The sequence below is a fragment of the Haliotis rubra genome, unplaced genomic scaffold (genome assembly GCF_003918875.1).
Source record: "Haliotis rubra isolate DU_JTF1 unplaced genomic scaffold, ASM391887v1 Scf1292, whole genome shotgun sequence".
Taxonomy (NCBI): Eukaryota; Metazoa; Mollusca; class Gastropoda; order Lepetellida; family Haliotidae; genus Haliotis; species Haliotis rubra.
In genome coordinates this window covers 71,763-143,851 of record NW_025765217.1, presented here as the reverse complement: position 1 = coordinate 143,851, position 72,089 = coordinate 71,763, and the positions used below count along the sequence as shown (strand labels likewise).

Here is a 72,089-nt window from a genome sequence, read left to right as displayed (position 1 = left end):
ATATATAGTTTAGGTCATGACATATAATACAAGGTCTGGAACGTACAATCCGGATATGTTGCTTAACAGTCACACTGTAGGCTATGTGGTTTGAATAGTAAGTGAGTTTAGTCTTACACCTTTCCAGCAATCTCACGGCTGTGAGACACCAGAAATGGGCTTTCTGGGCTTCACACATTGTACTCATGTGGGGAATCGAACCCGGGTCTTTGGCTAGACGGGCGAACGCTTTAACCATTAGGCTACCCCACAGCACCATATGGTGGGATGACAGTGACGTGTATTGTTTTAACGGCACAGCTCACAATATTCAACCAAATGGACATTTGATGATTTAACGTTTACACAAGGTGATCTTTTTTATGTAATGGAACAGGAGTACCGCGACAGGAATATTGTTTTCCAGCGTCAGGCAGGAAGGTCGTGGTAAACGTTGAGCAGTCCAACTGAATGTCGCAACTGCTTAATTTCTGAAGAGATCATAATCCATTTGTTCAGAGCGGACGGTAGAAGACAGTCTGCTGACGTGCGAGAGAAGGAAGGGCCCCTTATAATGAAGGAGACTGTAGGGAACTCAATGTATTCGTACACTTGCAAATGATGGGAATCGAACCCGGTCTTTACTCTACCCAGGATAATGAAGAGACTAAACTTTACAGCCCCATTCGAACCCACCCGGCTATACGAGAATATTATGGGGTTATTTAGAACGAGAGCTATGGTATTCGTAACTTATAGGCTATAGGTTTAGCTTCGACTTACTTAACATAAAGATGTCAATATCACAAATCAACTAGTTACCAAGTACGGTATGTATATTACAGCATATAATGTATACTAAGAGCCACTAAAAACGCAATTGGTATGTGTTGTCCTGGAACTTACAATTGTTCTATTGAAGATTATTTCCTGCGATACAGAGGAAGTAGGGATAAAAGGCTGTTATTCTGGCCCATTTCGAGTTCGAGTCCCGGAGCATTCCTCTCACATGAACTTTGATGCTTAAAACTGAACCTTTGACATTTCTCGTAAACACAACCACATTAATACACGTTTTGCACATGCATTACCTGCACCCAGAAACTCAATCACTTTGAGAAAATGCCACGTGCACGCTTGACACAAAACGAAAGCAATCAGGTTATCGGTATGGTCACCCAAGATGCTTCAGATGTGATGATTGCCGGCACTTTAATGTGCATCCATCTACTGTTGGTCGACTCAGACAACGTTTTCGGGCCACCGGAAGTGGTGCAACACCTGCACGCGACCTGATCCACCACCTGTGACTACAGCTCGACAAAACGGCAATATCCGAGTTTCACACTTGCGAAATCGGTTCCAAACAGCTGTTGATTTGGCAAGTGGACAATTGGGACAAGACAACATCATGTCAAACGGTGCGAAGACGCCTTGCCGCCTTCAACACCCGGTGTCATCGCCCGTGCCGTGGTCCAACCATCGCCACAGACTTGCCAGACAGCGATGGGCAGCAAATGGGGCCAATCTTGGCAACAGACCATGGCGAGATGTCATTTTTTCAGATGAATCCAGGTTTAACGTATCCTTTTGCAATGGTCGCCATCGGATTTATCGACGTAACGGAGAAAGACTTGCGCCAAACTGTGTCCTTGAACATGACCGTTTTGGAGGGGGCTGTGTCATAATTAGACCACAGACCATCAGAGGTAGACCATCCCATCCCTGTTCCTGAGAAATTTGTGTCTTTCAATGCCCCAGAGACTGCGAGCATGTCTTGCAGCGCACGGTGGACACACACGAAATTGACTGCATGTGACCCATCCTTTGCTTGAAGTCGTTGTTGTGTCACTGATGTTGTTGGTGATTGGACATTTTTAGACGGAATGATTCACAGATGTTCACGTACAACATATCTGCCAGTTACATTTATATATGTTGACATTTGTGTGAGTAAAAAACGTATGACTGTCAAATTCAGTATATATATTTTGGGGAGAAAAAGTAAAAAAAACATAAAAAGGCGTGAACGAATTTCAGGAATTTAATGCAGAGTCTAGCATGCTGCAAAGAAACATATATGTATAATATCTACTATACAAAATAACAATATGATAAGAAACAAAAAAAGTGGAACAATGTTTAAGCTTGTTTAACACTTTCACCCGCTGTCAGTGAGTGAGTTAACATTTAAAGTCACATCGATAATATTTCAGTCACATTCTGACTACGCAAGCTATCTATCACTATTTACCAACTTGTATATAATGTATACCTGTTTATGAAAGGCAGTAAAATCGCTAGATTATCACAGAATGTCTTTTTAAACAAGTGCCTATCCATAAGAACATATTACTCTAAATAACAATACCATATAAAAACAACCGAAGATAAAAAATTAGATCACCATATCAGAGACCATGGGGACTTTTCAACCTGCATGGATTCTTTCTGGATTTACACCATCCCTTCAAAGCTAGCCACGAATAAAAATGACATACATTCTACGATTGAAAACCTGGTAGCCTTACAGTTAGAATGAAAGACGTGTTCTTAAACACCCCCTCAGGAGGACAATAATGACTCCCTTTGAGGATACAGCCACTAACAATCTTAGTTGCTAATTTAATCTACCAATTCTGTAATAACAGATCTTCTTACAGAACATATCAATCAAATTTTATGATTAATTCTTTTTTAGAATAAAATGCAAATTAACTCTATTTAAAAGATCCTACATGGATGAAGCTGTGAAATAAGTATCCGTTGTAATGGAAAACCACATTCAAGTCGAGCGAGGTGGCAACTAGAAATGATATAAACGTATAGTCCTTCACCACATTGGTAGACCGTAGAACCCACAAACACTAAAATCGTGAGTAGTGCTGACAACCCACGAATCTAACCAAAGTGTAAATGATCATTGACACTCTGATCCTGAATAGCAAATTCCGACGGAGACAACGGGTCTATCTATGCCTTCTGTTTCGGTATTGTTCATATCACGGTATACAAGACCAGATCAGAGTCAGCCTGTTTCACACTGAGGTTTCGTAAAGCTTTAGTGTTTCAGACTGCTGGCCATGATCCAACACTTTGCTTCATACGTCCTGATAAAGTTCATTATCCCGCCTTACATATGCAAAGACGTTTAAGCTGTTTAATGTGACCCTAGTCAATTTCTGGCCTGAATTCCACGCTTTCTGTCCAACATTGAACAATGTTTCTGATTCATCTCCATGTGTCCGCAGCTGATATCAAAGGGGCTTATACTATGGGTCTTTGTGTTATTTGTTTTACATAAATAGTGTCATTGCTTCCACATTCAATTTGATCCAAGCAACATGTGTGGCTTTCAGATTGTTGCTTGGAACAACAGAAACCAGAGTAACAGAACACATATAATATAATATAACACATAGATGGCTTGCACATCTCATGTAAAAATGTATCTATTTAGATATTATTACAACACAGACAGAATATTATACATTCTGTGGAATCTAAACCAATATCAAAGACAGAGTTCTTCAATTGCGAATCCTAAAGTTAAAATATCGAAACAAATTTCTAGTTAATTTAAATCAAATGTATCTGTTGAATAAAGAGACGATTCTATTATTTCGACTACATCATGAAGATTCGAAATACAGACAGCCTTCAGGTCGGGGTGGTGGGGGGTGGTGGTGTTTGAGCAGTAGTCATATCTGCCGCATCCTGACGTGTCCTGTCAATACCATAACAACACTGATGAGACTCTGGCTTGGTGAGTTTCTTGATAGTGCAATCGCACCAGGCGGTGCTCTGGAGTGCCTGGTGAAAATGCATCATTTCACGTCCATTAAATAGCTCGAGCACTGCTGAGTGTGTCACTGAACATCACACACGGACACACACACGCACACATTGCTCGTGTATGAACTAGTACCGATAATGGTATATTTGCAAGGCTCTGCTTCCATCATAACTCTTAGACTCTTGGAAATCCAATAACCTATCGAGTTTAATATTAAGTTCCTCGCTCATTTTTACCTCTTGTCGGATAATATGCTCAGCATTTGCTGGATTATCCGCTTTATTGCTTCGAACCCTCTTGTAAGACATCACAAATCTCTTTTGAGAATTGCCACCAGCAACTGACTGGATGCTGTCATTTGTATTTTCACCAACTGATTCTTTAAGATCAACCCCAAGCCTTGAGAATACGTTTGGCAGTTTTGAGGTCAGTTCAGAATACCAACCTTCAATAAAGATGATGACTGATAGCTTTTGTAACAGACAAACCATTTCATTATTTGTTTGTGTGTCTTGAAATCGATTGGTCATTAAGGCTATAAGGGCATTGATCATCAGCAGAAAGGTGATCAGTATAAACAGAGCAAAGAGAAACAGTATTATCCCATATTCACGGGATTCCAACAGCTGATCAATTTCTGTTAATCCAACCATCAGTTTACCCATGGTTAGCAATGACATACCGTAATCTGAAAAGTCATCTACAACAGTAGCATTTGCTTCATTGTGTAGAAACGATGCATGCATGCAAGCCGTGAAAACAAACACCTGCATCAGGATTAAGACGGCAAACGGCGCAACAGCTTTAAACAAAGCCTCATTTAAAAGTACAATATACAAACTGACACATTTGAATAATCGCAGGAAGAACAATATTGACCATGTACCTACAATTATAGCCAGCACAAGAAACGTGCTTTTGTAGTCAACAAAAACTGAATTAGGTATCCTGTAACATATTGAATCACCAAATAACAAAATAGCAAACAGGACAAAGGAAACCCTATACACAGCATTGTGGTGCACCGCTGTCAATGCAAATGGTGGCTTTGCACAACAAAATCGAAGTGGGAATTCTTGTACAAAGTACAAAAAAGAACATACGAAAGTTATACAGTTAAAGGATTCAAGAAATCCACTTGGCGGGTATATTCCTTCAGTAACACCAGCTCTGGCAACAACGTACCAACACAGAAAACAAATCAGAGAGACATGGAAAAAACCCAGTAACCACAAGAGACAGCAGTATGCATCCATTTTACGACGAACCATTTCTTCAAAAACGTCTAGACGAACCAGTTTAATTGCGACTGGTAGTTTCTGACAACAGAGTAGCTCGGCAACAGTATTGTGACGAAAAGAACCATTATCAACTTTGGGTTGATCTGTTCCCTTGTCACGTTTAACGTCATTTGACCTGGCATCTGTGGAGTCAGCGGAGCGTGTCTGTTTATCCCCTGCCTCGTCTGGGTTACCCTTTTTATCGTCAGACCCCGTATTGTCCGTCGGTGGTGGAGGCTTCTGAGCTTCAATCAATGCAATTTTGTCAATCTCAGTCACATCAAAGCGTCGTATCTCGTGGAGTTCATCGGTGGGATATTCAATGAGATAGACTCCTTTAACTTTGAAGAAGCAGGGAAACAGTTTAATGTGACCGCTTTTTGTTGCAAGCTGAAGTGCTGTCATGTGATCGTTGTTTTGTGTGAAAAATACCTTTCTTTTGTAGTCAATAACATCTTCTCCAGCATTCACTGCCCTTGTTTTCATTAGTGACTCCAAATGTGACATCATTTCTACTGCGCGTTCCTCACACGCAGGGAAGCACGTTACAAATCGCATGATGCTGTGGAGAACTGTATCTCCTCTGTAGTTCTTCTTTTTAAAAACATCCTCTCTTTCCGCAAGTAATTCCATGGTCTTCACAAATCTATTCTCTGGGTCCTTGTATGTATCGTATTTGTTTCGATCGTTCATGTAGCACAAGACAGCCGTGTGGAACGGCAACTGCCCCATGAACACAGTTCCCTTCACCCTTTCACCAATCCCTAAATTTTCCCTCTTTGGAACCTTTTCCAGCATGATATCTACCAAGAGAACATTACCCTTGGCAACTGCAATGTGGAAGGGTGTTAGTCCATTGTAAGTGTCATCGTTATCGGGCCAAGTTTCAATGTCGGTATCGATAAGATCCTGAGTATCTTTCAAAATTGCTGTAGCTGTTTCTGCTTTTTTAGCACATACTGCCAAATGTAGAACTGTGTAGCCCCGGAGTTCATTAAAGCCCTCTCCCTCAAACTTTTCAGCATATTGCTTAGACATTTCCCTATGTTCTTCTTTTCTTCTGTATCGGTAATATTTGATCGTGCCGATCATGTCTTTCATTTCTTTTGTGTAATAGTCAAGACATTTTGCATCTGTTACATTCCCAGACACAATCTTCCTCACAAAACATTCAAAGACTTTCCAGTCTGAAAAAATGTTAAACATGCGCATGAATGGGTAAAAGAACGACAAATTGCACATATATCAAAACAGTTTCACTGAATGAACGTTGAATGTGAAATGGACACTGAAATATGTACACAGAATGGGGTTTTGGATCACTGGAATGTCCACACTCGTCCAACAACAGCCTCTGCAAAGCCTATATTTTTGGATCAAGTCCAAATAAGGCTTTGGTCCCAAATAAGGCTTTGGTCGACCCTGATCCAGCTACCCATTACCCCTACTGCTTTTGAGTCCCCCCCGGCACTCAAAGCGTTTGAGACGCCAGCGGGATACGAACCCCACATGTGCCACACCACTGAGCTATCGGGGATATGGCTGAAGTAAGTCGGTTTAACGGGTCTATCCTGAGATTGCATCATCGCTCCACGTGCCGCTATGCCGTGTTGACCGGAGGTAGCACTGTGCCGTACGGTATGACTAATAATTCCTGTCTAACAAACCCTCTCCCTGGCCCATCTCTCAAGTAGTACAAGTTAGGCTCGTCTGCTTTGATGTCAACTTTATCTATGTTGTAAGTTTTGACTGACCATATAGGATCGGTGGCTCGCTTACGGCTATCACCCTCGTGTTCCCCGGCTGGTATAGATACCTCACTAGGGCCCTATCTGGTATCTGTTTCTCCTTTCCACGCAATGGAGCAGCCGACTCTGCCACTATTGATTTTAGTTTGATAGCGTCTGCCGGTTTCTTGCCGGTGAGACGGGTGGCTTCATGGTTGATTGCCGACACCACCTTAGGTAACCTCGCGACCCATTCAGTCGATCGCTTCCCCGGGTTGGCCATCTCCCTCGCATACTGATGCCCGAATAAGCGCTCAGCCAAAGTCTATTGAATCTCTCAACTATGGCTTGGCTGCGATGGGCTCCTGCCGTGCCACGCCTGACCTTTGTATCGTGTTTGTCTAACAGGTGTGACACGACACCCATGAACTCCGGCCCGGGGTCAACTTGCAGCTCTGTTGGCCCACGTCAGCGGACTGCGTTTGTATATATGCGTTCGAATCCGCGGGCTACCTGGACCGAATCTTTCGTGGTCAAGGGTTCGGCTTCCTTGTAGCGACTGGCCACATCCACGACGGTTAAGGCATACTTGTACCTCTTGTCGTGGGGTAGGAACAGTAGGTCTGCCTGGTGAACGCTATTGGGTATGTTAATACCAAACTTCCTTCTAGGCACGTAGCGTGGTGGTGGTAAATAGATCTGCCACAGGGCTTGTTTTCAAGCCACGCTTTGGCCTCCTCCTCCGGGGTACTCGCGCCATTTTAGCCAGCTTATCTACAGCGCTAGCTCCTTTCCAGTACCCACGCGGGCTATAGTAAATAGCCTCAAACTTTCTCTGGTTCCGTGACATGTCGACATATATATATATCTATGTTCTTGGTTCAATTTTCTCATGCCCGTACGCGTACGTGTTTATCCCATCAATAGCTATCCAACGTTTAGTGTCCATCGGCGACAGGGACGTCTTGTTTATAGTCAGTCCGTATATCTCTTATGCCCATCACTTCTAAGTGTGTTCATTTTATGTCTAAAGGTACGGGTCTTGAACAGGGCTTCCTTGAATCTGGCGTGTTTGATGTGTTGTTTAACCACGTACTTCTTAACACCCTTAGCCTTCCGGATCTCACCATTGTCGGCCTTCAGTATGGAATACATCTTAGGCCTCAAACCTATGTACTCGGCTATGGGCGTGCCAGCACACTCGTCCTTCATCTTACCTAGGACCTTTTTATTTACCGTGCTGTGTATGGCATGGTCCTTGGGGTAGTCGCTGGTGTCATACAAATCGAGGTGTTTTTTCATGTCCTCGTACACGTCCTCGGTTCGAATCTCCATCAGCAGGGAATCCGTGTCAGTGTACAGCACTTCACACCTGTCGTCGTACTGTTTCTTAAGCTCGTTGTAGTAAAAGTCGTACATCAGGTGTTTGGATAAATCGAGGATGCTCATCCCCACGTAAACAGGCCGGTTGAATTTTATGTGGCTTTTCTTCATGTGTGCCAGGGCAACTAGGTCATCGGTGAATATTTTGCTACAGTTGAATGCGGACTGGCTATCAGTCTCCTGAGCTTGTCTTTCTCATTCGACCGAACCAGCTTCACGGTCACGCGTTTCCTCAGGTTCTCCATAGTCTTACCAAACACCGAGTTGTTCATGAGCTTGTAGAGATTTTTCTCAAAGTCACTGGTGGCAAGCTTTCGGAGGTCTGTGTTCATTCTGATGTAAGGCTCCATCCAGGGGCTCTGGTTGAACACGAGCACCCTGTGTATTTTGGTCAGCCTCATACCCAACGACAGGTACAGCTGTAGGTTGCGATAGTGAACGATGTACTTGGTCTTATTCATTAAGTTGGGCACGAGTTTTTCAACGTCTGCCACCCGCCCACCTAATAAGTTATGTTGGTACTCAGACATCCAGTCTGGGTTAACCCTCATACGTTCGGGGGCCAGGGGGTAGCTGTTGTGTGATGTGTGTAATGCCTTGGGGTATTCCAAGTCAACCTCGAGGATATAACCTTTGTTCGAATCTGGTGCGATGCTCATAACATCAACCTCATGTGACGCCCATTCGAATCCCCCTGTGGGTAGATACTGGCTCATGGCCCAGCCGTACAGGTTGTTGGCGTCGAGGTAGAGAATGTGATTGGTTGGCTTGCTAGGGTCGTAGCCCTTCACGTATTGATTATTTGCTTTCGCGTATCGTTTGGTTGCCATGGAGATCCTGCCTCGCAAGCCTTTCTCAATGAATAGGTGCATGTCATAATCTGTAAGTAATTCCAACTTAACTCCGGTCTTTTTAAGCAAGGCATCCCACGACAGACCTGGGCTGGTGTAATACCATGCGGGGTCGAGTTTATACTGCTTGAAACATGTCCGCCTAAACGTCTCAAACACGTCGGCTAACAGCAGTACATCTGTCCTCAAGTACAGGTCGTGATAGTCACCCAGATTCTTACAACTTAGTTTATTCCATACATTAATAGCGTGTGAGTAATCATCTTGGGATATTTCCGAGTCGGTCAGATTGCTGTAAAATTCTCTGATGGGGGTAGTCTGGTCTCGGCGAACTTGGCCCAACTATCCATGTACTCATAGGGGTACACACCCTTCCTCATCAGCAGGGGTCTAGTCTCGGCGTCTGTGTATCGATCGGTAATAGGGAAGGTATCGTTGGCCTTGACCAGACTGTCGAGTGACGACAGGAGGAACTGAACCGAGTCGATGAACCTCAGGCCGTTTAAGCTGAAGGAGATGTATCTCTCCATGTTGTTGGGGATGCACGTTATATTACCATCGATTTTCGCGATGGCCTGCATGATCAAATGAGTCATACCCTCTCAAGTTGTGAAAGACAACGGGGATGTTTATTATCTTAGGGTTGATTCTAAGCTTGAGGTTACACGCGCTGTGAGCGGCACCTCTATACTTACCGGTTACGTGGCAGTGATCTCTAACGGAATCACCATTCAGTGGCGAGTCACACACGTGGCAGTTAGTACTACAAGCATGAGCTAGCCTGTCGGCTTTGGTCATACGCATGGGAGCGACTGCATACAGTGCATTCCTAATAATTTTTTCTTCCTCCTGTAAACACTTAAGAAACTTTTCAGCCGCATCGGGACCCCTATACACTACGAGAGCTTTTGTTTCCCCATCACAATGGACGACAATGTATCCAAACCCACAGGCTTCATGCTCTTGTGTTTTCTGTGTGAAGCTCTCACCTGTTGGGATATCCCCAACAACCCCGCCGGCGGCAGCCTCAACAGGTTTGACCAAGGCTTCAAAGTCAGCGTAGATGATATATGGCACAGACATTTGGTTCTTGTGGTTACCGAATTTTAGGATATTGTCACCTTCCTTAGGCATGGCGACTCGTATAGCCGTCTGCCCCACACCTTGGCAATCCTCCCGGTGGGATTCTAATAAATCAGCTCGTGTGAAGCCATGTAGGCACCGTTCACAGAAGTGGCTCTTTTCTCTGTGTGCTGATTGGTCATACAACAGCCTGCTAAAGTGTTTTATCCAAGCGTAGTGGTACTTGTCACCTCGCTGGATCATGAATATATTGATAACGCGAGGGTTTCCCCCTGTCCCCAACAGTTGGGGTCCCCCAACGGACTGACCCTGTGCACTATTGTTGTGTTACCTTCGTGCCCAAAGACATTTATAGCTAGATTATTCTGTTTTTCTATTTTAGTTATCTGGGATATGGGGGTGGGTTCATCTATACCATCCCAGTTGAGCCCATCGTCTTGGGGATAACTAGAAGGCCTGTTCGAATGAGTGTCAGCTGGAAACAAGGCTGACCTGATAGCTAACCTCAGGCAATCGTCTCCTCTATTCTTGACGTTGACCATGGCATGTTTTTTCCTATAGTAGGGTGGCAAGTCTAGGTATGACCCGCCTCTGAACGGCACGTAGTTAGCTATGTCTAGATAGACATTATCGATTTTATCTACAGCCCACCCAGACCCCAAGTGTGTGTAGCGTTCTAGGTATTCTCGTATCTGCTGAAAACTGGTATCGATTGATGCGTCTATGGTCTCTATATGGGTCACGACCTCTTGTTTACCTCTGAAGTAAGGCTGAACGTACTCAGTGACCCCAGTCCCCCACTTGCTTATCGAGCGACATTTTAACTGTGATCTGAAATTTGATACTTCCAAGATCGTTTAGTTCCTGGTTTATTTTATCAGCTATCAGAGGCTTGATATCTGTGATGTCTATATTCCTATCAACATGCATGCGCCAGCCTCTCAAATAGTTGCCTACAGCGCGCTCAGTGCGCATGAACTGTAGGTCAATAGCTCTATTCTGCCGTAATAGTTCTACAAGCTGTGGCTTCCTCATACGGGAATAACCACCTAATCACGTGCCTCGGCTTTCAATTGTTTTACAGTGGGGAGCTGACTCGCTACGGGGGCATGTGATAACAATGCGATTAACCCGGCTCTCCCCAGGTTTGAATAACCCGTGAGCCCAAGCTGTTTTGCTTGAGCTTTTAATTGTTTTACCGTAGGAGGGGCTTCTAAACCTAGTAATCTCAACAAGGCTGGCTTCCTCATTCGAGAATACCCGATTACACCTCTCTGTCTCGCGATCTGTTTGAGGTCACGGATAGTAGTCATAGTTGCACACACCTAAGAAGATCAATCTCTAATTGGGCTACCATAAAGGTAAAATCACTAGATGGGCCGTTTCAATCCAGTACTTACACTGTTGGATATAGTATTCCTTGAAGTTGTACAGGTATTCCTGTATAGTTGTAAAACAATTTATTTGGTATTGAGTCATGATGTCCCGCCCACATGTGAAGGGGCGAGTATACTTAACACCCTCCTTAACCCATGCCACTTCTAATATGACCTGAAATCTAAAGCATCCCCATAAGTTCAGTTCATCTTTGAGTATGTTTTTGACCAGAGATTCGATTTCCCTTGGGTCAATTTCCACAAACATAGTTATACCTAGGTGTTTACAGTCTCTAATTGGGGGTCTATCTTGAGGAGGCGCCTACGTTCTTTTATGTAGGCCTTTTTATTCTCGTAGATGAGGTGATGTCTGACTACGTTTGCCCCGTGAGCTTTACATAGGCAGTAGTGCCCTTTAACCCCTATACCACACACAGAACACGAGTAGTTAGGGCTTCCCATGTGGAAACAACAGTACCCCTCAGTCCTGCATCTCCTACCACAGGCTTCTTTCTTCCCCATAAGTATGTATTCGCATCTGTACGGAGCAGGTCTCATGTTTAGCATACTTATATGAGTATTTAGTCTAATTGTTTCGCGACCAATGCAGTCGCTGCTATACCCAGCGCTATGAAGACCAGTTCACGGTCCATTTGCCCCTTGGATGGTGTGTAGTACTGAGCGAGTGTGGGTTTATTGAGCGGTTGCAACCGTTTACCAGTTAGTAAGTAGTATTCTCTCGCTGCGTCATCGACAACATGGAATGTTTGAACGGCATGGCTCTCACGCCTGAGTTGTTCGTTAATGTAATCGATCCTCTGGAGGCGTTTTTTAGCGTACTCGGCCTGTGCTGTCTGTAATTTCTCCATAGCGAGGTCGTGTCGCTTCCTTTCTTCCTGTATTTCAGCCGCGTGTGACTCTCGTAGTTTCGAGAAGAGGAAATTACTCCCGGAAAATGCTAGGGCATTTACTAACGCCCACCAACCATCATGGCAATCATAGCCATCCTATATTTACTTCATAATATTTTCAGGTAGTATCCCTTGTTTTACTAGGATGTCTTTTGTAGCCATCGCCATACCAAGGTTCATTATGAGCATACCCATATCCTGCAGGTTGAAATCTAGTTTGATAGTTGGTTGTTTAAGCACCATTTTGGTCAACCGAGCGTACCCTACAGCTAGACTGGCGGCCACGGTGGCGTGGTATGGCGTCGTTGACGAACGTTTTCCCCTTCAGACATTATGTATATGATATAAAAATATTAAATTATAACATGATATGTGGGTTGACCTCTAATTGCGGGGGATCCCTGGTAGGGTTTCCCTCCCTGTGTCGTGTATATAACCATGAGATAGCCACAGCAGCAGTTGCACATACAACCAACAAGAGTCGAGACGGGTGAGTCACCATGATAATTTTATGTTGGTTACACCACTGTTTTTTACCAGCAGCTACTCTCTTAGGATTCTTCTGCCTGGTGACTGTCACCTCCAGTTGGGGTGGGGAGACCTCTGAAGGGGTCTGGGGCGGGGCCTCCTCCCTGGGGGTTTCCCCGACTTTGGGGTCTCCTGTGCAGCATCCATCTATACTATTATTATTATTTTTCCCCTCCTTAAATTGGCAATGCTTTGCCGTGATAATCGCCGCCGTCACCGGGGTTAACAACATACCATATTTGTGGTACAGCTCGCAGCTAATAGAACTCAAGGCGTGTTCGATAAATGGGTCTTTCTCAAGGTTTTCCCACAGGTAAAGTGAGCGCACCGGGGGGATGGGAAGGAAGTATGACGCAATACCAGTGTATATCTGGGTCATAGCCGATCCTATTGTCTTTGTCATTTCTGCCCCGAGCCGGGACACGTATCTAGCGTACAGCTTATCGATTTCTTCGGCTGACATTTTGTGCATTTTATCGGGAGTGTACTTCCCAAAGTAATGTTTGGCTTTGCCACCAACAGCCAACGCCACCAGTTTCTCTCACTTATCATCGTCCACTGGCACCAACAATTGTTCGAGCAGTTCATCACACTCCATCTTATAATGTGATGAGTAAGTTTTAGTTTTAACAATATAATACCCTATGCAGGCAAAACACAGAGAAATGAAGGTTAAGTTGCACACGACGAACACTTCAAATATCATAGCTACTAATGCTAAAGCTAAGTTTTACTTAGCATTTGCTTAGCATTGCTAAGCTTTTACTTAGCATTGCTTAGCATTGTTTAGCTTTGCTTAGCTAAAACACCCTATAGGCTACTGGTTGATCGGTCTTGAGCACGCGCTTAGCGTGTTTAGTTTCAGCAAACTGTTTCTTCACACGTTCCCGTTCTAATTTACTCATCACATCGTTCTCTCTCAAACACTCCTCGAACGAATCCCTGTCCTTGCAGTGAAATAAGGCCACCCATCGCGTCTGCTCCCTGAGGTCTTTCAACACCGAGTTGAACTTCTGCCTTAGCACCCAGACGCTGTGATTTGCGTGTCGGCCGGAGAAGGCCAGGTACGATAGCATGTCTCTCTTTTTTGTTATCTCGAGATTAGCGCTGCAGTCGTCCAGTATGAACAGTGTCGACTCTCCTTTAAATTTCTCGTGAAGAGCTTTCAACCAGTCCTGCAGACGTGTCCCTGGGTCGACTTTGTGTCCGTCCGGGTCCGTCATCACCCAAGGTCTTTCCGTGTACATTTTATTCATGCAGGGTACTACAGGGATGTTGTCGAACACATCCCTGTAGTACCCCTCCAACATATCCAACACGAAAACGGTCTTCCCACAACCAGTCTGCTCACACACTATTGCGCAGTGTGGGTCGCGGGGTAAATCAATAGATGGCTTGCACGAATCTCCCATTGTCTATATTAAGTTGCGCGTCCATAATAACGTACAGATATAATTTCAACTTGCCAGCGGGTTGAGCCTTCTTGGTAATCTGGATTGTTATCCCCTCGCTGCCGTTGTCTATGCGGCGACTGCTACCGTGCAGTTTATCGTCATCCGTGGATCGCATGTCCAACCACAGCGCGTACTTGGTGGTCAGGTATTCACCGATCTGCACGGAGGATAGGTCCAGGTCTTTGGTTATGTATGGGTGTTGTTTGATAGCTGGTAGCTATGCTGGTATGGCCTCATACCATGACTGAACAGCTGGTTGGGCACGCCCTCTATGGTCACTTCCACCTTTTCAATCTCGGGGGTTAAAAAACTTCTCACTGTCCCTCCGGAACGGCTCGTAATCCTCCACTGGGACGACCTGGATACCTTTCATCGATCGCGCCGGCACGTTCAGGTTGATATTCCACACAGTGTCGCTCTTATCTCGCACAACTGATCTATGCCACAGTATGCGGTCGTACAGTATGGCCACCTTCCCCGAGTACTGGCTTCGAACCTGCCTGGCCAGCTCCGGGCTAGTGACCATGTCGAACTCCAGAGAGATGTTGTCTATGGTGTAACTGGCCTCATCACCGTTCGGCGTACGCACTACTTTCCTGTAGTCGTTAAACGTGAGCTCGTATTCAAGCCTATCACCCAGCGCGGCCTGGTAAAACGGAGCATGTCCCGTGAGCAACTCGAAGTCAAGCGGAACGCAGAACCGGTTCCCGTACGCTTGAGCGATGGCCTTTTCAAAATCCGTGATCTTGTCTAATTGGTCTTGCGTGAAGCCATACCCTATGCGCGACCGGGTCGATTTGCTGATACCTTGATGCACGTCATTGACGCGTTCTCCCTCGCTTTTCCAGAAGTCCCCCGTAGTAGTGAAAGACGTCGCTGTCGTCGATGCTCAGCACCTCATTACCACTGATCTTGATGGTGGTTTTCTTGATGATGGCTCGACCTACGTTCCACACTAGCTCACGTTTGTCGTTGGTGGAGGTCAACGTGAGGTTGAACGCCAGTCGAACCATGCCTGGTACAATGAGGTCATTCTCAGCAAGGTTTGGGAATCTAACCAGCAGCGTTTGGTTTTGGTCTATCTTGCTGGGATTGTTGGTGATGGTCACCGACTGGCGCATGGCTCTGATGCCTAGAGGCTCCCTTGATCTTCTGAAAGGATCTAGTTTTCTACCATACATTGTTATATAAATGAAATATATAAGTTTTAATACTAAATAATGGCTGAAGGCGGTCATGAGGACATACCTATAGATGATATATGGGATGATAGTGCCCAGGCATTCAGGGAGGATGAAACCTCATTCTCGCAAGGCAACGAACTCGTGAAGCAGGCCGTCAGTGGGTTTTACGATGGCTTAAAAGGGGGATAAAAATTACGTAGAGCCGTGCGGGCGAGACTATTCCAAGTTTTTTGTTGATGACAATGGCACGCTGCGACTGAGGGGTCGCCTGGAGATCGATCTCATGAATAAGCGCACTAGAGAACCGCTTGCCTTATCAACACTCAGCAGTCGCCATGGGAGTGACTTTATCCGTGATGAACTAGGCTTCATAGATTACGGTGGCGCACGGCCTAAGCTTCCCATTCAAGATCTGCAAGATGTCAGGGGCGCCACATCGGATCAAGACATGACTGATAACATTGAAAAGCTGTTGGCCACCTACCATGACGAACCCTTACCCGGGTTCGAATTTACCGCCGGGAACTGCGGGGGCTGGACATGGCCATGCAAACCATTCGTGGACATCTCGTGAACAACACGGCCAAACTGAACGCGATAGACGACCACATCGCCCATGAAAAGGTCAAACTCGGTGAAACGGAGGACGAGTCTCTGAAAGCCACCATCTAGGAACGAATACGTAATTTGGAAGAGGAAAGGAAGACCCGGCTGGAAACGGCATCCTCCTTCCGAGACCAGCTTCGATCCCAGGTCAGCCGTGTGCGGGAAACCGTTGATCGAGTCCTCAACCAAGACACCACGTTATGTGACAGGATTCGGATCCTGTCCCGGGAGCAAGGGATCACCATCGCCAGCATTCTGACTGCATTGGGCTTTATCATATCAACCCTGGTGGTGTCATTGACGCCTGCCGGCGGCGGTGGTGGGGATACCCCCACGCCTGCTGGCACACCACCAAGTGGTGGGGGCGTCAAAGCCTGGATAAAAAAACTCGGGGAAGCCCTGGCTAAACTGGCTGGTAAGGCTGCCAAAGCCCTACCCGGCATCATGGGTAGCATTGTCTCGTGGTTGTTGGGTGCTCTGGCTAAAACTGCCACGTGGCTTAGTCAAAACCTGTGGGCAGCCATCGTCGCCGTGGCGGGTTTGGTGTACGTAGCAGCTAAGGAATTTTTAACCAAATAAGTCCCAAAGCTACCCCACCAACCACCAGGGCTGTTTTACGATGGATGTGCTGCTGCTGTGGGGGTGATCCACTATACCTGTTTCACCGGTCGTGGGTGGTGGGACGGGGTGGACGTTGACATCGGGGTTGACGCCCAACTTTTGGTCTGCCGTGGCTATGACTATTTCGTTGTTGTAGCCCACCACTTTTTTTACTCTCAGTTGCATATCACTCGGAGCCATGTACAACCCCACGTCGAAGACGTAGTCGACTTTCGACCTGGCATATTCCAACACGTCTTGGTAGCGTTTGATGGCACTCGGGAGATCAACTGGAGCATTGATAGCATCCTCAACGTTGACAACGAACTGTTTCTGAGCGTCGTAAGCAGTCCCCTTACCGAGGATGTTGGAACGCGTTTGCGTCTGCGCACCCAACAGCGCCCACACGTACGTTCGAATCGAGTCGTTCAACCTGATTACACCGGCACGAGTGAACCCTTTCGACGTGTCCAACATAAACTTTTTCCAGTCATCCGCTGTCCCCTGCTCGAACCTCCAGACTCGGTAATCCTTGCTGTCATTGAAAGCCATGTAACGGTCATCCCACTCGTTGGTTGTGAGGTGATGATACGACTTGTATCCCCATTCTTTCAACTTCTCGCTGGCTTCCACGAGGGGCATGTTGTGAACGATGGGGATACCCAACCTGTGGTTCGGTCCCGGCAAACGCCAATCCGTCTTTGGGTCTCATTCGAATTCGTTGCAAATACTTTCGTAGGCCCGTCTATCCTACTTGTTGTTTACTGCGTTCCATGCGTTGTCCTGTGGGACCGGAGCGCTGATTTCTTTAAGGATACGCCTGACCCGGTAGTACACGTGGAACGTGAACACAGACTGACTCAGCGGTCCACGCCGAGTGTCGGTTAATGTCACACCACACCCCGTTGTAGCACACCACACGGCGAAGTTGAGTTGATTCTGCCAGAACTGCATCGGGTTGTTGAACCAAGCATGAACTACCTTAGCGTTAATCACCGAAAATTTATACATGCTGAACACCTCTAAAAGCTGGGCATTGAAATACATCCCATCAGCGACCGCAATCTTCATGGGTGAGAAATCTACGTCCAGTTTAGGGTAAAACACTCCAGGGGAGTACATTTTAAAACTATTATATAATGAGCATATATACTCTAACATGTACATAACACTTCCATGAATAACGAGCGGTGAGGCCGTTCAGCTGACGCACGCGATCGATAATACGTCGGGTCAACTCGAAGTCGCACTCTGTGATATCACTTACCTACCACAATGGACTAACATCAACACCAGCAACAATAAGCTGTTCGTCAATGGAGCTCGCAGCCAGATAACTGACGGCTACTACAGCGTGTGCTCTCTAAGCAATGAGGTCTTCAAGCCCCTGGGAGCCAAACTCAAGATGAACGACTCAAACGGCACAGTGGTGTTAATCAACAACGGAAGAAACTCCTTGAGGCTCAGTCGACCATTGGCGAGGACACTCGGTATGTCACCTGACGAGATAAAACCAACAACTACCGTCACAGGCATGAAGTTACCCGACCTAGTACCGTACCGAGAGCTGTACATTCATCTCAGTCAAGTGAGCACAACGTACAACATTCAAGGGGGGTCACCCTTCCACTATACTGAGAGCAGTGCTGGTTAAAACGGAGAAATACAACGACGGTAGAACTGAGTCGTTTTCACCGCGGCAGTATAAGAGGTTGACTCAGGGCAACATACCTGAGCTGATAATATCGATGTTAGATATAAATCATAATCTCGTCAATATAGGATACCTCAGCATAACGCTTCACATAAAATGACCAGCGCACAAGGGCCCGGGGTGAAAAAATGCATCAATGTGGGGATCTCCGACCTTGGGGACACACGCGGTTTCGACGCTCCCGGAGTAGATGGTAAATTGTACGCCTTGCAACTGAAAAACAACATTTACAAACGCGTTTAAGTCCCCTCCAGTGGAGCCCTAGGTGATATAGTAGATACCTCAAGAGCGACCGTCAACACTCGGTACACCCTAGTCAACACCGGTGATGATAAAAGGATGATATACCCATCGTTCGGAGGCAAACTGTTCGACTTAGACGATGTTGAGAGCACTGCCGTCGCCAGAAACAAGCCATATACACTCGTCTTCACTGAAGATGACAAGTGGGTGTTGTTACCCGATAAAGACGACTGGTTTCTCAATATTAGGCTCGGCTCCCCCTACGTGTTCACGGATAACAAAGACAACTACCTAAACAAAGTCGTGAACAATGGAACCCTGCTAGTGGCTTACGTCCCGACTCAGAGACGTAGCGTAATCATCAGCCCAGTCTCCAGTATGGCAGCCCACATGCTATCGAGTAAACCAGGCATGCAAAACGTGGCATTGCAGTTGGTGTCTGAATTCGAAGGCGTGGTCAACATCCTGGAGAGTCTATCAGCTAACGCCACTCTGATCATCAAAGTATACCTAGGGGAACCATCGCGGAATGATATCTAGATCATGAAGGGGATCAAACTCGGGTGGGCGAAACGATACCAGTATCACGTTTGCACAGTTTACGTGCGGGTGGGTGTTGACTCCAAAACCAGTCTGCAGGGTGTCACCGTGATCGTGGAAGACACGATATCACTAACCAAGATCTTCCTACCTGACAACATACTCTTCATGGAGGTGAAATTAACCCCTGAACTATTATCAGAAAACCAGTTGGAAACTATATCGTAATAGTATTATAGCAATGACCAGCACCGCCCCAACACTACGCTTAACGATCAAGGGGACACGGAGGGATTCGATCAGCCTGGTGAGGAAGACACCTTGTACGCCCTGCACTTGAAAGACAACGTGTATAGGCGGGCAACAATAGTTGATAATCTACCTAAAATCACACTCGGGGACTTAGGAGGCACAAGGGGGTTCGATCATCTTGGTGAGGAAGACTCATACATCCTACACTTGAAAGGCAACGTGTATAGTCGGGTGCCCCTAGCAGACTATAAAGAACCCGAATGGTTGATCAACATAACCCTCACCGCACCTTATATCTCATTAGACGAAGATGGCTATGTCTCCGAAATTAATAACAATGGCTTCATCCTCACGTCTTTCCTTCCAATTCACAAAATGATAGTTTCTAAAATACCATTTTACTCGGGCAACATGTTAGTTTCATCCAGGCGGTCATGGTTTACAGCCCGCAGACCCGATGCCATAGCAGGGTTTGAGACTATGGTCCCAGGTTCCACACTTATCATAGAAATCGCTTTTAAGGGTGAGCTTGATGCTGGTTTATACCTGGAACTTTTACCTGGGGTGAAAATAACTTGGGTTATCCACGAAGACACCTACACACGTTGCCGTATTGTTATACGATTGGAGGCCCATCCACTGAGATTACTATCCCCCTTAATAGGCGATTATAATGTTGATATATTTCAGAGGTTACCTATTGACCCTTCCCGTATCTACACATACGAGAATATAAGTCTCATAAGCCTCAAGTACGTTGATCGGTTATTAACTGAAGCCCAATTAAAAAATATCTAATAAGATATATTATAGACACACAGAATGGGTCTATACCCAGTCGTAGAGGAAGTAGCGAAGACCCTGGAAACAGTAGATGGGTTCCGCTTGAGGCAGTTATGTGATGTAAAACGCCAACTAGAACAAGACCGCGACACGCGTAAAGCACTATGTAAGAAGTACCATAGAGCTTTCAATATCGTGGACGGGGTTGATACTGCCCTTATGACAACAAGCATGGGGCTGGGGGCGGCAGGTGTTGGGTTGTTAGCTACCATCGTGGCTACCCCCCGTAGTGCTAGGCATTGAAATAACAGCTGGGGTGGCAGGGGTGTTAGGGTTGGCACTTAAGTTTGCATCACGCAGACTGCATCGTAAAGCGTTGAAACACAACGAGATCAGGGTTCTGGCTGAAGCAAAGCTAAACACAGTAAGTGAGCGTATTTCCGCGGCACTCACTGACAACAAGATCTCAGAGGAGGAGTTTCGTTCAATCCTCTCTGAACTCACAAAATATAATAAAATGAAACAAGAGATTCGATCCAAGTCTCGTAAGTCTGCTATCAGTGAGGATGAGAAAAAAAAGTACATAGAACAAGGGGTGCAAAAAAGCCCAGCAAGCCTTTATTACAAACACCAAAGAGATTATAGGCGATTCACGTTAAACTGTTTCATCGAGGTCAACGTGGCATAGTGCCCCAGGATAGACCCGTTAAACCGACCGACTTCGACAATGTCCCCGATAGCTCAGTCGGTTAAGTGGTGCGGCTGTGAGGTATACATGTGGAGTTCGTATCCCGCTGGCGTCTCAAACGCTTTGAGTGCCGGGGGGACTCAAAAGCAGTAGGGGTAATGGGTAGCTGGATCAAGGGTCCGACCAAAGCCTTATTTGGGAAATAAGGCTTTGCAGAGGCTTTTGTTGGACTTGATCCAAAACCCCCATTGTATATACTACTGAGGGGGGACCTTTAACACACACAAAAATTAACGGCATACTTACCAGAAAGAGCTTCTTGCATTTGCTTCCAAGTCAGTCGCTTCTTGAAACACTTGTCTTCAGGATCCTGCATCGACATGCATCCATATTAACACGCGTGTTATACACAAATATGAAAATAATTAAATTCTCAGCATCTAACACGAAATTACATGTATACATGTCTTAATATTGTAATATCAGTGTCAGGAAAGATGAGAGGGTGCTTTCAGTGAATATCTTCTTAGTAATTCATGTCTTTACGTTCCATTTGAGAGATGACGGAGACAAGGCATCATGTCATTTCAGTGATGATATGAAGAGACCAGCGGTTTCTAATAAAATATTGATTTTCGGTAACCGTTCAATACATACGATTTTTAATATGCATGAACGAATGGAAGAATGATGAACGAAACGTTCGGACAGCACACAATTTCATTAAAATTTTGAGCATAGGCCGAAGCATGCTCTTAAGGGATGTAAGTAAAACAATTTTCTCTCACAGTAAGTGAGTAAGCTCTTACATCTGGGCTTTGTTTGGCCGCGTCTATTTTTCCAGACAGCACTGTGAGATACCCTTTCTGCTCGGTGTTCACAACAATTCCCCTCACCAGTTCAGCGGACGGATCAGTTATGGCACTGTAGCATTTCTTTTCGAGATCATCAATGACCTTTTTCTCTCCCAATTTCTCTTTGGCATTCTTTTTCTCTTTCTCTTTGGCATTGATGAATTCTTCTATTATTTTGTTTATCCTGATGATAGCTGGGTACACTAAAATTGAACAAATCTAAATTGTTTATATGATAACACATATGATTTAAGTAGATTACGTTATAGCCTCCTTAAAATGCAAACAAAACGGTGAACACGACATTATTTGAATATCCTTTCTGTAAAGTATGGAAACGTTTTAAACATTTGGCAGTGCAATGGGTTATTACATACTGCTGAAGTGTGTCTAAATGTTTGTGATTGTGCGTTTACGGAATAATGATGCTGGTATGTTACCCACTGAGATATCATTCTGTTGTTGTCCCTGGATACATTAGTCTCACAGACTAGCCACAAAGAGTAGTAATGCAGACCTCCGGGCAGGTCAACAGCACCGGGGTAACGATCCACATCGATCCCTACGACATTCGTAAGCCTTTCCCTAAACTATTCGCTTTGTGGATATTGACCCTAGTCTGTTGACGGATTTTGGACTGACATAGCCAGGGACCCAGCCATCGAGTTTTCGCTTACCGGGCAGGCATCTATCCTCATCTAACCTCAGTGGCAGTTGCTGGGAACTGGATATAGGTAAAGTCTAATATCCAAGGGGAACGACGACGAACAGTTGATGCCCTGGACATGCTCGGTGGTGTACACCCACCCACCCATCACTCTCTCTCTCTCTCTCTCTCTCTCTCTCTCTCTCTCTCTCTCTCTCTCTCTCTCTCTCTCTCTCTCTCTCTCTCTCTCTCTCTCTCTCTCTCTCTCTCTCTCCTCCCTCCCTCCCTCCCTCCCTCCTCCCTCCCTCCCTCCCTCTCCCTCCTCTCTCCTCTCTCTCTCTCTCTCTCTCTCTCTCTCTCTCTCTCTCTCTCTCTCTCTCTCTCTCTCTCTCTCTCTCTCTCTCTCTCTCTCTCTCTCTCTCTCTCTCTCTCTCTCTCTCTCTCTCTCTCTCTCCTAAGAGAAGATACCTACATGTAAATATAATACGCTTGACATCTTGTCGTTTCAGAAGATTTTCAGGTCCAGGACTTGAGGTTGCATCTTCCAGTTTCTGTTTTTGTTGAATGAATATAGTCATCAGCAGAACACCATATACGGATTAATTTGAAAAACTAATAAATTTCTGGACCATTAGAGCAGTACAATGTAAAACAATACGGATAACTGAACGAACTAAATGTCTGTTGCATTATTGGACATTATTGCCATACAGAAATAATTGACGATTCCGAGAAATTGCTCCGAATCCCGTCTTAAAATGGCGAACAACCCGTGACAACGTTGAGTCGACATAAATGCACGTGAACAACGCTTCCTAGAGGTACCAGACACCGCCACAGTCAATAGGTCACAACAGATGTGAACCAGACAACCCAGGGATTGACATCATGAGCATCGATCTCTGCATTTGGGATACGATGACATGACACGTCAACGAGCCTGACCACGTGATGCCGTTAGTCGCCTCCTACGACACGCATGGGTTGCTTAAAACCAATTCACGGAACCAAACATGTCACGATCAACGGCAGATGAAAAAAAGTTCAGCACAATTATCTTTTGGCTGGGAGTAAGATCTCTCCGATAAATTTTAATTACCTTTTCTTTTGCCTCCTGAAGGAGAATGCACGTGCCCAGCAGGTCCCTGTCTCCAACATTCTTGAGCTCAGGTAAACGTCTCAGCACAGCTACGGTTTCCTTTCTGTTGTCTTCTATTGTCTGGTCATTTTTAAGAGCCACGTCAAGATCGACAAGCACGTTGTTGACTGCAAGTCAACCACAAAGCAACACTCATTGATTGGCAGCACGAGCATCGATCCAAGCAACACTGATACGAATGATTGTGGTATTACTCCCCTTATAGCAATATTCCAGCAATCATGGCGAGAGACACCAGAAATGGGCTTCACACAGTGTACCCGTGTTGGGAATCGAACCTGGCTCTTCCGCATGACAGGCGAACGCTCAAGCCACTTGGCTACCTCATCGCCCCCTTTCGAATACGATGTACGAGGGGCGATCAAAAGGTATGTATAGTCACTAAGAAACCGATACAAATGCAGTTATTTTTATGTTATATTTTTTACATATTTTCTGTCAAGCTCAAGCAATTTGGTTTTGCCATGTTCTGTGTGTCACGATCCCCATTTTGTTTGACCTGTTATTTTGGCACTTATTCATACATGATGCCAATGGTCCAAGCTAAACACTGAATGGTCACACACGTGTCAGCTCACAACATATTGTAAACAGTACCAGCTTGAATATCTGGACACAATGTTTAGGGAAGATTGAAATGGGGGTGTCCTTAAAAAACAGCCCTCGACTAAATATAAATTAAGCAATCAAAATCTTTGACTGTTGATTTATGACGGGAAGTTACCACGTTACATTAACTCTGAGGTATAGTACCAAATGACAGTTTTTCGTTTTCTGCAGTTTTGTTGGAAATGTTACACTCCAGTGTGAAGCTTTTCATACATTGGACATCGAGAGTACAGTTAGTCTACGTACATTTTCATTGTATCAACCAAGTCAGCAGCGAGCATCAGTACATCAGATTCTGCTTGCCACATCAAACGACAAGCATGATCTCCTCTAACGACCAATCATTGGTTGCAGAGAAAAGACCAATTTTAACCCAAACCTGGCCGGTGAATGAGGTGTGTCAAGTGATTACGCATTGGTATGAGGTGCTGAAGCAAAGTCTTTGTGTAAAGTATCACTATCGAGATTTACAAGACTTTATTGGTTGGTTGGTTGGTTGTTTTACGCCGCACGCAGCAATGTTCCAGCTATATGGCAGCGGTCTTTATAGGAATGGTTATACCTACCTGGAAGTGGATGAACAGGAGCCGATGCGCCAGAACCCATTGTGAGTTATCTGAACTGGTACATAAGAAAAATATAAAAAATATATACATCATTACAAAACCATTGTTCTGTATTAATAAAATAATTTTATGAACCAATGAAACTTCAAAGTGCCATAAAAAATATTACCTACAGCTGTAATTATAACGGCATATATTTTACGCATTGGAAACTCAAAATCCCTCACCAGGTTTTCTTCAGATTGGATATATTTTTCACAGGTTCTGAAAGTTATATCACTGCCTGTCATCGCTGAAATGACAAAGTCATGTGGGGACAGACGTTATCTATTTCCAAGAATCCCCCAACCTAATCCTCCTGTGAATACAGTTGAAAACGAATGAATATAATCAAGTATATTTGCGATTCCAACCCATTCAAACAGATAACGGCACGTAATATTATAAGGTCAACTTTGAAATGAGCTTCAAACACACAAAGAGTCCCATGCGGTTATATGGCATGACGAGCCCGCGCTTTAACTGACTGGCTACCTCAAGTAGTGGATAACTCAAAAGTACACACATGAATGTTTAGTCTGCAGTCTGTCTTCAGAAGCTTGTACATTCTCTCTCTCCCTGTGGTTGTGATTCGCCGTATGCCGTCACACAACTTTATAGTTGCTAGAATTAAATGGGGTTCCGGTTAATTTGAAGTGCATTCGCGGAATCGGTAGACCCCCTCGTAGCATTGTAACTCCACTGTGTGTCTTATTTAACTTATCTATACACCTTGTCAGCTTGTTCAATAAGGCGTGAAAAGTGAACGCATGTCAGCTTTGTAATTATTATAGGATATTTATATAGCGCACATATCCATGCAACCATTGCTTGCCCAAGGCGCTATGTACGTTTTGTCAGCTCAAAGTCCGGGTCAATGTGACCTTAACCTCAATCCACTAATATTTAGGACAGATACAGGTAGCGTTGCACCGATATGCCCGAAACACACTTTTAGTGAATGTACATAGTGAAATAAAATATCAGTTATATTTTGAATGGGTGTTGCCACAGACATTCCTCATCAACTAACTACAGGTGTAAGGTGGTCCATCTGATCATGCTTTTTCGTGAATTGTAATCATTCGTGACCAACTCGTGTTATTCCGGGACAAGCCGAATAGCGATGCCCGTCTGGATGGATTTCATATTGGTGTATGAACATTAGAACTACTTTAAACAAGAACGATAACTCTATCTTTGTTTGATTCCAATCTAAACGCCGCCCTACAACTCTGCGCCAACCAACGATTCCAATGTTTCTTAAAATCACTGAAATACACGTACATTGTATTGCTGTTTTTATTTTTACTTAGTTATTTTAAAGAATTAATTTAACCTCTTTGATATTGAGGGGTATTATATAATGAGTGAGGAAGTCGGGCAGTGTTTGTTGTCTGAGAGGTTTTAGGAATAATATCATGTTTCTGCATTAACCAGGGTCAATATACTGCCCAGATGTATGTGTAAGGTGTAAAGATACCAAGTTAGCAAAATGGGCATTTCTACAGAAGTTTGGAGAGAGCGGATTGGATGTTTCGTTCAACCTGCCTCACACGGTGGGGGACGAGGCGTCAGCCATTACAATGGATCAACGACATGGAGCAGTGGACTTGAGCTCAGGTACAGAATTTTTGTTACCATGTGTGTGTTGCTCAGTATTGTATGTGTTGGAAACACAGTTTGTCAGATATGCTCTGCTGATATAAGCACCGTTTTTATCAGACTTGTGTGTACTGAATATGCCCATTGTAGTAACCCCGAAAATATGAGACAACAAGTGAGTAACATTCTGCAATTGTCAGTGTGGACCAGTCATGTTGCATTATGTGGAGATGTTGAACTCAACCCAGGGCCTACAGTTGAAGAGAGAGTTATGGTTATTCAAAAATAAATATTATCAGAATTAAAATCATTTAAGACTGACATGAAGAAAGAAATAGATGAACTAAAGATGGAGACACGGAGAATTAATACGACCCTGGCTGAGGTGCAACGAGATATGAACAATATTCAGCATCAGCAGGACATAATACAATGTGACATTGTTGAAGTTGCTAACCGCCTAGATCACCTGGAAGACGTAACCGAGTTGTTAAACCCCGACAATAGAACAGGCCTACCACAGCAGATTGACGCGCTTACTAGTGAAATCGACAGACAGGAGCAGTACAGCAGAAGAAATAACGCGATCATCTACGGTATGTCAGAGAAGGAGAAGGAGACTTCTCTCGTATGTAAGAAGTATGTTTGTGATATACTCAACGACACAGCCGGAGAAGAGGACTCACCACTCACACCTGATACTATCGTAGCAGCACATCGCCTGGGTCGAACAGGTAAAAGATCACCTAGACCCATGATAGTGAAGTTTATGTACCCAGAAGATAAGTCATGGGCGGTCAGTCTGAGACATAAACTGAAATGTATTGGGTATGGGATCTCTAACGACCTTACAAAGAAACAGAGAGAAACTTTACAGAAACTGAAAAGTGAAAATAAATTCGGTTATTATAAGAACGGCAAGCTTATCATCAAGGACGCTGATGAATCGTCTGCTAGCCAGTCAGACAGACAGTCTGACAGACCGAGCGATACCAAAACTCGCCCTCGACTACGAGCCCATAGGAAGGGTGGGCAGAATGATAACAGATAGGGGCGTGGCCCCGCCCAGGCGGAATCTTGTATTAGTTTCCTTTTCTGGAACATTAATGGACTGTATTCTAAGGTGTGTGATAATGTCTTCTTATCCTTCCTAGCACACCATGACATTGTGGGACTCACTGAGACCTGGCATGATCATACTTCTCTTGAAGATGATTTCCCTGAGTATGCGCGTTATAGTGTTCCAGCAGTGAAACTATCCAATGCAGGAAGACTATCAGGCGGCATTCTAGTGTTAGTTAGAAGGAGTATACAGAAGTTCATTAAGTTACACAAATGTACTGAGAATGCAATTTTTATTGTGTTTGACAAATCTATGCTCTCTACAAACAAAGATACGCTTATGGCTTGTGTGTACATACACCCAGAAAGTTCTCCATGGTATAACAACAAGCCCACTAAGTGCGGTATACGTATTTTACAAGAATCATTACTTGACATAATTCAAGAGCTTGGCAATGTAGATGTACTACTAGGTGGGAATTTTAATGCAAGAACAGGTATAGAGTTGGATTACATTCTACATGATATTTCGAGTCATGTTGGTTTAGACCATTGCTCATATATACACGATACCCGTAATATATCACGTCATTCGCGTGACATGGCGATAAACAAATACGGGCGTTCATTGCTACAGCTATGTATTTACTTCAATCTCATTATCATGAATGGAAGATGTGGTTCAGATGCAGGTGTTGGTGAATATACTTTTGTTTCAGCAGTGGGTACAAGTGTCATTGACTTTATTATCACTTCAAGTTCTTTATTCACATTGTGTCACGAATTCGATGTAGTTACGAGGTCTGAGTCTGATCATTTACCTGTACGATGTACGTTTCAGTCACGTGTCATACACGCCACTCTACGCGAGGATAGTAATGTAACACAGGATGCACGTGGCGAGGGTGCGAAGTTTAGATTTAAGTGGGATGTGGACAAGGTCGGCCAATTCAGGGAGAATTTACTTTCACCTGATATATCTAGATTGCTTGAAAGCTTTTGTGATAACGTTCTTTCAGATATTAACAACGCAGTAACATTTCTTACAAATGCAATATGTCAAGCTGCACAGTGTATGAAACGCAAACATGGCATAAATAGACGAAATTCACAACCTTGGTTTGACAATGAGTGCACATTTCTAAGACATGAGAAAGACAGACTTCTGGGGTGTTTTAGGCATTTTAACAATGGAGCATCGCTACGAAAGTATGTACACGCCAGAAACAAGTACAATTGTACTTTAAGATCTAAAAAAAGAAATTACTACGGATCTGTAAAAGATAAATTACTTACAAATCTGAATAACTCAAAATTGTTCTGGAACACCATGTGCAGGCTTTCTTCATCTAAGAATTCTATTCCCAACGTAACAATGGACTCGTGGTATACACATTTCAAAAACATATTTCAACATACGGATACATTTAAAGTCGATTTACATTCTATCGATCATGATATTGAAGTGAAGATAGATCAAGACAGCCCTAGTATACTTGACGCTCCTATTACAAGAGATGAGATCTGTGCAGCGATTACAGAACTAAAATCATCCAAGAGTGCTGGGCCTGATCATATCATATCAGAATTTTTTAAGTCCTCACAGGATATTTTAGTTCCCTATATACAGTTGCTATTCAATGTTCTGTTTGATCGAGCGTATTTTCCAGAATCGTGGTGTATGGGTCTTATTGTACCTATACATAAAAAAGGGGACACTAGTGTAGTTAACAATTACAGAGGTATATCAATTACAAGTATCTTCAGCAAGCTGTACATACATATTCTGAATAATAGACTAACATTTTGGTGCTCTTGCTATGAAAAAATCGTTGAATCGCAAGCGGGGTTTCGCAAAGGTTACAGTACTATTGATAACATTTTTATCCTACAGTCCATTATTGAACGATATCTCTCAAAAAAGAGAGGTAAAGTGTATGCATGTTTCATAGATTTTTCCAAAGCCTTCGACTTCGTGAATAGGACAAAACTGTGGAATATTTTAAGGCTAAGAGGAGTAAGCAACAAAATGCTTAAATCAATCCAAGCAATCTATGCAAGTGTTAAAGCGTGTGTCAAATTTAATAATAATTTATCAACATGTTTTGATTGTCCATTGGGTCTACGACAAGGGTGTATCCTAAGCCCTCTTCTTTTTTCTATTCTTATCAATGAACTAGCTTATGAAATCGAAGCATGTTGCGCACCAGGAATTCAGCTTCATCCTGAACTTGTACAGTTATTTCTTCTTTTATTTGCTGATGATGTTGTGTTTATCTCTGATACAGTGTTTGGTCTACAGAAAAGACTTGATGTCCTAAAGATATTTTGTTCTGAGAATTGTTTGTCGGTAAATATGGAAAAAACAAAGGTAATAGTCTTCAAGAAAGGTGGAAGACTGTCGAAGTATGAAAAATGGTTCTATAATGGTGTACAAATAGAATGTGTTTCCTGGTACAAATATCTAGGTATGTATGTATGGACCAAACACATAGAAAATGTATGTCTGCAGGCTAAGCAAGTTTTATTTGGTATTTTTAGATCACTGTCAATGTTTAAGCCATTACCTTTTCACTTGTTCTTTAAGATTTTCGACACCAAAGTTTGTCCAATTTTATTATACGGTGCAGAAATATGGGGACTGAATGTTGTTAACGAAATAGAAGTTATACATGTAGCAGCTTGTAAACGATTTCTAGGAATTAAATCCTCTGTTTCAGCGCATGTTGTGCGAGGCGAATGTGGAAGATATCCATTGTATATTTATACCATCAACAGGTCTATCAAATATTGGTGTAAAATATTGAAAATGTCAAATGAGCGATATGTAAAGAAATGTTATAACATGCTTGTACAAATGGAAAGTAATGGTTGCAGGAGCTGGGCATCTAGGATAAAGCATATATTAGAAGTCTATGGATTTGGATTTGTTTGGCAAGAACAGATGGTTCGAAGTGAAACGCTATTTTTAAATGAATTTCTTGGTAGACTCAAAGTTTCGTATCAACAGGACTGGCATTCTGCACTAATAAAAGGCACAAAAACATTTGGATACACGTTGTTTAAACCTATGTTCGGTGTTGAATCTTATATCTTCATAGTTAGCTATTTTAAACATAGACGTGCGCTTGCTCAGTTTAGATCGGGGTCTCATAAACTACGAATAGAAACTGGCAGGTATATTGGTGAGGCTAGAAATGACAGATTATGTAATATCTGTAAATTGCCATATATAGAAGATGAATATCACTTCTTACTTATTTGTAATAAATATCAAGTATTGCGGCGACTGTATATACCTTTACACTTTTATGAATATCCAACAATCCAAAAATTTAATACGCTTCTGCAATCATCAAATGCAAGCATCTTAAAACATTTATCGGCATATATATATCAAGCTATGTTACTGAGACAGTCCTCATTATAACATATTTTCTCACTCTGTAATTCTCAAAGTGTAACCTGGGCCTATGGCCTATATTACTTTTCTGAAATAAACCACCTATACACGATATCGCTAAAAGAATGAGAAAAACATATTTGTTAATGACATATTCTAATGTAATTACTACCAGCTATCCACCTTATATTTCCAATTATGTTTCTAAATATGGAATCACAAATGGGAATTGTTTTTTTTAAATAAATAAAATAATCTTTTTTCAGCTACATTAAATCCCTATGCAGATACTCAAAAATGACTTTAACACATCTCTCAAACTGAACATTCGGGTAACCTTGCTATCACACCCCTAGTGGAATTTGCCTGGACGGAATAGAACCAGGTCATGACGGTCCAACGCTTTATTCACAAGAAACCACACCCTTTGCTTGTCACGCCGAAGACCCAGGTTCGATTCCCCGAGTGGGTACAGCCTGCGAAGCCCATTTTTTGGTGTCCTCAGCCATGATATTGTGGGAAGATTACTCAAAGCGACGAAAATCTCACTCACTCACTCGTAAGACCTGACTGTACAGCCATACTCTCCTACAAAGCAACCATGGGCTGGTTCATGACAGGTTGTGCATTCATACGTTATGTCACTATTCGCTTTGCGTGAAGTTATGCTATCCATGGCTGATAAAGGCTATTCGTGACATATCTCTGTGAAATATAATGTGCCGCATAGGATTGCCTTTGTTCTCTTGCTCACTTCACATGTTCGTACACCACAGATGATATTGACGAGGCAGTTTTGTGTTGAACATTCTCCTGGCGACATGCATGAGTATAAGATAGTCTATACCAAAGTGACAAGCGACAAGTTTATTCTGTGTAGAGGCCTTAAGGCCAAGAGCACATACCTATACATAATAATGGTTGTGCATACAAATGGTTTTAAGGAAGGTTTTTAACATGTTTCACATTTTGTGATGACAAGGGTTGGTATAACTTAGTCTTACAGGGAAATGTGTGATAGAAACGGGGTATAAGCTGTACACTCAAAACTTTATGACATGGACACTAATATCAGGTGGAATTCATGTTCTATAATGTTCGTGTAACAAATAAGTTGATTACATGCAGTGTCATTATCATGTCTCAGTTTACTCACTTTCAACTTATTTGACTGGAAAAGCAGTTTACAATGTATAAGGAGTAAACCTTTGTGGCTGAAAAATTATATTACGTATTTAACAGAGATTTAAAGTTAGAGTAAAATGGGAAATCATTCTGACCTGATATCTTATCATGCCATTCATGAAATTGAATGTCCACGCATCTTTGGGAATACATACTCATAAATACTTTATAATCACCAGAATCCTGTGCAATCCAGACATAGGAAAATAAAAGTCTGCTCAGTCCGGTTACCCAATTTACCATTCCATTGTTATCAAAGAACTTTCAACCCCATATTTCAGCCCCGTACAAAAGAATAGGCATTATTTTTGTATCAATATGTTTACAGCTACTTTAAATGGAAGAGCAGGGTATATTTTCATCAATTTATTTATATGAAACAGAGCTTTTCTAGCCTGTAACGATAGGCTCTGCTCTGCTCTGCTCTTGACTAATAATACAAAGGTACATCCTGAACCTCTCTGCCTAAATAAAACCACTTTTCTGCACCCTTTAAGTAACCACCATTGCTAAAATCAATAATATTTGATTTCTCAATGTTAACTTCTATGCCCCACTTTACACAATAACGATATACAAAATCTAGCTTTTTCTGTAAACCAACTACGGAATCGTCCACTAATGCAGCATCAGCATCATAATAAATAATAAATAACCGTAGCAGAATTTCTTCTATTTCTTCTGTAACAGAAATCCCTCTTAAGGTACCATTACTAAATTCTAGTGTTAATTAATTCAGTTATAAAATGAGTAAACAGAACTGAACTTAACATTCATCCCTGACGGACACCGCAGGTAGTATTAAATGTTTCTGATTTACGGTTATTCAAATAAATACAAGCTTTCACTTTGTTATACATATCATCAAGAAGAGCATAATATTTCCCAACAAGACTTTTTGTAAGTTAATATATTTAATGACTTTTGTCTATCAACACAGTCGAGAGCTATACAAAAATCTATAAAAACTTCATAGAACCTATGTCCTGATTTACGAAGAAATTTTTGACATAACGATTGCAGAACAAAACTATTATGTACTGTGGAATAACCATTCCTAAATCCAGTTTGCGATTCATGAATGATAGAATTTGTATCCAACCAAATCCTCAAACGTAGTTCCAACAGAGACGTAAATACTTTACCCAATATGTCAAGACATAATATTCCGCGATAATTATTTGGGTCTGTTACATCACCCTTCTTGAATAAAGGCAAGATTATACCAACATTCCAGGATTCAGGGAATTGTCATTTGTCTCAAATGGTATTGAACAAAACTTCTAGAAAAGGAATAATGAACTAAGTCTTTTTGTAAAACTCAGGACGAATTCCATCCGGTCCCGATGCTTTTTCCGATATAAGAGAATTCATAGCCTTTTTAATTTCCAGTTGTGTTATAGGATCTGACAAAATAGAGGAACTATTACAATCTTCACAATCAGTGGAGTCATGATAAGTTATAAAATCATTAACAACATCATCAAGGTTTGGATTTAACAAAGATTTAAAATATAAATACCAAGATTCAATAGCAATACTGCTGCTATTGCTACTGGCTGATAATACGGAGATCGATTTCCGCCAGAACAGCTTACAATTTTTCTCTTCAGTTGCAGACATACTTTCTGCTACAATCTTATCATTATGCAATTGCCTCTTTAGTTTACATGTAGTACGATAAACCCATTTTGTTTCTAAATATACTGAAGGTAAAATTTGAGGCAACACCTGATTGAACATGATGTAAATGAAACCATTCACCGCAGGACAGGTGAAGTCAAGGTTGCCGCTAGTCTAGGTCGACTCAAATAGACCAATTTGGTGGATGATAGATTGCTGTTACGAATGGCACGTCAGGAACCATTCTGGTCTTCAAATCAACGCCGACAATGGTGGCAGCAAAGGACTGACTGAATTTGGTTTTACTCCCCTTTTAGCAATATTTCCGCAACGTCGCGGCGGGGGACACTAGAAATGAGCTTCACACATTGTACCCATGTGGGGATTCGAATCCGGGTCTTCAGCGTGACGCGCCAACGCTTTAACGACTAGGCTATTCCATCGCTCCGGTGGCAGCAAACGACGGGAGTCAATGTGTCACTGGGGCCAGTCAACGCTGAATGCAGAGGAGTATGGCGATGACATCATCGAGAACACTCTGCTGCCTTTTCTGCAGCCAATCCTGATGTTGCGCACATCTACTAGGACGACAATGCACGTCCTCATCGTGCCAGGATCATTACCGAACTTCAGAGGCAGCACAACACTGAATTCCCCGATTGGCCAAATGTAAGTCCAGATCTTAATCCGATCGAACACGTGTGGTGCGCGATTGGTAGGTGTATTTCTGCCAGGAACCAGCGCATGGCCAACATTCGAGAACTCAGGCAGGCTGTGCTAGATGTATGGAACAATCTGCCTATGCTTTTTTTCTAATCTCATGCTATCGACGAGGAGACGCTGTCAGGAAGTGATTCAGGCTCATACACGTACTACCGATGATCCAGTTATTGTTTCAAATGCCAATTTCAGTGGATTCCATTTCAAGAAGTTCTATTGTTCCACAAAATATTACAGAGTTGGCAAGTTTATTTTTTTATCAAAATGTGAATACCCTTTGGTATGTCCATTTTTGATGAATTTACCACTCTATTTCTGCAATGGAATACATGATCTTGATTTAATAAATACACTGTGTTGTGTGGCTGCACTTACTTTCCAGATAGTGTAGAATGTATTCACATACACGTTGCATTTTACGTACCAAACATGTATCTGAAAGCTTTCGTATCTTAAACTTTTAGGTGTTGCTTCAAATTTTACCATTCGTATAGTTTCGTATGTCTTCCCTAATAGGAATGTAGAACTCAGCAATGATATACCTAAGTGGTAGCCCTTCCAGGGACCGCCACTGTTCATTTCCTTTTAACCGTGACAAAGTGTATTGTGCTGTCCAACGACAGCCAGTTGTCCTACTTCAATCTTTGTAGAAGTCCGCGCTGGCTGTGTGGGTAAGATGACTGGCTTTATGTAGTGACAATTAGTTGCCTGAATCTGAAAGTGTCGCTTCGAATACCGGATGGGACTCAACCTCAAAAATGTACAAGAATCGGCACTTTACTGAGAAATTGTAATCCCGAATATATAACATATGTAACATTTGACCACTTTCTAAATGGCTATGTGTATTCGTAGCTTTTCGGTCGTGGGTGCTGTTTCAATTTACGCTTATCATGATTCCAGACAGATTGTGAGCCGTTAAGTATGGAATCCGAGAAGGGACGTTGTCGCGCTCTCAAAAACAAGCAAAATGAGGCAAGATTAACCAAAGCGCGACAATGCGACAGCGCGACAATGTCCCTTCCAGGATTCCATAGTTAACCATATGCATGTATGTTGTCATTCACGTTGAGGTTTGAGTGAATTTTAGGTCATTATATATTATCATTATATCTATTTTCCCCAGAACCAGGAGAAATCTAGACTTTATTTATTTAAGACTTTTGTGGGAGGGATATAATGAGGTTGACCAGGAGACAGACTACTGGCACGTCTAAGGGCCCAGTGGTGCAGAGCGAATATAAATCATACCATTTGTCAGCACTCGCCCCTTTCCGTAACCTTCAAAGAAGACTCGTCCCCGTCTCGATGCTTGTTATGTACGAAAATAGGACAAACCATTCAGAACGCGCGTAATGAGGGCGGTGCTTTGATAAAACTAGTCCCCAGTACTTAAACCGGTTATATATATTCTTTTATTTCCTCCGAAGGAGAGTACAAGGTCATGGCGAAAGATTATTTACATAGATTTACAGATAGATTTGGATGTTTTAAGTACTTTGCTGTGCGCTACAGAAAATAGAGGTGAAGATAGAAAAGTCTTTTATGACACTCCTGGCGTATAGTTGGCTGGTTTCTGCATCGGTCTGCATTGGTTGGTTGCACGACAACAGGCATGCAACAATGTCTACATCTGACTTCTCGTGAAGACACACGCTGATCTCAAGGGGACCAACACAACTGATGTCAAACCACAGGATATCCCTCAGATTGGTAGCTGGCTCACATTGACATACAACCGCATGAGTCAGGAGGTCTGCACATATTCTGTCACACAGTTTGCACACGCCTGTGTCTCTTCCTGGTCTCCATGATGCACACTTTCTGATGATGGATAATGCTGCTCTCTTCAGTTCAGGATAGTCTTTGGAGATCAGCCAAGCTGTATGAGGTCACAGTGTTGGGTGGATTGTCTTGAAGTGTTGAAGGTCAGGGTCAGAGTTGAGACGTGTGTTCCAGTTGGTGATCTCTGTGTTGTGAACTACTGTCTTTACCATTCTTTTCCATTTCTGTTGTTTTCGAATATGCCTGAATTTAGAAAGTTCTCTATATATGTGCCAATAGTTTATGTTTTCCGAGGATTCTGTAAATGTCTGGGATGAAACCAGCACTGGGTCTTCCGCCGTTATGTTTGTGTAAATACAACCTTGTCCTGAGGATCTCTCGTGATAGAACATGTTTCTTGTTATTACACAGCTGTCCAAGAAAGAGGAGCTTCTTAACATTAATATGTGATTCCAGTGAAGTCCAGCCGAGGAGTGCTCTACATATGTCAGTTCTGGTGTGGCGGGGGAGGCCTTGTATGAGCTTTAGGGCAAAACGTTGTGCTCGTTCCAGCGCTATCATCTCATCACTGGCGATATTGTTCCACAGTTCACAATCGAATAGTGCTCTTGGTATGGCAACTGATCGCAGTAGCTTAGACGATGTTATTGGACTTAGCCCCCGTGGATGACAACCTGATCTGGCAAGTGCCATTGTGGTTGATTTCAGTTTGGAACAGCTCTGTAGTGTTCTCTCCCATGACTGGAATTAGGAGTTCAGGATAATCCCCATGGGTACAATGCTTAATCTCTGGACACGGCGCTGGAACTGACTTCCTTTCCTTGTATAGAAGAATCGGTGCCATCAGCTTGTCCTTTTTGCCAAACCGAACGACTTGGGATTTTGTTGGAGAGAAGGTGAATTTCCATGTTGAGCTTTATTCTTGACAGATGTTGACCATGTCCTGTAGATTTGCGTTCACTGGGCTCATTAAGGCGATGCCATCCGCCAATGTTGGTGCTGCAACATGAAGATCAAGAATCATTGCACCTTTCTTACTTTGATTGAGACGTTGTAGTAGACCATCTATGTAGAGCAGGTATAATTTTGCGGAGAGAACACTTCCTAGTCTCACACCTCTATATAGTGGGAACCAGTATGATAGTTCGTTCTTGGTTGCAACACAACTTGTCATGGATTTATACATACTGTCAATGGCTATCCATATGGCATTGTGTATGCTCAGAGTGTACAGTTTATGGAGAAGACCTGCATGCCATGCGGTGTCGAATGCTTTAGAGCTGTCGAGGAAACAGTTGTTAAAATTATCTGATCTCTCAAGGTAGTGGTGAACAGTTTCTTGAATGACCAAGGATGTATGACACGAAGACAGTCCTTTCTGGAACCCATACTGTTGGTTAGACGGGAATGATGTAGAATCTGCAAATTCCGGAACCCTCTTACTAAGGACAGACTCGAACAGCTTGAATATTACAGGAAGCAGCGTGACACCCCGCACAGGACCAAAAACCGGACAGTAAACCATTGAAATAAACGTAAATACAGTAGGAAATACATGCCATGACCGGATTTACGTATGTTTTCAGATATTTCTTAACTTCGGGCATATATTTCATATGAATCTATACCTTTGAAACATATGCTCATCGTACATTTTCGTGTATGCCATGACCGGATTGTCAGGTATTTCCAAACATGAATTGCAAAACAGATACCCAAGTAAATACATGATCATACAGTTCCCGATGCATTCCTTTGAATTTCAATGGGTGCTGAAGTTTCCGATTGCGTTCTAAGTTTACCAGGGTTGGAAACATTGTAAATTGACTTAGGTGGGGAAACACTTGTAAATTTTCACATGTGCAAATGTTTACACACCTTAGATATTTATGTATCATACCGGATTTCAGGGGTACGTATATGAACGGTTCATGCACCTTCATGTTACCTGTGCTCAAGCAAGATGATCATTTGTTTCCATCATGTGAATTACTTGGTTCATGTAATTTCATTTTCACACATTTTAGTACGTTTGAAATCAACATTCATGTCACCTCATAATTCTTATCATCAAAAGAGCCTGACTAAGAAAGCGGTATTACGCAAACTAACATGGCTTATTAAGCTTCGCTCGCACTTGTTGTCAGTATCAGTTACGCTTTGTGTGCGGTGTTGGCAAATCTTGTGAGTGGTGAACAAAAGGGCGATGAGCTGCCCCTTTGTCCTTGCAAGTGTCCCCAGCCGTCCCAACAGAATAGCACTTTATCTGTCTTGTAGTCTGTCTCACAGTTCCTGAACCACATTATTTTCCCTACTGCCAAGCCCTCTCTGTAGTGCTAAAGCCCTAAATAAAGCAAGTCTAGATTTCCACAGGTTCTGAATCTCTAGTCTTCCAGTAGATCCTTTTCAATTTAAATGGGCTTGTTTGTTACTATCAAAATTATATATATTCAGAGACTAAGCATTAGTCTATCTCTCTTTGAGCACGGCCAAATACGCTACACGAACCAACTCCTAATTTCTTAAGTCATCTGTACTGTAAAATAAGTTTTGGCAGTAGATAATTGGAATATTATTGCACTGCATGTGACCTTTCTTAATAGTCTGACAGTGCCTGAACCTTGTTATTTCTCCTTCCGCTCATCCTTTGCTGTAATAACGCCACACAAAAAAATAGTTTTTATCGTGTAGCGATTATGACCGGATGGCACAGGCGGGTGCGTATACCATTGGCATGTTGGGCCTCTGTGCCATTTGTAAAATTCGTCTTGATTGTCCTGTTTAAATTGACGATCCATAAACCCAGATTCCGAAAGAAAATGTCACAAAAGTAAACGTGACGTTGCATTGCTGTAATTTTCCATGTCGGAGAAGTCCTTCTAACAAGATATATATTCCGTTGTTTGGAGCAGGCCTGTGACTATTACGCCCGAGTGTTGGTAAACATCATGCAGACATTTAACCTGACATAGACGCAGACCTCGCATGTTCAAGTTCAGATCTGACAAGTGCCGAAAATATTGATTCCGACAAGAATGCAATATCTCAGTGGGTTATTGTTTTCCTAAGTGGAGTGCTTTCTACAACATTGGAGATAATGGTATCGTTGTCTTCCTGATATTCCCCCGAACGGAAGCTCTACTCATTTATGGTACAATGTGTAAGTTACAGATTTGTAGGGAATAGTCTTAAGACTTTCTACTTTGACCAGGATTCTTCGAACTTACAACAGTCGTTTGAGAAGATCAAGAGAGAAAGGGTAGTGTGCAAATGTATCTGGCGGACGTATATGGAGAAAGTTCGAGTGTTGCTGTATAAATACAATAATAGAAATACCGGTTATGTTTGAAACGTACCCTCAATCTGATAGCCAGTGAGATTATTGTGAAAGATCGCAATATGTATCATCATAAACGGGCCCAGATAAAAGTACGTGTGTCATTCATTCCCACATTATATCCCCTTTATAGACGCGGGACATGGTTGTTACAGGTAGGGCAAACACTTTCTTCTGTAGGTATCTGCCTGTTTCACGCTACATACATGTATTCATTTTATTGAGAAAAAGTAGCGACGCAAGTTCTCCTCCATCACACATATAATTGTGTAGATATCCAGTGATTAGGGATAGCGCTGCAGCAATTGCAACTTATTGAAATTTACGACATACACTATCATCTGCAGTAGTACTTCCATACCCAGCATCGTATTTATTTCTCTCTTACATAAGGTGAAATGTCACAGGGTTGTCATGGTAACGATAATTTGGCGTACTATTTATTGTCTTATTCTTTTATCTGCGATTAGAATTTAAATCAGTTTTGGCGTGAGCTTGTTTAGAGAAAAGAAGCTGTCAAACGAATATTAATGTGATCGAACCTATAGGTCTTAGTCAAAGCGCGTTTCAAGCCACTTACATAAAAACTTCATGATAAATATCTGCTAATCCATGGCACGATTCCAACCATATCATGAGCATGTGTTTGTGAATCATAATCGAATAGTGATGTTACAAGGCGTCCATGCCGCGTCAAGAACACATGGAAACGCACGAGAATTGCAATACGGGCCCCTAAACCACTGATGCTCCGTGACCTTGAGACACAATTCATGTGATTGAGCGTATGTATGCAAAAGACAAAATGGATTCTCGTGCTGTTATGCTTTTGAATTATTAAGTATTCGTTCTTGTCTCGGGATATATGTATACTGTCCAGTTTCAACCAAATGTACATTCGAAGGATATCGAAATCTAGGTTAAGCTATTGGAATCATATTTACAATTAAAAGACCCAAACAATGGTCTTGTCCAAATATTTTGTTTTCCATATCTTGTCCCAATCTGTATCCAGAGACCATACAATAGTCTATTATATAGTCTCTGTTTTACCATTGTCAGAGAACGATATTATTTCCCCTTCCGCCCAGCCCTTACTGTAATGCTTACGCCCTAAAGGAAGCATATCTAGATATTCCCAGGTTCAGCGTTTGTTAAAACTCACTGCAGGGGTCGGGTTACAGAGTAAACAATCCCAAACACCGGCGGCTGGCGGGGACCAACATCTTCAGTAACATTTACATCTGCCAACGCTTAATTCGCAAGTGGTGAGGCCATACGCTAATGAGGCTAAGGGTCCTGTACCATGTTTGTGAAATATCTGTGATGCCTTATATGAAGTTTATAATCTAAGCAAGTCTAGCTATGTATGGCTTTAAGTCACTGCTTAGAATTTGATTTGGTAAATATTAGTATTTCACTGACTCAATCACATTGGAAAACGCATAGCAGCCTATAATTCATCGTGACTATGATTAAGCCATCACTGTAAAACACAAGGGTTATTTCCTTTGAGTTAACTGACTGGCTTTCGGTATCAAATATTTAGAACTCCAGCCAAAGTAGATGTTATGCTGTCTGGTAATATGGCGTTTTTTGTAATGCTTTGGTTGCACTTAATGACAAGTGATTGTTAAATGTACATATGATGTTTTGAAGGATAATCTCAGCTGACTCAGAGACTTTGCACGTGGTTTCCCCCACTCTTTCCCCACCCATCCTTCAGTTTTTATGTTTGTGACATGATCTGCACACTGATAATTTAAAACAGGTATATAAATGATAACTGTTTGCAATCTTTACCCAATTTAGTTTTCCATTTATTTAGCAATTTTCAGTCTCTATTAATTTCTGGAAATGTTGTACGGAGGTACATTTAATTAACAGTTTCACCCAATAACAGTAAAGCATACTTATAAAACGTTTCGGTACTTTGATAGATTAACAAGTTCACATTATATTCCATGATATTGGGATGCTAAAATGATTAACATTATTATATAATGTATAACAAATCAGACAGCAAAAAGCAAAAATTAAAAACGCATGAGCAACATAAATGATGTCAGGTAGTAAGCTTTCAATAATTACAGAAACTGCTTAGTTATCTAACTTTATGAACTAATTGCAATCACAACAGTTTTCTATAATCTACCCAAGAGATGGAATCAAAATAGGTGTACAGTATATTCCGTCGGGTAACTGAAATTTGAGAAAAACGTCCGTATGGGACAACATCTGTATTCCGAATCAAAAGAGGCCATCTCACGTAGTGGTGTAACGATTCATCGATAGTATCGATGTTTGCATAGTCAACTATGCGATACGAATGCATCAATACAAAACACATTTAGGCAATACATCAGGATATTTATATCGCAAGGGTCCATGATACATCGATGTATCGTGAAAGATCGATATATCGCCATGCTAAGTACTGCTGAAAGTTGTAAGGAGTTTTGCATTAGGAATAGGAAGCTAGTCTCTTTGAAATACTTCTGAATGTTGTACTGTGAGACGAACTTAAGAATGCATCATTTGAACCCGTTCATCTGAATAGTGCAGTCCATTTTACCATTAAGGTGCCGAGGGTATGTAAAGCGATAAACTGTCAGTGTTGGCATTGTCTTGGTTACTGTGTAGCAGTGTTGAATGTACTGGCGAATTGCGCATTTACCAAAATCATCAAATTCAATTTTCCCTTCGGTACGAGTACGCACTTTCCCTGGGCTTGTGAACTTACTGGTACCCATCGCGGGAACGCATTTACCAGACGCGTAGCAAGCCAATTTTTTCGTGTAAGCCCAATAGGTTGCCAAGCTGTATATTTAGTTAGTGTTGAGGCATTGCCCAACTTTCATTTTCAAAATCATGTCTAAGCCCGGGGCTTTTTTCATGGTGATAATGTCAAAGACCCAAATCACTTTATTAGGCATTGGGCTAAAAATGGAATTTTAACAATTAAGGACCCTCGAATGAAGATAGTTTTATGTCTTTTGAAGATCTGAAACTCAGGGAATGTGTTGTAACTCAAACCTTCTGGAAAGAACTTGAAAACTGGATAATCAAAAATAAACAGAAATTTGAAATAAGAAAGACTTTGGTTTGGTTTGGTTTTTGATTTAGCCATTGCTAAATCATATAATCTGTTCTGCTAAAAGACATATATATATATTTGCACTTTAAAGAAAATAATTCCAAAAGTTAAGAAATTCATATCCAGACGGAACCATAATTTTGATAATTTTCAGAGAAATGGTTTCCTTTATCCTCAGTTTTCAATCTCTTATTCTGTAATCAAACTTGAATAACTTTATTGCATTATAATTTCTTCATGCTACCAGTTGATGAACTTTGATCATGCATATGTACACTTTTTGCTTTACTTTATATGCTTGTATTCAATTATGGGAACAAAGGAAAAAAAAAAAAAAGAAAAACTGGTCACGTGATCATTATCGTATTCTAGTTTCAGACCATCACACCGATTACAAATGAGATATTCTTCAAGATCATTAAGGTTAACAGCTGTGTTTGTTCAAACATGCCATAGAAAGTCAAGTGAGTGTATGAGTGTTTTTTTTCCAATATGTGGGCAGGCGGACATACATACATACCATTGCAACCGCTTCACATTATATTATATGCACAAATATTCTACATACACAATGAATTTTAGTAGAGTGGGTCGTTTACGTTTCCGTAGTTCCACCAGAAGACATTTTGGATAATAAATATCACACTTTTGATATAATCATACACAATTAAGTGTTTCGCCATATATTCTTACAAACTTAGCTGCAGATACTTGCAATACTGCTGACTCACCTTTAAGAAATATTTACGTATTCACTCACTAAGTCTTTGTCACTCCAGATGTTTTGTATGCATGCGTTGGTTATGTACAGCAAAGTATACCATATATACAGCTTAGTATTTCTAAGTAACCCACCTTCTTCACACTTTGGTGTGAAAGGTGTCAGTTGAGTTTACACAGGACCCTTTGTGTGCCCTGTGGATACTATTTACACTCATATGGTCCTGCTTGCAAGTGCAATATAGCCATTATGTCACTGCATTCACCATACATTACCGATTTCCATATTGCATAAATACCTACACTGAGCACTTATCATCTTAACTTGACAACGACTGGTAAACATCTTTTGTCTTCAATGAATAACCTGTAAACACCATTCGACAGCTTAACTACTGCACCTGTGACAAACAAATGTACTATATGAACACCGAGAGGAGAGAGCAAGGTTCACATTCGTCATGCGGAGGCACCTTTAGGACAATTGTGCATGTAGCTATGAGAAGAAGTACCGCAACCTTGAATGTGACTTAGCTCTTTGTCCAGAAAATGTATACCAGTTCAGGTATAAAAAAGGGGTATGGTCTTACAACAGCACGTAGCTCTCTTGATTCCAGCAGCGAGATTCTGACTTGGTTTCTGTTAAACCCGGCAAAGCCATAACATGCCATTACATTGATTAAATTGCTACAGTTCACAAAGGTGTCATAGCTCAGCACAGTTACCATTGAGGTACACAGACCAAAATAATGTTCAACACGACCCCTATGAAACTACGTCAGTGTTAAGTATCATGTGCACACATCGCACGTCACGTTGACAATGTTTTTCTCAAACTAATACATCGAAGTGTTCAAACTAAAGTGTTCAAACTAATACATCGAAGTGTTCAAACTAATAAATCGAAGTGTTCAAACTAATACATCGAAGTGTAAAGAAAGGAAAGAGAAAAAGAAAGAAAGAAAATGTTTTAATTTTTTTTTCGTGTAAGCCCGGTAGGTTGCAAAACTTTATATTTAGTTAGTGTTGAGAGCTTGCCCAACTTTTCAAAATCATGTGTGAGCCCGGGCTTTATTTCATGATGATAGCTACGCCCCTGTTTACCTTCGTCCTTTATTTTGCGCAAGGTACTGACAGATATACCACTAGCATCGCTGGCTTTTTTGAGTGCACTGTGTGTGCTGTCGGAAATAGTACACATGTACTGAATGACATTGTTGGCAACCTCACGTGTTTGTGAATGAATTACTTGACCCCGTTTACCCAATTTAGAGTGCGACATGATAAGTTTCAAATACCTGCAGAGTTTAATACTCTTTTAACAGTCCACTTTACAAGATACTAGTATACACATACTCGAGCAGAAACACAACGTTTCCGAATCATTGCGTAGAAAGTGATTACTGCGAGGATCACAAAAATCACGTGCGCAAAGTTTTCACACCTGTTCCCCCTTCGAGTAGATAGAGGATCAGTTCACGGCACGCTCCCAGCTGTCCTTTCACAAACGCGTCTTTCGCGCACCTCATTCTAATGTTGGTTTGACAGTAGGAATATTTGTTTGTATCTGTTACATGAACAAAGGAGTTGGTGTAGAAGTGATAGAGTGTGAACATTTCAAACTCTGTGAACTGTACAATACTTGTCTTCAAGCAATTGAAATATGTTTTAGTTGTTTGACAAATAACAACATTTATTCACAACTATGAATGATGTCTTAGCTTTGTTAAGAAAGAGAACAAAGATAAGATACAATTTAGACAGCAGACTTAAGAGTTTTTTCAGTGATTCTGAATTCTTATATAAATTACATTGAATTGTTTGTGAAAGAATTGGTGTAGAAACACAACTTCCCAAAGGAAACTTCAGTTTCAAAATATTTTAAGACGTGCTGAACTTGTTTGACTGTACCTACTTCAACATGAAATGCTGAAATTTTATGAGATCAACAGCTCTTTAAGTGCGTGTGTGAATGTAACACAGGTTTTAATAAATTTATAACTATTTTTAGTCACGATATGGCTGAAATACTGCCACTGTGACTATAAACTTTAACTCACTCACTCACTCATGATATATCGTCTCGCCTCATTAAACTGGTATCAGGATATATCGTCTCTCCACTTAGACTACGAAGCACAGCTCTAATACCAAGTATGTGCATATTTACACATTTACAACAGTACTTCACATCATTAATACATTGTAATCATCTTTTTCGAAAGTATAGATAATGAAATTTGTGCAGCTATGTGAACACACCTGTCTGTGTTTTATTGCAATAAGCAGTCTACTCCTTGTATGTCATATATAAGAAGTGTACGTAAGGTCAATTATTTAAACTATAATGTAATTTCCATTACAAAAAGTATAAACGGTATTACCTACTGATCAGAAAGGCTTATCAGTACCCCACCGCCACCACCCCGCCCTAGGCCTACCCCATCCCACACCCTCTCACACACATGCACACACACACTCTAGCATGCATATCGCTCTGGCTCATAGACCCAATATTGTAACCTTTTAAACAGACATCATGTGTATGTCAAAAAAGGCAGGCACGTTAATAGCGGTGCTCAGTCATGGGTATCACTTCGCCGTGTGTTTCTAATGATCTCCGTGCATTATGGCGTGGTCCGACGCGCTAACGAACCCGATGTGACAGTTACATTACAGAACCATTGAATACATGTTAAAGTAGTGTTAATCTTGTAACACTATATTTACCCATTACCAACCATTTACGCGTGTACTAAATATATGACAAACCTAACCCTGGTCATACAAGATTTCAAAGGTATTGAAATGCATGTCCTACAATCACAGCATTTACATATGTTACACATGCTAGAAAACACATGAAAACAATGGCCAGATTTGCACACCTGTGAAATACAAGTAAATACAGAGTTGAGTGTTCATTTATTTTAACACCCCTTTAAACGTGTGTAAATCTGACAGCCAGATGATATGTAGATTTCAAAAGATTGTTCATATGGCCGCCGGATGAAACGTATATTCCCTAATGTTAGTAAATTTGGGTAATACAGTCATTTGTGTGGTGCCGGTAGGTGTCTGGTTGGAGCTTCGACACCGCCTTTATATATGGAAATGATGAGACCCTTGGACCACTCTCTTGGGAATGTATCCGGACATCAGGATGGTGTTGAACGGCTTATCAGTACGGCTTATCAGCTCGGCTAAGGCTACATACAGGTAAGATCCACCGTATTTCAGATGTTCATGATTTATACCATCTATTCCTGCTGCTTTGTTGCTCTTGAGGCTTTTACATAATGAGGAGATTTCTTTTGGAGATGTGGTTATGCTACTTATGTCAGACTCTAGCGAGCGAAGTTTGTTTCTCAGCTGTTCTATTGCTGATTCTGTGTCCCTCTTAAGTTAGTCATCAAAATGTTTCTTTCCTTGGTTCTTATACACACTTTTCAGATGATCTGCCATTGCATTGAAAATAGAGTGCGGATCATATATCCTTTCACCGTCTACATCGAGGCATGGAATTTGTTGTTGTTTCTTTGCTTGGCACAAGAAGGACCAGAAACATTTCTGGTCTATATTACCTGCGTCATCCATGTCTTTGAAGTTTTCTGATTCATAGCGTGAAGGCTCTTTTCTCAGACTTTATCTAAAAGCGTCCTTGGCAGCCTTGTAGAGCTTGAATGTGCTATGTTCAAATCCCCTCGGTCCGCCCGCATCCAGCCATTCAAGCCTCCTTCTCGTCATAAGTTTGTGATTAGAAATGCCAGTTGTTTACGGAAGTGATATCAAGAGGCTAGGTTGCGCGCGCAACCGGTAGGCAGAAGGCAACAATGGCCACCGACAACAATGCGAATCGCTGTAGCATGGAAGTTAAACAATGGTCAGATTATGTGCTGAAGTTATCTGTTGAAGACCGCGAGAGGTATATTTCAAAGCTGACATCTGGTGAGGGTACACGTAGTTTGCCAGACCCCTATTGTTTGGCGAGCGGCTGGGTTGACGACCCGTCTTTGTGGCCGGCCATAACATTTACGGACATATATTTCTATCTTGTGGATACGCCAGGACAATTCACTCACGACAGTTTGAGGGCGTACAAATCCTTAAAAGCGTACGACTACGTGGAAAGTGGACATGTTTACCCTATCTTTTACAATGCAATTGACGACCAGTCACCTTACTGCTTTTTGAAGACGAAGGTGATTCCATCCCAGCGCCTTCGTGACAAACCACATCAGCCATGGGTTTGTGTCAAGAAATCTGAGGGGACAGTGTTTTGTGCCCACTGCACGTGTATGGCTGGGTAAGTTGGTTTTTTTATTGTATATAGTTGCCTATAATTTTCAACAGTTTTACCCAAATAACAGTGTATTTTTAGGATTGAAATATCTCAGATCTAAATTAAAGGATCCATATGTAATGGTTGGATTTTTGTAACAGATTCTATTTTTCATTGTTCCTTTTGAATTCTCATATCAATATCATTGCTTCAATACTTTTTAATATTATATAAAATTTTACAATTTCATCTGTATGGTTCAAAAGGTGTTTTTCACGTTTTTTAAGTGTACAGCTACTTCTCAGTTTATATAATTTTTAATATAATAAAACGATATTGTTTGGATATTTCAGACTTGGAGAGGTATGCAGTCATGTGGCAGCCCTACTGTTCAAGGTTGATGCAGCTGTGAGGGCAGGATTGACCGCAAAAGCTTGCACCAGTGAAGCGTGCAAGTGGAATGCTGCTTACAGAAAAGAAGTAATGCTCTCACTTTTTCATATAAAATAATATACTTATTTAGCTTACTGTTCAGCATCATGTACTTTACATATGAAAACCATAGAAAATGAGGGGGACTTACATTCATTATCAATTAGTGTTATATTTATATTGGCAATGAGGTGGCATAATGGTTGAAGTGTCTGCCTAAAACCACACACAGTTGCTCACTCTTACCTTATTATTTCAGCTCCAGCCAACCCCACTGTGTGAGGTTCAGCATCTGTTTGGACGTCGTCGGAAGGCAAACACTCCATCTGTGTCAGGAACTGGAAAAGCTCCACTTCCTGATATTGAAACACTGAAGTCGTTGAAAAGTGTATGCCCTAATGCTGTCTTTTTTTAAGTGTATTCCTCCACTAGATGAAGAGGAAACTGACAGTGCTGAAGAAGATGGCGAGACACATTTGTTCCCCCCAACAATTACAAGTCTTGTGTGTGAGGACAGAATCACTGATGAAAATCTCGAGTCTGTTTGTGAGGAGCAGTGGAACTCTTATCAGTGTGAACCGGCACAGATTAGCAACTTGGAGGAAGTTACCAAGAACCAAGCTATTAGCCCTCTTTGGTTTGAACACCGAAAAGGAAGAATAACCGGAACCAAAGCCCATGATATCTTGGTGATGAAGAAGACCACAGATCCAAAGAACACCATCATGAAGGTAATGGGCTATAACACAAAGGACATCTCCAAGAAAGCTGCAGTTGCCTGGGGCAGTGACAATGAGGCCAGAGCACGTAAACAGTATGCGAAACATCAGACAACACAGCATGCTCAGTTTGCGTGTAGAACAGTGGGGTTACTGATAAGTTTGCAAAAACCTTACATGGCAGCATCAAGTGATGGCACTGTTATGTGCAAGTGTTGTGGTAATGGATGCTTAGAGATAAAGTGTCCATACAAGCACAGGGACCATGACATATCCACAGCAGTAAATGATAAGACCTTTTGCCTGGACAAGGACTTACACCTCAAGAAAGGGCACAAATATTACTCACAAGTGCAGCTTCAAATGTATGTGCATGATGTGAACTACTGTGACTTTGTCATTTTTACAAATAAGGACATGACAATAGTCCGTGTGCCCAGGGATGATGAGTTTTGTTCAATTCTCATAGCAAAGTGTGACACATTTTTCTTTAAACACATTTTGCCGGAAATTGTTTCAAGGAAACTTGAAAATGCAAAGCCTTGTTTGAGCGATGTGTTACAGACACTGGTAATTCAGATATATGGTGCCTATGCCAGCAAGAGGAGTATGGTCGCATGATCATGTGTGAGGGAGCCAATTGTTCGTACACTTGGTTCCATTATAAATGTGTCAACATTAGAAGGAAACCAAAGGGTTCTTGGTACTGTCCAAGTTGTATCATGGGATAAAGTTTCATACATGTTCCCAAAGAAATCCCTTCGTCAGAACATAAGAAATTTGTTCGAAGTATGTGTAAGTGCAGCTATGATTATGTAACCTCTTAGCAAAATTTTCACCATTAACATGGCCAAACTAAAATTTCATTTAAAGGTTAACTGTCAAATGGCTGACATGTGTTGGATTAGCAGACATGTCTTTACAATGGTACTATGTTACAAATATGTCAAGTGTATATGCATGTACACTATAAATGTCCCCTCTTACTGACCATGCGAGTCATTAATTGATTGTGGAGACATGCCATCTCGACACACACATTCTGTCATGTAAAAACCATGCCAGAGGGAAAAACTGATTTATGTATCTTCATATCATTTTGTTATTATATTTGTAATGTTTAATTCAATTGTGTTATCAATCACAAAACACTCAGATGATGTCAAAGAAAATTGTATTGACAATCATATTCTTTTTGTATATTTCAAACATGTCAGCACAAAATGTAATGTTTTCAGTAGACTTCTACATGTCAATCTTCTGTAGGAAGAAACATCACAGTATCAATCACAAAACATTCAGATGTTGTGAAGCAAATTGTATTGACAATCATAGTCTTTTTGTATATTTCGAACATTTCAACACAAAATGTATTGTTTTCAGTAGACTTCTACATGTCAATCTTCAGTAGGAAGATGTATGACAGTACTATTAAATAACATGTGTTCATTTCACAAGATGCATTTGACAAATGCAATGTTTTTATGTGTCAAACATGCTTGATCTCTGTACATAAAATGAAGACTATTTCAAATGGGGAAGAATACACACTATATTTGCCATTTAATCCTGTGTTTGTTGTTAATTTAAACATTTGAAAAACAATTACTGAAATCAATATGTTACCAAATATCTCATTTAAAATCTTAAACTAAATCAGAATAGTTATCAGGAACATTGGGCCTTATTTGTTTACTGACTGGCTTACAAATTACATTCCCATTGCTCATGGTCATGTAAACCAACACAATAAGTATTTATGAACAAGATTACACTACAGCAAATTTTGATGAAGATTTGACAGAGAACTGCATACAGTCATAATATTGTCAAAATGAGGCACAAGGTTGATCTTCAGGGTGGTGCTCAGAATCTTGAAGTTTTTTACTCTTTCTATAGCCCTCTCAACATGTATTCTGGCCCGTGACAGCCTCCTTCCAATTTCGATTTCTTTAGGGCTGAGCTGAGATTTCCCCCTTGTAAATGCTGGTATGGCAAGCTGCGCACCACATGCAGCAAGGTCATCTGAAATAAGGAACCCGCGATCAGCAAGGATCAGATCCCCATGTTCCAGAAGCTGAAGGAATCCTGAGCGCTGTGTGATGACTTTGTCCGAAACCCTTCCACCAAAGGCTCTCGACACAAAGGTGACAGCTCCATGGGGTGCAATTCCTAACAGAAACTTTATAGTGTTATGGCTTTTATAGTTGGACCATGTCATAGCTCGTGCAGTGAAATTGCCAGGCCTCTCAATAAATATTTCGCAACAGTCTATAATGACCCTGCACTTTCTGTAAGATTGTTTGATCACTTTGGGCATATTTCTTAATATATCGTCACTTTCAGGCCAATGTATCAGGAATGATAATTTGTGGGCAAGTGGTGGAATGGTCTTACTGATTAAATCATTCACAGTTTGTCTTGACACTCCAAATCTGTAGGCCAAGTCCTGGTCTACTAGATTCAAACGTAGCTTCATCAGCACCAACATGAGCACACTGGCAGGAGTTAGAGTCATCGAGACAGGAAGTATATGTGCACAGAACTGAACTAACCACAAGAAGCTGGCATGACTAGAGATACCTGTGAAAAACAATGTCTTTCCATCCTTCTTGTCTCCTTCCAAAAAATCGGTCACTGAACCTACAAGCTCTGAGCTGATGTCTTGTATCCTGTAATTCAGCTTGTAGGTTTTCTACCTCTGTGAGCAGCTGTCTCTTTTCGGCTTTCAGTTTCATGATCACTTCAATGCAGGGGTCATGTAAGTCTGGAAAACAAATTGAATTATTAAATGACTATTTACCGGCCAACGTGAAAAAATACAAACTATGTGAAAGGAGGATGTATGATGAGGGTCCCTTTTGATCACTTCTTTTCATGTTTCAAAACATATTGGAAAAATACCTATGAAATAATTAGTGAACATTCAAGTTGATAATAAACAACATAATATTTTTGATCATCATTCCAGGTTTCCTTATGGAAAATACTACATTAAGAACTAAAATATGGCTTCCTATATAAATATTTCCATTCATGAAATAGAACTTTCAGATACCTCGTGCAGGCTGATTTTCTTCTTCTTCAACACCTTGTTCACTCTGCTCATTGAGGGAAGAATTGAGTGACAACTCAAGTAGAATTGAGGCAGCATTACTTCTTTCTTGGCTATCCTTGGCTTGTTTGTTCTTGGTATCTTCTCTAATCTGTGCCCTGTAAAAACGATCTTTCCTCGCTTCAGGTGTCATCATGGATGCAGTCTTATATCCCATGTTGACATGTGGAACATAGTCTGGATCACTTGGGTCACTTCTAGCAGATCCTGGAAATAAATTCAAAATCTTAACTGCAAATCACACATTTATATAAAAGAGAAAATAATGTGAGGATCTTACCTAGATTTCCAAAAATATAGCTTATTTGGCATACGCTTATCAAAATAAAAAGATATTCTGATCGAAAACTGGACAGTTCTATCAAACCAACATTATTACATTTGATATGTTAGAAAAAAATAAAAACATGTTTTTAAAATAAATATTAAAACGTGACTATCGTATATCATTGTTGGGTTCCCCCATTATCTTGTTGATGGTTCACAGTACATACTGATATATGAAGCCATAACCCATTTGCCACAACGTACTATCTACAGAATCACAAGATTATCACGATGACAATGAAACAATGAAAATTATGGGTTGTTGGCCAAAGAAATGTAAATATTCAAACCTGATGCAAAGTGAACTCCACAAACTCGATCACCATCATGATCAGGCGTCCAATTCTTGCGGTTGATCGCTTGAAGCCACTTGCGTCTTCTTTCATCGGCAGTCGGAATTCGATGAAATTTCAAGCCTGAACCTTTTTGAAATCTATTCGTGCAACCAACTACCACGCACGACACAACCATGTTACTTAGATTCCAATGTAAGCGATAAATTATGCAGGAGAAATGGATCTTATTCGTATAATGCTAGAACGTCTTCTCGCTAATGCGTTGTCTGCTGTTGTGTTGACACTTTTCTGCCTACCGGAAGTTAGGGTAGGCCACGTGATCAAAACAATGAGGTCACGCTGGCATTTCCTATAATGCTCAAGCAAGATGATCATTTGTTTCCATCTTGTGAATTACTTGGTTCATGTAATTTCATTTTCACACATTTTAGTACGTTTGAAATCAACGTTCACATGACCTCAATATTCTTATCATCAAAAGAGCCTGACTAAGAAAGCAGTATTACGCAAGCTAACATGGCTAATTAAGCTGCACTCGCTCTTACTACAAGTATCAGTTACGCTTTGTGTGCGGTGTTGGCAAATCTTGTGAGTGATGAACGAAACGGCGATGAGCTGCCCCTTTGTCCTTGCAAGTGTCCAAGCTGTCCCAACAGAATGGCACTTTATCTCTCTTAGAGCTCAGCCAAATATGCCACACGTACCAACTCGTAATTTCTTAAGTTTATTCAGCTCACTACTGTAAACTATTGTTCGGCGGTACATAATGGGAATATGATGTGACCTTTCTTAATACTCTCACAGTTCCTGAACCATGTTATTTCTCCTTCCGCTCATCCTTTGCTGTAATAACGCTATGCAGCTTTAAGTTGTCCACATATGTTTCACTATCGCAAACGTATGCGACAACAATTAAACAATGCCATATCAAATGATATATTCTGTGAGACATGAAATGAAAAATGGTTTCTTTGTATTCCGTTGTTTGGAGCAGGCCTATATCACTATTACGCCCCAGTGCTGCTAAACAACTCGCAGACCTAAAGTCTGACATAGACGCAGACCTATCATGTTCACATCTGATTGGGGCCGAAAATATTGATTCCGACATGAATGCAATATCTATTGTAAGTACGTGTTGTCTGACCGCATCCGTGGTGTAGTGGTTAGAGCGTCCGCCCGGAGAGCGGAAGGTCGCGGGTTCGATCCCCGATCGCGTCATACCAAAAGACGTTAAAATATTGTACTTGTTGGTCCCTGCCTGGCGCTCGGCATTAATGGGTACAACAAGGACTGGTCGGCTCGGAGTCAGTTTTATGTGTCTGAGTGGGGTATTCATCCTTCACTGCGGCATGGTACCTCAGTGGGCTAGCACTATAAAACCAGGTTCAATCTGGGCTAGTACAAGCAGCCGCACGTACACATACACGCGCATGCACATCGTCATATGAGCGAAATATTCTCAAGCACGACGTTAAACCCAATTTCATCCCACCTCACGTGTTGTCTGTCTGTAGTAGACAGACCCGTTACATAGAATGTAGAGCACGGACACACTGCTCGTGCATCCCACACACTCACGCGCGTTCACCGTTCACATCTGGCGGTGCGTGTCACTGACTGAAGACGTGAAGGGAGGCGTTGACAACTTCTTGAGCGCATATTATCATATTTATCTAAATCATATAAATTGTTCATTTATATCACATGTGAAGCTCTGCAAAACCGCAATGTTACTGTAAACAACACAGTTTTATGTACAGTTAGACTGATGTTACACTGATGTAAAGCATGGAGTCATGATGACTATCGACAGTAACTGTTCATGAGATCGTGCAAGGGCATTATGGGTAACTCGTACAAGTTATCTCATGACTGTAATAGTATTCATTTGTCTTGACTCAGACTAATCACCACCTTGAGTTTAGTAGACTCGCACACTTCATCGAAGTGCTGTTGGCCACCTTTCTCGCCGTCCCGTCCAGCATCTTTATGAGGATGCATGACCCCACTGGTCAGCCATGACGCCTCAACTTTCTCATCCAAGACAAGCTGGCGGGCCCTTCGAGCTAGCGCTGCTCGGGGTCCGGTAAGAACTTCACTGATAATAATTCGTGTCAACTGACAAGATATGCGTTCTCCTAAGGTCCTCATATAGCTTCCCGTCTCGATTACGATTTGCGAATCTTAAATCTGAATCTTATATGTGTTAATCAGAATGGTTCTATTGTATTCTCTCTTCAGAAACTGTTTTAAAAAGAAAGCAATAAAACTATGTTTTTCGATGGCAATGCTAGAAATGCAATTTGTGTGTGTCTCTGTATGGTTCATACACGGACATGGGCGACGGCAAGATAGTCGGGGTTGTCGGTTATAATGGAGTGAGTGGGTGAGTTTAGTTTTACCCGCTTTTAGCAATATTCCGGCAATATCACGGCGGGGGACACCTAAAATGGGCTTCACACATTGTACCCATTGGAGGAATCGAACCCGGGTTTTCGGCATGACGAGCGAACGCTTTAACAATACCATTTGCAATGCATTGCATGTACTTGACTTTCATACTCATAGGCATGTAATAGATTTGAGATATTATTCATATTGGTCGGCCCATTTCGATCGTAATAAAAAAACCATTACTGCAAAATTTACACTAGTCCTTCATGTTAAATAGCTGTCTTTGAAACACAGAATGTATTCCAAGCTGATTTGCTTTTCAGTCACTTCACGTCCCACGCTCAACGAAGACATTGGCATTATGCGATTTACACTAGTCGTGCATGTTGAATAGCTGTTTTTGAAACACCGAATGTATTCCAAGCTGATTTGCTTTTCAGTCACTCCACGTCCCACGCCCAGCGATGACATTGGCATTATGTGATCTGACAACGGAAAAACAAATGGAAGTTCTTGTGTTTATTTACTCTTTGAAGTGTAGCGTTTCTACAACTTATCACATGCTAAATGTATCACATAATAGTGGATAAAAAGAAACCTGGCCTTTTTTGATTTAGTTTGTAAACTACTGACTGATTTTTGCTATTGAACACTCACTGAGTACATGTTGTGACAACAACCATCTGTCGTCGTATATCTCATAAAGCGAGAGCGTGTAGTGAACGCCTGTGTTTGTTCGTGCTGGTCTTTCCTTTGTGGTTATATTTGAACATGACGGGAACATGAATCTAATCAATGCCCTGTATGTTGTTTATGCATAATCCATGTTGAGTCACTCACTCAACAACGCTGGGAGTTTTATAAAAACTCTTGTTACCTTTGATCGCGCAATGAATATCGAAGATATTCAGTCGCAGATGATAGTGTGAAGCTAATCTTAACGCCATTCGTGTTGAACATGTAACGGATATTACTTCATACGTTTACACGCGCACCACCTCTTGTACAAACTTCACGTAGGAGATGAGCAATATATTAATAGACATTAATCTGAAATGGTCGACTTAAATCCCCAGACACGCAAACAATCAGTCCCCGATGCATATAATTTATGTATAGTTATAAAGTTTTTCTACTGGAGTATATCATCCGAGTATTTATGGTGCTGCACATCCACGTGACCTCATTATTCTTATTACCAAAAGAGCCTGACAAAGAAAGCAGTATTACGCAAGCTAACACGCCTAATTAAGCTGCACTCGCTCTTGCTACCAGTATCAGTTACGTCTTGTCTGCGGTGTTGGCAATCTTGTGAGGTGCTTGTTTCGAGGGATTAAAAGGTTCAGCGGTGAACAAAGGGCGATGAGGTGCCTCTTTGTCCTCTCAAGTGTCCCTAGCTGTCCCAATAGAAAAGCACTTTATCTCTCTTAGAGCTCAGCCAAATATGCCACACGTACCAACTCGTAATTTCTTAAGTCTATTCAGCTCACTACTAACTATTGTTCGGCGGTACATAATTGGAATATGATTGCACTGCATGTGATCTTTCTTATTACTCTCACAATCCTTGAACCATGTATTTTTCTCCTTCCGGTCAGCCTTTGCTGTAATAACGCCATACAGGAACTTAAAGTTGTCCACATTTGTTTCATTAACACATATATGATAACACAAATCAAATTATATATTCTGTGAGACATGAAATGAAAAATAGTTTTTTTCGTGTAGCGATTATGACCCGATAGCACAGGCGGGGGCGTTCTCTGAGTATACCACAGGCATGTTGGACCTCCGTGCCTTTTTTAAATTCGCCTTGATTGTCCTGTTTAAATTGACGATCGATGAACACAAGTAAATGTGATGTTGCATTGCTGTACCTTTACCCGTCGGAGAAGTCCTTCTGAAAAGATAAATATTCCGTTGTTTGGAGCAGGCTTATATGACTATTACGCCCAAGTGCTGCTAAACAACTCGCAGACCTTAAGTCTGACATAGACGCAGACCTGGCATGTTCAAGTTCACATCTGATTGGGGCCGAAAATATTGATTCCGACATGAATGCAATATCTCATTAAGTTATTGTTTTCCTAAGTAAGTGGAGTGCCTTCTACAACATTACAATTCATATATTTTTGTTTGTGCAAACAGACAAATGTTTTCCCACTTGTATGTATTATTTACCTATTTATGTATGTTGTACTATGTTTCTGCGCACCCCTTTAATCATTCAAGTGTCACTTCTTAATATTACGTATCACCTGGCCTTACCAAGTATTCTCAGCAGCGGAAATATGCGCAGTTTCCATTACATACCTTGCGCATGCGCACACTTTGTTTACTTCCCACAACCCCCTCTCTTCTTCCTTCTGCTCCAAGTCATAGTGCTCGCAACATAACAGCACGTACATATTTGCTACTGCTTTTCTGGGACCGTAAGTGATTGGTATTGTTGCTACTATACCTAACTGTCGATGGTAAGCTGCCAACTATCGCTGACATGGCATCCAGACGCTCTGCAAGACGAGGTAGAACATATGCTGCAAGCTCAAGTGCGCCCTCCTCAACCAACGAAGGGATTGATACGCACCGCCATGTTGGAGATGAGGATGGGGCAACACGCAGTACCAGGAACGCTCCATATCTGACTACAGATGTGTTACGCCAGAGATTACAGGCTATTGGGGTTAGTGTGCCTTCGACATGGGGGAGGAAGACCGTGTTGCAACTGTACAAAGAGAACTGTGCGATCAGCAGGGATGTAGAGGCGGTTCCAGTAACCCTCCCCCGTAACAGTGGATCAAGTCTGACATCGGCCATTCCGTCTTCGCAGCGCACACCCTCGCACATTGGAATTTCCGGGAACACCGAGGAGACATCCGATACCAGGGCAACACCACCAACTCCTTCAGCTGACATGATTGGCGTAATGAGAGAAATGAAGGATCTGATTTCTTCCCTCTCACAGCAATTAAATTCAAGGGGTAGGTCAAACGATGATAACATATCACCACCTTCAGTGCAGTTCGTGTCATCTGATACCATTCCCTATGTAAATTTTGTTGATGAACACACAAGAAGAAAAATACACCAGGGGAAATATGTTAACCTAGCATCACTGCTGCTGCCTACACAAGAAGCTGGAGACTATAGAGTCTCAGAAGAATCAGGAGGGTGTAGGAATGTCAAAGCCGATCCCCGACTCAGCAGAAACTTAAACTTTGCTGAATTTACCAGATCTTTCAAAATCTACAAAGACATTTTCAGCGAGGCGTGGCCAAACAGAAGAGCCCAACTGGACCAACACGAACATACCGTTGGAGAACTACACAACCTATATGGTGGTTTTGTCCATTACGAAGACCACAAACGCCTTGCTGCTCGTGTCGCGGCACTAGCTGAGAGGGGGATACATCTCGACTGGGGGATCCCCGATACCAGGATCTACACGACCTGTACATCTTGACTACGCTGTAGGTCTTGTGTATGATGTGCCAGCATTAGCCACGACACAGCTACATGCCCATCAGTGCTGGGGCAAGAGAGTGACTTGCCTCGGGCGGCAGCCATAAGGAAGACCTACGCCCCTTCATCGACTACAACCGATTCATATGGACGGCAGAGGATACAACACCAAGGGCGAGAAGTTTGCAGTAACTTCAACCAGGGCGGATGCATGAGATCCCGGTGCAATTTTCTTCATGTTTGTGCCTCTTGCTTTGGCCAAGGTCACAGTAAGCTCGATTGCCGGAAGACCAAACATGTTCATGACAAGAAGCAGTCATACGAGAAAAAATGACCATCATTGACACCACTTAACGTAGACCAGTTACAAGAAGAACTGGCTTCCCATCCAGACGCAGACTTTGTGGAATATGTAACCAATGGACTTAAATATGGTTTTCATCCCCTCGTGTCATCAGAGCCAGATGAAACTTGGGAGTGTAGGAACAACCTGAGTGCTCGAAAAGACCCTGCAACTGTTACTGCATTAGTGCAACAAGAACTGGACAGGGGCTATATCGATTGACCATTTAAACATTCACCTTTTGAACTGTTTAGAGTTAGTCCACTGGGGCTAAGCCGAAGGTAAATATAGCATGAAAAAAGGTTGATCCTCGATTTGTCAGCACCTCATGACCACTGTGAAATTATGAGCATCAATGACATGATAGACAAAGACGTGTGCTCGTTAACCTATGTGAGAGTAGATGATGCAATAAAACAATTGAATAATGTTGGCAAGGGCGCTCAAATGTGCAAGGTGGATGTCAAAGATGCATTTTAACAAGTACCAATCCATCCCGATTTCTGGCCACTGTTTGGATTCAAATGGGCGAATCAGTACTATTTCTTCAAACGTCTCGCGTTCGGGTGTAGATCTAGTCCTCGCATCTTTGATCATATCTCACAAGCTATTGAATGGATTCTAAAAAACAATTACAATGTCAAATTCATGCTCCATTTACTTGATGACTTTCTAACCATCGATAGTCCCAATATCCAGCTACCAGTACTATGAACACTCTCAGAGATGTCTTCAAAAAGCTACAGGTTCCCTTATCTGAACATAAAACGCTAGGACCAGCTTGTGAGATGGAGTACTTGGGTATAGTGCTAGACTCAGTGACAATGACAGCCCGGCTCCCCCGGGACAAACTGTCCAGGATATCCACCATAATTCAAGATTTCAGTCACAAGAGAAAGTGCACCAAACAACAGCTACTATCTTTGATTGGACATTTGTGCTATGCCTGCAAAGTTGTGGTGCCTGGGCGGTCATTCGTGTCTTATCTCATTGATCTCTCGAAGTCAGTGAAAAAACTGCATCACAGAGTGACCATATCTGCGGAATGTCGTGCAGACATGAACATGTGGCACACGTTTCTTCACAAGTGGAACGGGGTGTCATTCTTCCAGGAATCGTCATCGACACCAGCTCCAGACATGAGACTGTATACTGATGCCTCTACTTTAGGATTTGGAGGATATTTCAATGGTTCATGGTTCTCTGCACCATGGCCAGTCAACATGCAACGTCTGTGCCGTAGTAGCAGTCGATCTATGGCTCTCCTGGAACTCTACCCCATTGTGGTAGCAGCAGTGATGTGGGGTGAAAAGTGGTCAACAAAAAAAAGATTGTGTTCTATTGTGACAACGAATTTACTGTATGCATTATTACAAAGGGTAGATCAAAATGCAAGGACATTATGCCTTATATGCGCAGGTTAACTTCTTTAGCTGCTTCTCATAATTTTGTTGTACATGCTAAACATGTGCCTGGTGTCTCTAATCAAATTGCTGATTCTCTATCTCGGCTGCAGATCGCTCGGTTCCGGACACTAGCCCCCAAAGCAGATCTTCAAGCTACACCATGCCCACCCCCCGTCACAACTGACATCGGTCTGGCAAAACATCTGAATACCCTATTGGAGGCATCAATCGGAACAAGAACCAGAAGTACTTACGCAACTGGTTTCCAGTCCTACATCTCATTCCTCCTTCGATACCCCCTTCCACAGCCTGCAAATTGTTTTTCCTATTCTGTCAAATGTTTGTAGTATTTCATAGTGATTGGTCAAAAGAGAAAGGGGTAGTGCGCGATGTACTAGCGACGCGAGTGCTTCTCCATCACACATATAGTTGTATAGATACCCAGTGATTAGTGATAGCGTTGAAGCAACTTATTACAATTTACGACAGACACTATCAACTGCAGTAGTACTGCCACACCCAGCATCGTATTTATAGCTCTCTTACATAAGGTAAAATATCACAGGTTTGTCATGGTAACGATAATTTGACATACTATTTATTGTCTTACTCTTTAATCAGCGATTAGAATTTTAATCAGTTTTGAGGTCAGCATGTTAAGAGAAAAGCAGTTTTGTGATCGAATCTATTGGCCTTTCTAAAAGCAAGTTTCAAGCCACCTACATAAAAAACCTGTTTTCATGATAAATATCTGCTAATCCGTGGCATGATTCCGACCATATCATGAGCATGTGTTTGTGAATCATAATCAAATAGTTATGTTACAAGACGCCCATGCCGCGTCAACAACACGTGCAAACGCGCGAGAATTGCAATATGGGCCCCTGCACCAATGATTCTCCGTGACCTGGAGACACATGTGATTGAGCGTATGTAGGGACGTAGTCTGTCATACAGACCCTGAAGCAAATATATCCAAGCCCACGCAAGTCTAGAAAAATTTGGCAAGTGTAGATTTCCACAGCTTCAGGAGAATGTCTCAAGGCTCCTTTTTATTATATTTTTCCTTTTTACTATGACCTTTTTTCTGTAAAATATGTTCATTTCAGAGACTAGTTGTAAGTCTAGTAAGGTCGGGTAGAAGACAAAAGACAAAATGAATACTCGTGCTGTTATACTTTTGAATTATATGTAAGGATATAGAAATTTAGGCTAAGATATTTGAATCATATTTACAATTAAAATACCCAAACAATGGTCTATTGTCCAAAATATTTGGTTTTCCACATATTTTCCCAGAGTGTCTCACAGTCACAGAACTATATTATTTCCCCTTCCGCCCTGCCCTTACTGTAGTGTTAACGCCTTACATCTGCGAACGCTTAATTCACAAGTGGTGAGGCAATACGCTGATGAGGGGAAGGGTCCTGTACTATGTTTGTGAAATATCCATGATGCCTTGCATGAAGTTGTTAGGTTTTTATTGTGTGTTTTTTTCCCCCCCTTTTTTTTTTAATGATCTAAGCAAGTCTAGCTATGTATGGCGTTAAGTCATTGCTTAAAGAAAGGCTTCATTTCAATTAATTTTATTTTGTAAATATTAGTATTTCACTGACTCAGTCATATTGCAAAACACATGGCAACCTATGCTTCATTGTGACTATGATTAAGGCATCATTGTAGAACACAAGGGTTATTTCCTTTGCGTTAACTGACAGGTTTCGATGTCAAATATTTGGAACTCCGGCCAAAGGTGATGTCATGCTGTCTGGAAATATGGCATTTATGTAATGCTTTGGTTGCAATTAATGATAAGTAATTGTTAAATGTACATATGATGTTTTTAAAGGATAATCTCAGCTGACTCAGATGCTTTGCAGATGTTTTACCCCATTCGTTCCATACCCGTAAAAATAATTTTCCATATATGTCTGTGAGGAAATACTGTAAAGAAATACTGTTAGTCTGTGAATCTTCCAATTTACTTGGTCTTAATATCCATTGAACATCTGCACACTGATACTTTAAAACTGGTATATGAATAATAATTGTTTACAATTTTTATCAAATTTAGTTCTCCATTTATTCAGCAATTTTCAGTTTCTATGTCCTGGAAATTCTGTACGAAGGTACTTTTAACAGTTTGACTCAATAACAGTAACACATACAGACAATACGTTTTGGCACTTTGATAGATTAATAAGTAAACATTTATTCTATGATATCGGGATGCCAAAATGATTACCATAATTATGTAATGTATAACAAATCAGAGAGCAAAAAGCGAAAATGAAAACGCATGAGTAACAAATGCTGTGAGGTGGTAAACTTCCAGTAATTATCGAAACTGCGTAGTTACCTAAGCTTATGAACTAATTGTAATCACAAGACTTTTCTATAATCTACCCTAGAACTGGAATCAAAATAGGTGTACACTTATGTATATTCCGTCGGGGAACTTACATTTTAGAAAACGTCCGTATGGGATAATATCTAGATTCCGAATAAAAGAGAGGTTATACTAAGTACGTATATGCATGTTTACACATTTACAACAGTTATTTACACCGGGAATCATTAATACATTGTAATCATCATTTTCAAAAGAATAGATAATAAAATTTGTGCACCTATGATCAGTCTGATAACTTATACAGGTGTGCACTAAAATTAGGGACCTACCGGTTCATGTCTGTGTGAACACACCTGTCTGTGTTTTATTGCAATAAGCAGTCTCTCCTTGCATGTTATATATAAGAAGTGTACCTAAGATCAGTTATTTAAAGTGTAATGTAATTTCCATTTCAAAAAGTATAAACTGTATTACCTACTGACCAGCTGCAGAAAGGCTTATCAGTACCCCACCTGCCACATCAAACACCCCTCCCTCTCACACACATGCACACACACACACACTCCCTAACATACATATCGCTCTAGCCCACAGACCCAATATTTGAACCTTTTAAACAGACATCATGTGTATGTCAAGAAAGGCAGGCACGTTATTAGCGGTGCTCAGTCATGGGTATCACTTCGCCATGTGTTTCTAATGACCTCCGTGCATTATGGCGTGGTCCGACGCGCTAACGAACCATATGTGAAAGTTACATGACAGAACCATTGAAATACATGTTAAAATAGTGTAAATCTTGTAACACTATTTATCCATTACCAACCATTTACGCGTGTACTAAATATATGGCAAACCTAACCCTGGTCATACAAGATTTCAAAGGTATTAAAATGCATGTCCTACAATCACAGCATTTACATATGTTACACATGCTAGAAAACACATGAAAACAATGGCCTGATTTACACACCTTTGAAATACATGTAAATACAGAGTTGAGTGTACGTTAATTTAAACACACTTTTAAACGTGTGTAAATCTGACAGCCAGATGATACGTAGATTTCCAACGTTGTTCATATGGCCGCCGGATGAAACGTATATTGCCTAACGTTAGTAAATGTGGGCAATACAGTCCTTTTGTGTGGTGTTTGATCTTTAAGTTCAGTGGCCACAGGGTGTTGGATACTGCATAAGTATAGTCTAGTATGGCGCCATTTTCCACTGCTTATTCCAAGCATACCTTTTATAAATATGCTTCCCTATTGCCCCTGTAAAATGCAGATTTAGCTTGAGAGAGCATGAGATTGGATTGTGATCTGACACATTTAGTGGGTTATCATCTCTGACTTTAGGGTTAGTTATAAGGTTGCACAGTTCTTCGGGTACTAAAATATGGTCAACTGACGCCATTGGTCCTCCATTATATGCCATGAATTTGAATACCGGACCACTGCAGTTGGATTCCATATTCACTGACTTTAACCCCAGATCCAGAACACATTTACTGAGAAGACTGTCTCTGTTGTTGAGGGTTGGTGAGTATCTTGGTCCAACGATTGCTCCGTTAAAGTCTCCGATCATTATTACATCTCCTTAGCGAATAGGCGTTGTAAATAGTCCTGATTATGGTGACATATTCATAGAATAGGTCATTAGATCTGTTTGACGGAGGTAAATATACAGAGAATATGAAGAGAGTGCGATGTCTAAGCATTGAAACTTGAATTCCACTTATTCTAAGATTGTCTGTAGCAGACAGACAGGTTTATTTTATAAATGTGGCCATGAGGCCAATAGTACAAAATGACAACTTCGGACATGAATTTGGTTACAAAAATTGCTAGACGGAGTATTATGTTATGGTTCTTAGTATTTAGAAGATGTACAAATTTGTGTTTATTTGGGTTCATAATATAAACTTGGTATGTAGTGAGTTCTTACCGCTGTAGGGGCGGTGGGGTAGCCTAATGGTTAAAGCGTACGCTCGTCACGCCGAAGACCCGGGTTCGAATCCCCACATGGGCACAATGTGTGAAGCCCATTTCTGGTGTCTCCCCACCGTGATGTTGCTTGAATATTGCTAAAAGCGGCGTAAAACCAAACTCAGTCAGTCAGTCAGTCAGTCTTACCGCTGCATATAAAGGACATTTCATTAACACATGACACTCATCTTCTTCGCACATAGCTACACTAATGTCATTGTCTTTAGATCTTCTATACGAAACTATTTTTAAATTGGTGGAGCCGCATCTGAACTTTGTTAAGACTCTGCGCAGATGTAACGAAGAGAGTGCGATCAAATACAATTCCGGAACAATATCAGATTTAAAGGCAGAATACATATGCAGTGATTTTGAGTTTCTTATATCTTGTGTCCATTCTTGATAGTACATGTCTTTACAACGTTGTTTGAAAAGATTTAAAAACAATTCCCAGTTTCCAACATTTTGATTTATCCATACATAAGCAAAGCCATGTTGAAATAATATTGATCGTACTGCCGAAGCCTAGTTAATATCTCCATTGTCATCTAAACGTTTCAACATATCATACGAGCGACGTGGGTAACGTGTGTCTGGTTGCCGAAGCAGGCGTATCCAGAACGAAACAACTCGTGTCATATAATTTACATGTAAAGGGTATCTCCCACATTCGGCTAAAACTGCCTTGTTCGATATGCGATAGCCAACATTTAGAACGTTTTTACAAAATTTTGAATGTACTTTTTCTATTCCATGGCGGATAACAGTTCCCGAAACTTCTGCTCCATATCATAATATAGGTTGGATTTTACAGTCAAAGATTTTGAAAATTATATCGAACGGAATTGTTTTATATCTGTACATGAATTTCTTAATAGGATAAGGCTTTCTCTGCTTGCTTACACAAAACACCACAAGCTTTTGTGAATACATTTCTACAAGATAACGTTAATCCCAGATACTTATAATAGGAGACAGTTTCTAGTTTCTCTGTTCTAATTGACCATTTTACTCTTTTGCTATTCTACCACCTTTTTTAAAAACTATGACCTTTGTCTTACTTGTATTTATTGACAATCCCCATTTCGTACAATACTGTTCTAAGATATCTATCTTTTTTTGTAGGTTCACAACGCAGTCTCCAAATATAGCGACATCATCCGCAAACAGAAGAATTGACAGTGCATTTATAGTCTCATCAATAAAAGCGCCACTATAGTCGCTGTTTATGATGTCGTTAACTAGTTCTAGATTGTCTGTTGCTATCTCGTTGATGTGCCGATTAAGTTTTTGCTTGCATAAAAGTGCAGTTCCCCCACTTGAAAGTGCTCTATTCGGTTGATGATTTGGCTCTGGAGCTGGGTTTGCTATCCAAAAATAGTTAGTGTTAAGAGAGTTCATAAAGCATAGATTGTACTCCCTCAGTTGATGGTCCGAAATTGCACATATGTCTATGTCGTCGCTCTAAAGACATTCATTCAAATAAGGCACACTACTCATAATCCCCAGTACTTCAACCGGTTATGGCATTATGTGTTTGTTTCAAAAATCATGAAAAAATATATATCGTCGTATTGAAAGTACAAAGAACGCAGCAAACAGAACTTCGTTGCCTCGTGTAGATTTTATTAAGGATAATGCGGTTGACGGCGAGATATTCAAATACACGCACGTGCGTTTGTTGACATAACGGCTCTCATGGGTCCAACTGAGTGTATTTCTGACGATCTTGCGGGCTTGTGTTGGAGATTGTACGTGCGCTTTGAACATTTTCAGGAAATGTAATCATAAATCGCTTTGAGTTTGAAAACAATAACATTATATTTGTATGTAACTAATCAACTTTCATATTTGACATTGGGCTAATATTTCACATGTCTGGAGTTTTTTTAGTCTTTGTTTTTCTTTTTGGTTTTTCTCTTTTGTTGTTGTTCTTGTTGTTTTGGGTTGTTGTTTTTTCTGTTTCTGATAAGATGCCTACATCGGAAAGCAAGTGTGATTCTAGTGATTTCACAGTAGACAGCAGAATTTATCCTCACTGTGCAGGCAGCCTGCAGAGGATTGGGATTAGTGATGTCGTTTTAAGGAAAGGGGTCGTCCCATGATTTAGCTGAACTTAACTCATGGTCAAGAAATAGATTCCAAGCTGACAGATTGTCAGACTGATATCAACTCACCAATTATCCACGTTCCATTCATGTCACTGAATAAAATTCATCTTGTTCACGGTTATATATTACGCAGGAAAATGCTTAGTCACTATCATTCATCACCATGGCTAATGTTCAAGTAAATCTAGAGTTCAGTCCGACTACGCAAGGTGGTCGTAAACTTGCCTATCAGTAATCCCTTTGTTTGGTTGTTTGGAGAGTAGTAGGAGTAATAACGGTAAGAGATCAAGTCCAACAAAAGCCTCTGCAAAGCTTTATTTCACAAATAAAGCTTTTTGTAGGCCCTTAGATCTCACCCGCCATTGTCTACTACTTTTGAGTCCTCAGTTAACTTCCCGGCCTCGCGTGACACTATTGTGCCGCTATGACCGCGACTATGCCTATAGAAAGATAGAAAGGTTCTAAAAGTAGTAAAATGTCCCCGGCAGCCACAATTCCCTAAGGGTGAGATCGAAAGATGATGTTGCGCTTCTCTCCCAAGGGGAATTGCGTCGGCTGCCTTTCTCTCGCCATGAGAGTGCCCCACTCAGCTAAGTCCTTTTCAGCGACCCAACTGATATGAGCCTGATTCCTTACCGAAACACCTCACATCACACAAAGTTGTAAGGAATCTCCACTGAGGGAACGGCGGGATACGAACCCACATGTATAGCTCGCGCAAACTATACATAAAGGGCCGCACCACTCAACCGATTGAGCTACCGGGGACTTAGCTGAATAATCTCGGTTTGACGGGTCTATCCTGAGATAGCGAACTAGCACTTTCCTGATCATGTGACATGTCGTGTTGGTCGCAATGAAACAGCTAATGTGATACAGGATACTATTGGGATTACTCAACAGTAAGTGTTAAATATTTTGCTTGGGTGGCAACATTGTGCCGTACGGTATGACTAATAATTCCTCTCTAACGAAAGCTCTCCCTGGCCCATCTCTCAAGTAGTACAAGTTCGGCTCGTCGGCTTTGATGTCCACTTTATCTATGTTGTAAGTTTTGACCGACCATATCGGATCGCTGGCTCGTTTCCTAGTGTCCCCTTCGTGTTCCCCCGGCTGGTAGAGGTACCACACGGGGACTCTATCGGGTATCTGTTTCTCCTTCCCACGCAATGGTGCAGCCGACTCTGCCACTTTTGATTTTAGTTTGATAGCGTCGGCTGGTTTCTTGCCGGTGAGACGGGTGATTTCGTGGTTGATGGCCGACACCACCTGAGGTAACCGCGCTACCCATTCAGTCGATCATTTCCCCGGGCTTGCCATCTCTCTCGCATACTGATGTCCGAATAAGCGCTCGGCCAAAGTCCTATTGAATCTCTCAACTATGGCTTGGCTGCGATGGGCTCCGGCAGGGTATCGTGTTTATATATACACCTATGTTCTTGGTTCAATTTTCCCATGCCCGTACGCGTACGTGTTTATCCCATCAATAGCTATCCAACGCTTAGTGTCCATCGGCAACAGGGACGTCTTGTTTAACGTCAGTCCGTATATCCTATGCCCATCACTTCTAAGCATGTTCATTTTATGTCTAAAGGTACGGGTCTTGAACAGGGCTTCCTTGAATCTGGCGTGTTTGATGTGTTGTTTCACCACGTACTTCTTAACACCCTTCGCCTTCCGGATCTCACCATTGTCGGCCTTCAGGATGGAGTACATCTTAGGCCTGAAACCTATGTACTCAGCTATGGGCGTGCCAGCACACTCGTCCTTCATCTTACCTAGGACCTTTTTATTTACCGTGCTGTGTATGGCATGGTCCTTGGGGTAGTCGCTGGTGTCATACAAATCGAGGCGTTTTTTCATCTCCTCATACACGTCCTCGGTTCGAATCTCCATCAGCAGGGAATCCGTGTCAGTGTACAGCACTTCACACCTGTCGCCGTACTGTTTCTTGAGCTCGTTGTAGTAAAAGTCGTACATCAGGTGTTTGGATAAATCGAGGATGCTCATCCCCACATAAACAGGCCGGTAGAATTTGATGTGGCTTTTCTTCATGTGTAGGGCAACCAGATCGTCGGTGAATATCTTGCTCCGGTTGAATGCCGGGCTGGCTATCAGTCACCTGAGCTTGTCTTCCTCATTCGACCGAACCAGCTTCACGGTCACGCGTTTCCTCAGGTTCTCCATAGTCTTACCAAACACCGAGTTGTTCATGAGCTTGTAGAGATTTTTCTCAAAGTCACTGGTGGCAAACTTTCGCAAGTCTGTGTTCATTCTGATGTAGGGCTCCATCCAGGGGCTTCATCCTCTGGTTAAACACGAGCACCCTGTGTATTTTGGTCATCCTCATACCCAACGACAGGTACAGCTGTAGGTTGCGATAGTGAACGATGTACTTGGTCTTATTCATTAAGTTGGGCACAGGTTTTTCAACGTCTGCCACCCGCCCGCCTAACAAGTTATGTTGGTACTCAGACATCCAGTCTGGGTTAACCCTCATACGTTCGGGGGCCAGGGGGTAGCTGTTGTGTGATGTGTGTAATGCCTTGGGGTATTCTAAGTCCACCTCAAGGATATAGCCTTTGCTCGAATAGTTCGCGATGCTCATAACATCAATCTCGTGCGATGCCAATTCGAACCCCCCTGTGGGTAGATACTGGCTCATGGCCCAGCCGTACAGGTTGTTGGCGTCGAGGTAGAGAATATGATTAGTTGGCTTGCTAGGGTCGTAGCCCTTCACGTATTGATAATTGGCTTTTGCGTATTGTTTAGAGACCATGGAAATCCCACCTCGCAAGCCTTTCTCAATGAATAGGTGCATGTCGTAATCGTTGAGCAATTCCAACTTAATTCCGGTGTTTTTCAACAATGTATCCCACGACAGACCTCGGCTGGTGTAGTACCATGCGGGGTCGAGTTGATACTGCTTAAAACACGTCCGCCTAAACGTCTCAAACACGTCGGCTAGCAGCAGTACATCTGTCCTCAAGTACAGGTCGTGGTAGTCACCCAGATTCTTACAGCCCAGTTTATTCCATACGTTAATTGCGTGCGAGTAATCGTTTTGAGTGATTGTGGAGTCGGTCAGGTTGCTGTAAAATTCTCTGATGGGGGGTAGTCGGGTCTCGGCGAACTTGGCCCAGCCATCCATGTACTCATAGGGGTACACACCCTTCCTCATCAGCAGGGGTCGAGTCTCGGCGTCGGTATATCGATCAGTGATTGGGAAGGTATCGTTGGCCTTGACCAGACTGTCGAGTGACGACAGGAGGAACTGACCCAAGTCGATGAACCTCAGACCGTTTAAGCTAAAGGAGATGTATCTCTCCATGTTGTTGGGGATGCACGTCAGGTTGCCGTCGACTTTCCCGATGGCCTGCATGATCAAGTGAGAGTTGTACCCTCTCAAGTCGTGGAAGACCACGGGGATGTTTATTGTCTTGGGGGTGATTCTAAGTTTGGCGTTACACACGCTGTGAGTGGCGCCTCTATACTAACCGGTGACGTGGCATTGATCTCTCACCGAATCACCGTTCAGTGGTGAGTCACACACGTGGCAGTGAGTGCTGCAGCTGTGAGCTAGCCGGTCAGCTTGGGTCATACGCATGGGAGCGACTGTATACAGTGCATTCCTGATAGTTTTTACTTCCTCCTGCAAACACTTTAGAAACTTTTCAGCCGCGTCGGGACCCCTATACACTACCAGAGCTTTCGTTTCCCCATCACATCGGACGACCACGTATCCAAACCCACAGGCCTCATGCTCCTGTGTTTTTTGTGTTCCTGGGGTACCCCCAACAGCCCCGCCGGCGGCAGCCTCAATGGGTTTGACCAAGGCTTCAAAGTCGGCATAGATGACATAAGGCACAGACATTTGGTTGTTGTGGTTGTCGAATTTTAGGATATTGTTGCCTTCCTTGGGCATGTCGACTCGTATGCAGTCTGCCCCACACCTTGGCAATCCTCCCGGTGGGATTCTAATAAATGAGCTCGTGTGAAGCCATGTAGGCATCGTATGCAAAAGTGTTTTTTCCCATCGTATTTCGACTGGTCATGCAACAGCCTGCTGAGGTGTTTTATCCACGTGTAGTGATAGTTATCACCTCGCTGGGTCATGAATATATTGATCACGCGGCGACCCAACATTGGACTGACCCTGTGTATCTGAGATATGGGGGTTGGTTCATCTATACCATCCCAGTTGAGCCCATCGTCTTGGGGATAACTAGAAGGCCTCTTCGAATTAGTGTCAGCTAGAAACAAGGCTGACCTGATAGCTAACCTCAGGCAATCGTCTCCTCTATTCTTGACGTTGACCATGGCCTGTTTTGCTTTGTAGTAGGGGGGGCAAGTCTATGTACGACCCGCCTCTGAATGGCACGTGCACGTAGTTAGCTATGTCTAGATAAACATTTTCGATTTTATCGACGACCCACCCGGACCCCATGTGTGTGTAGCGTTCTAGGTATTCTCGTATCTGCTGAAAACCGATATTGATTGACTCGTCTATAGTCTCGGTATGAGTCACGACTTCTTGTTTACCTCGGACGTAAGGCTGAACGTACTCAATGACCCCCCCCCCCCCCCCCACATTTTCACTGTGATTTGAAACTTTATACTTCCCAGATCGTTTAGTTCCTCATTGACTTCATCAGCGATTAGAGGCTTGATATCGGCGATGTCTATGTTCCTATCAACATGCATGCGCTAGCCTCTCAAATAGTTACCTACAGCACGCTCAGTGCGCATGAACTCTAGGTCAATAGCTCTATTCTGTCGTAATAGTTCTACAAGCTGTGGCTTCCTCATACGGGAATAACCTATTAAACCAAAATCGGGTGCCTCCTCTTTGAGTTGTTTTACAGTGTGGGGCTTTGCTACAGGGTCATTTAATAATGCGACTAACCCGTCTCTCCTCAGGCGGGAATAATCCGTCAACCCTAGCTCTTTTGCTCGGAGTTTTAGTTGTTTTACCGTGGGAGGGGGGTTGTATGTTAAGTAATCTCAACAACTGTGGTTTGGTCATTCGAGAGTAACCAATTACACCTCGCTGTCTCGCGATCTGCTTGAGCTCCCGAGTAGTAGACATTGTGTTCAATCTCTACGTATATCAATCTCTAATTGGGCCACCGGCAAGGGAGGTAACTCCTCCAGCCTTGATAAAAAATAGAGGCGCGCTATAAAATCCTTAGTAAATATCTAGATAGACCTTATCGATTATACCCTCGACCCACCCGGAACATGCGCAGCATAGTAGGGTGTTTTGTATTATTTGCAACAAGTCGTCAACAAGTATATCTATCTCCCCATGCACATCTACTCGTCCACCATCAAAGTAATTCCAAGTATGCCCAGCCCACGGTACATCAAACCCTACTTTCACCATGATTGTAAATGAGCACCCCTTATATAGTTCGCTAACAATCATGGGTTTGAGGGCACTGATATCTATACTTTCCCCCACATCCATC

The 72,089-nt window shown here is 42.0% G+C and overlaps 2 protein-coding genes across 2 annotated transcripts; one reads left to right on the top strand and one right to left on the bottom strand.

Annotated features, from left to right (window-relative positions):
* Positions 1–47,156: 47,156 nt before the first annotated feature.
* Positions 47,157–48,541, top strand: LOC124266993. The gene is made up of 3 exons (XM_046701838.1): positions 47,157–47,694; positions 48,024–48,150; positions 48,362–48,541. The coding sequence occupies exons 1-3, from the start codon at positions 47,222–47,224 to the stop codon at positions 48,515–48,517; spliced, it is 756 nt and encodes a 251-aa protein (XP_046557794.1). The 5' UTR covers positions 47,157–47,221; the 3' UTR covers positions 48,518–48,541.
* Positions 48,542–50,066: 1,525 nt separating this feature from the next.
* On the bottom strand, positions 50,067–52,336 carry LOC124266998. The gene is made up of 4 exons (XM_046701839.1): positions 51,880–52,336; positions 51,469–51,588; positions 50,638–50,846; positions 50,067–50,081 (listed from the first exon to the last, which is right to left on the bottom strand). The coding sequence occupies exons 1-4, from the start codon at positions 52,091–52,093 to the stop codon at positions 50,067–50,069; spliced, it is 558 nt and encodes a 185-aa protein (XP_046557795.1). The 5' UTR covers positions 52,094–52,336.
* Between the last annotated feature and the right edge of the window lie 19,753 nt (positions 52,337–72,089).

What these genes read in the sequence shown, in the direction of transcription:
- LOC124266998 (XM_046701839.1), bottom strand. Translation starts at nt 52,093, where the DNA reads ATGGGATATAAGACTGCATCCATGATGACACCTGAAGCGAGGAAAGAT. An exon ending in AGAAAATCAGCCTGCACGAG is followed by an intron (nt 51,589 to 51,879) that starts GTATCTGAAAGT and finishes TTTGTTTTCCAG; the next exon opens with ACTTACATGACCCCTGCATT. An exon ending in AAGACATCAGCTCAGAGCTT is followed by an intron (nt 50,847 to 51,468) that starts GTAGGTTCAGTG and finishes TCCTTATTTCAG; the next exon opens with ATGACCTTGCTGCATGTGGT.
- LOC124266993 (XM_046701838.1), top strand. Translation starts at nt 47,222, where the DNA reads ATGGCCACCGACAACAATGCGAATCGCTGTAGCATGGAAGTTAAACAA. An exon ending in CACTGCACGTGTATGGCTGG is followed by an intron (nt 47,695 to 48,023) that starts GTAAGTTGGTTT and finishes TGGATATTTCAG; the next exon opens with ACTTGGAGAGGTATGCAGTC. An exon ending in ATGCTGCTTACAGAAAAGAA is followed by an intron (nt 48,151 to 48,361) that starts GTAATGCTCTCA and finishes TTATTATTTCAG; the next exon opens with CTCCAGCCAACCCCACTGTG.